The sequence below is a fragment of the Lactuca virosa genome, chromosome 4 (assembly GCF_052849685.1).
Source record: "Lactuca virosa cultivar CGN04683 chromosome 4, Lactuca_virosa_CGN04683_v6, whole genome shotgun sequence".
Lineage (NCBI taxonomy): Eukaryota > Viridiplantae > Streptophyta > Magnoliopsida > Asterales > Asteraceae > Lactuca > Lactuca virosa.
This window is the reverse complement of record NC_136429.1, coordinates 329,689,280-329,761,368: the sequence shown is the minus strand read 5'-3', so window position 1 is coordinate 329,761,368 and position 72,089 is coordinate 329,689,280.

The window sequence follows — 72,089 nt, the reverse complement described above, 5'->3', positions numbered from 1 at the left end:
TGTCTAGTTGTAAGCTTAGGGTAAAACCACTTATCCAGATATGTATGTAATTCTGATTACATATAACGTGCATTTAAGAGATGAATAACTATTTTATCATAGTATTCTAGGGCATAAGAGTGAGTGAGGGGGGGGGGGGACCTAGGGATACCTAGGAAGGATCTTAGTGTATGTGTGTAGCCATACAATTGTATGATAGGACACCTGGTAGTGGCCATAAGGAAGAAACTTAGGAACTTTGCGATAATTCTTTGAACAAGAATAGATAGGTATGGAAGGTAGTTTGGGCCCGTACTGGCGGAAGCATAGGATCTGTATTTGAGTCAGGAAGAGTCACAAGGATTTTAAGGATCTGGTAGACGAGTGATAGTGTGGGATAGCTCTATGATCATGTTTCACCTTTCTGTTTGTATTTTTAGAATGGTGAAGGTTTTGGTTCAGTTTCTGGGGACTCTAAGTTGCGTGATATGGTCGTTGTACAGGTTTCGGGAGTCACACTAGAGGAGTTTCCTATTCTGTTTGACACAATCACGGAGGAGATGATCATATTTTTTGAGGAGCATATTATGATTGTTAAGGTTGGTGTTGGTGGGGTTGAGCAACAGAGATTTAGCCTGTGGCATTTGTGTAGATCATCCTCTCGAGTTTGAAGGGAGGAAAGATCTAATCGTAAGCATGTGTTAGATGGATGAAACTGAAAGTACATTTTTCACATGTTGTTCCCCAAGGAGGAAAAGTCATGTTTATTGTGAACCTACTGAGGGAGGGTGCCCAAAGACTGGTAAGGTCGTATTGTTCGCTCCATTTCTTCGGCCAAACTCATGACGATAACATGAGATGAGTTCACATGTAATTTTAGGGAGGATTACGTGTCTATAGTTGAGGTTGAGAGGGTGAATCGAGATTTTCTAGCTCTTGAGCAGACGACAGTGTAGTCGAATATTACCGAAAAGTAAATGGAGAAGGAACTGTTCTGCATGGAGTATACCTTATAGTACACATGTAGATGACTATGTATTTTGATATGTTGCGAATTGAGATCCTTAATTTTATGATTTCACCCAAGTGTGTTACCCTCAGAGAGATGATTGTGATAGCTCAAGACACAACAACGAAAGAGGAAGCAGGCACCACTTCAGATTTTGTTGGTATCATCAAGAAAGTTCAAGGTTGTTGATTCATGTTCAAGGAGTCATAAGAGTCGTGGCCTATGTGGCAAGAGTGAAAAGCTGCATAAGGGGGTTTTTCATGGGTTAGTATATGGTTGTTTCATGTGAAACGAACAGGGCACTTCATCAACGATTGTAGGCATGGAATGTTGGTATGTTTCATCTATAATCGGAATCGCCACAAGAATGTTGATTGTCCCAATTTGTCTACAGGAGTGGTAAGGGCTTGCACTACAACTACTTTGAGGATCATAGATGGTCACCAAAGCAAGGTGGAGGCCCCGAAGGCCAAGGCCAGAGCTTTTCAGCTTATAGTTGAGGAGGCTAGGGCAACACCAGACGTTGCTACTGGTATGTTCCTAATCAACTATATGTCTGCTTTAGTATTATTTGATTCAGGAGATAGTCAATCGTTTGTATTCCTTGTGTTTAGAAAGAGGTTTAATATCCCTCTAAGATTGTTGGACCACCTCTTGTGGTCGAGATAACTGATGATAGTACGGTTAGTTCTTCAATAATTTACCATATAATGTTTTAGAGATCAACAATTTGAAGTTCCTAATTGATCTCATTCTTATTTCCATAGGTGATATGATAATTATAGTGGCCTAGTGGGAGTAAAATGTATGAAATGGTTTGGGGCTCTGATTTACTTAGTCGGCAGCCAGTGCACATTCAAAACCAAAGTACGGGAGAACTATCTATTCATGGTGATGGAGGACAGGGCAACCTGACCGTTTGTTTACCCACAAGGACTAGGAGGTATTTGTTGGATTAGATGTCTAAGCCCATAGCTATAATTGGTATAAACTTGAATTGATGGTAGCACAGTCCTATTGGGTTGCCCTCAAACCAAGCAATTGGACATGATTATTCAGGAGAGAAAGGCTAACTTGCTACTTGAATAATAAATTGAAATAATTAATTTTTTAATAATGAAAATAATATATCAATTAGAAATCATATTATTTAATTAATATTTAATTAGAAATTGATTAGAATTAATTAGGTGATTAAAAGAATTAATTAAAAGTGCAGGGACTGAAGTGCAATTATTCAGTAGTTGAGCAAGAGGCATTCTAGAACCCTCCATGAGGCTTTGGACGGTTTTAGGAGACTTAGGGCTTCTTGAATTATCCCTGGTGGATAATTAGGAAGATGGATAATTATCCCGTTCAAGATAATATTATTATATTGGGTTTGGGCTTATCTAGGGTTTCCTGAGTGCACTATAAATAGGCCCCTAGGGCTATGAGTTTCGGCACTCCTTTCCCTAGAAGATATCTTGCCGAAATTCTCCTCCTCCCTCTCCATAATCCTTAGTTGCCAATCTTGGGTGTGATCCATCAGAGGCACGACGCTTATGGTGCTAGCTGCCAAAAGATTTGAAGAAGGATTCAAGGTTGTTTATAATAACAATCTTCAAAGTAAGTTTCTTAACCTATTGAATTCGTTTTTCATTAGAAACGTTTTATAGGATGATAGTTCATAGTATGTTGCCTATATGTGAAAGACATAGATCCTCAATAGGTTGCACGTTCCCTAATCATTTGAATTGTTTGAATGTTTACCGCTTAGTACATAGAAATTTTGTAACCTACGTTTTCCATAAGTCTTATCAGAGCCTTATCGATATCTTTCATGTATTTGAAAATTGGTGAATTGATCAATCAAAAGAAACTATTTTTTTTTTCGAAAAATCCCTGCTAACGATGTGAGCATTGGTTCTCAGGACGTAAGATTGATCAGATCCGAACAATCTGATGCTTATCTGCCTAATCTGATTTCATATGATAAGCATCTGATATATTTACTTGCCAAATCTGATTTTACTAAATACATCATGATAATATGAATGCCTAGAAATTAGGAGATAAGTATTTGACTTGATTAATTATTTGTTAATTTATATGATTGATTTTTTAAGTATTTAAATAATTAATTTGGATATTAATTTAACTTAATAATTAATGTCAAATATTATTGGGTTTATTTTTAAATTTAAATTAAATGTTTAGTTTTCGAAATCTAAAATATAAACTTGTATTTTTGAAAAGTTTAAAAAATACACCTTACACTATTTGTAGAATTAAATGTTTATTTATTATTATACCTATAAGACTAAGTCAGTCGAAGCGCCAGTATGCCACATTTACGAAGCCGATCTATAAGGGGGTATAAGGAAACTGTCTATAAAATGACGGTTCAATGGGTGTCCACGCTCACCCGCGGCTTCGTTGATTGGTGGAGGGTCATTAGCCGAACGGGTTTGATAGGACAAATTAATTCTCATTAATAAGTATAATGAATTAAAAAGTAACTAAATCTTTTATTAAAATTCCTAATCACTGTTACTTTAGGAAAAATGTTAATTTGTATGCTAACCCATGAAATTGCACATTGCACTTTATAAGTCATTAGTGGGGCATGTGTGGTTAACCGGCACACAAATAAGGACTAATAAAGAGTGGCAATGGGTGTCTCGAAAATTATCATTGATTAATGGAGCGCATGTGGTTAACCAGCACATTAAACTAAGACAATAAATGACATCGAGAGTATCAAGCTAATTTGCGTGGTTCTTCACATCTTGTTTGTGATCCTCAGTATCCCAGTCGCAAATGGAAGAGCATAATCGAGATTAAACATGTCATTGAAGAGTTTCAATGAATTTCAAAGGATCTAGGAATTTCATTAAACACATAATTCGTTCAAATTTCATTTTTCGATGTTGAAATTGGTAAATCGTCATTTACCTACATTTGTGTAATTTACAATTAGATTATGTCATCCCTTTTCTAAGTTGTAAATTATTTTGTTGTATCCTAGACTTGATATTTCATTTTGGGTGTCATATTGAGGATTATTCTTATCTAATTAAAACTATATTTCTTTTATAGATGTCTACTCCAACTGATGCTTCTGGTTCCTCCTCCAACAACAACAACAACTTCTCCTTGTTGAATATATACTCTAAGGTGCAATTGGATGGCACCAACTATACCGATTGGATGCGCAACATAAAAATGGCCCTTCTTTTTTAGGACGAGGAGTATGTCTTTGAGAGACCATTTGATGAGATCGATGAAGAAAATGCCACTCTTGAAGACATGGTTAGCTACAAGAAAAACTATAATGATGCAACAAAAGTTGCTTGCATCATGTTGGCCACAATGACTCTAGAATTGTAGAGAAACTATGAGGATTACTCGTTGTATGAGATGAACAAGGACCTTATAGAGAAATACCATAAGCGAGCTCGTCAGGAAAAGTATGAGGTGGTAAAGTCCCTCATTACTAGCAAGATGAAGGAGGGAGAGTCTGTTAGCAGCCACGTTCAGAGAATGCAACGATACATGGACATGCTTATCAAGCTCAATGTGAATTTTGATGAAGAGTTGGCGATCGAAATAGTGTTGAACTCTTTGCTAAGTTGTTATGACCAGTTCATATTGACCTATCATTTGAACAAGAATGAAACTACTTTGTCTCAATTGCACAACCTCCTGCGAACAGCTGAAGAAGGAATGACGGGAAAAAGTATTGCCTCCACTCCTACTAGTGCTCCTGTTCTAGCCATTGGTCAAGGGAAGGGGAAAGAAAGGAAAGGTCCTCCCAAGAAAAACTGGAAGGTAAAGTCCCAAGTTGGGTCGACAAGCACAGGACCCAAAAGAAAATTTAGTTCTTATGCGCCCCCAGTCTCTGATCCCAAAGAGGCCACTTGCTTCTACTATTATGACAAGGAGCATTAGAAACGAAGCTGCCTAAAATACTTGTAGGATATCAAGGACGGTAAGGTGAAGCCAACCTCGGCTGGTATTTACACTATCTTATCTAACAACTCATCATATTCTCGTTCTTAGGTCCTTCATACAGGATGTAGATTTCACATTTATTCTGATTTGCAATGGCTAAGAAGAAGTGAGGATGTGGAGCATGGAATGATGAACTTAATCATGGGGAATAGGCACTATTCACCTGACACCAAGATTGGAGTTTATTGCTTAGTGTTAGTAGTGGGTTAGGATTAGATTTAATAAATTGTTGATACTCGTCTGAAATGACACAAAACATAACTTCTTTTCATGCATTGCTTAAACAAGGTTTTAGATATTCTTTTGATGATGAGAATGGTTCTATTTCTGCTTATAAAAATGGTGTTTTTTTATTTTGAAGCTATGCCTTTTGATGGTATATATGAAACTACGATGATTGTAGACAATTTAGATAATAATGTTTTTCAAATTGATTCGTCTAATGGTATAGACAAAGCATGCTTATGGCATTGTCATCTTGGACACATTAACAAGAAACGCATCGCCCAACTCCAAAATGATGGAGTGTTGGAATCATTTGACTTAAGGTCAGATGATACATGAGAATCTTTTCTTTTGGATAAGATGAGAAAATCATGTTTCACTGGTTCTTGTGAAAGAGGTGAAGGATTGTTGGATCTCATACACACAGATGTGTGTGGGCCCTTTAGATCCACCACAAGGGATGCAAATCGATTCTATGTGACTTTTACTAATGATTATAGTAGATATGGCTATATCTACTTAATCAAGCATAAGTTAGAAACTTTTGAAAAGTTCAAAGGGTTTAAACAAGAAGTCAAGAATCATTTGGGAAGGAAGATAAAGATGCTTAGATCCGATAGACACAGTGAGTATCTTAGTATCGAGCTCCACGACTAACTCAAGGAATGTGGAATAGTTTCATAATTGACACCTCCTAGGACACCACAACTTAATGGTGTGGCTGAGAGGCGCAATAGAACCTTGTTAGACATGGTTTGTTCCATAATGAGTCAAGGTTCTCTTCAAATTTCATTTGTGGGGTATGCCTTAGAGACTGCCGCCCACATTCTAAATTAGGTCCCAACTAAAAAGGTTGTCAAAACACCTCACAAGATGTCGAAAGGGAAGGTTCCCTCATTAGTACATATCAAGGTTTAGGGTTGTGAAGCTTTCGTTAGACGAGAGACTCATGACAAGCATGAACTTCTTAGTGAGAGATGTATTTTCATTGGGTATCCACAGAAGTCCTTTGGATATTTGTTCTATTGATCTAGTGAGAACATTGTCTTTGTAGCACGAAGGAGAGTCTTTCGCGCGCGCGCACGTGCGAGAGAAAGAGAGAGAGAGCGAGAGAGAGAGCTCATATATAAAGAGGTCAATGGGATTACCATTAATCTTGAAGAAATTCAAGAGTCAAATGATGAACGAACCTCTAAAGATGCTAGGGTTCAACCTGAGGAAGAAATTCAGTTGAACCAGTAGACGAGTCATTACCTCTTAGGCGTTCCAATACAGTTAGAATCCCACCTGATTTCTATGGTTTCCATATTACTACAGATGGTGATACGTTTATCAGTGATAGTACACTAGTAAATTTAGATGAACCTTCTAACTATAAGGAAGCAATGGAAGGCCTTGAGGCTATCAAATGGCAAGAGGCAATGGACAGTGAGATCAAGTCCATGTATAACAACCATGTTTGGAATTTGGTTGACAATGTACCAGGTCGTAAGATGGTTGGGTGCAAATAGATCTTCAAGAAGAAGACTGACATGGATGGAAAGCTACATATTTTCAAGGCACGACTGTTTGCGAAGGGTTTTACTCAAACACCAAGGGTTGACTATGATGAAAACTTCTCACCATTAGCTAAGATAAAATCTATTAGGGTAATGCTAGCCATAGCTGCGTTTCATGACTATGAAATTTGGCAGATGGATATTAAAAACCGATTTCCTTAATGGGAAGTTGGTTAAGGATGTTTACATGAGTTAGCCATAGGGTTTTATGGATGCAAAGTATCTGAATAGAGTGTGTAAGCTTGAGAAATCAATCTATGGATTGAAACAAGCTTCCCGTAGATGGAATCTTTTCTTTGATGAGAAGGTTAAGGAGTTTGGCTTCTCTAGAAGTGAAGATGAATCATGTATATGTCAAAGCTAGTGGGAGTATGGTAACATTCCTGATATTGTATGTTGTTGAAATACTTCTTATAGGAAACGACATTCCAACCTTGCAAGAGATTAAGTCTTGGCTTGGAAAGTGGTTCGCTAAGAAGGATCTGGGAGAGGCTGCTTATATTCTGGGGATAAGAATTTTGACAGACAAGAGTATAAGACTAATTGGACTTAGTGAAAGTATATAATTGGAAAAGGTACTAAAACGTTATACTATGTAAAATTCTAGGAAAGAAGAAATGCCTATACAGAGTAATACCAAACTGATTAAGACTCAGAGCCTGGGTAGAGTTCTATATGTTTCCGCTGTTAGATATTTCATCTATGTTATGACATGTACTCGCCCTGATGTGGGTTTTGCTTTGAGCATGGTCAGTCATTATTAGGGAAATCTAGGTAGAGCACATTGGATAGCATTTAAGAATATTCTCAAGTATCTGCGAAGAAATAAGGATCGGGTCCTTATTCTTGGTGGCAGTGATACGTTGAGAGTAACTGAGTATACTGACGTTAGCTTTCAAATAAACAGTGACAACTCCCATTCTCAGTCAGGTTGTGTGTCCTCCCTAAATGGAGGCGCGGTAACCTGGAAATGTTCCAAAGAGGAGATAGTGGCTGATTCTACCTGTGAATTAGAGAACAGAGAGGCAAGGGAAGCATGAAAATAGGCTATTTGTTTGAAGAACTTCATCGGAGACCTTGGAATTGTTCCAGCCATCAAGGAGCCAATGGACATTTTATGTTATAATGAAGGGGAGATTGACATAACAAAGGAACCAAGAGATCATGGAAGATCAAGACATATCAACAGAAAATACCATTTCATCAGACATAGAGTAGAAGAAGGTCACCTCGTCGTGAAGAGGGTATCATCATAAGAGAATCTTTTATATCCCCTCACAAAGGGTCTGAGTAAGGTCAAGCACGTTTAGCATGCTAGATAGTTATTTTGAAACTTGTAACAAAATAAATTTAATTGACATTTGGTGATAATAATAGAGATTTATTTATGAGTTGGATTACTACCTTCTGTCTATTATTTATTTTGTGTTTCATTTTGCATGTTTTACTTCCCATATAATTTGATTATTCAAACGTCCACAGTCGATCATAATTTTGGAAGTAAGTAGTGAATTAAGACTCTCATGAGTTAAATTGTAGATTGTCTAAAGAGTTTTAGACATGTCAATGGTTTTGACGTAATATCCATGAGTATGTAGAAATGGAGACTTAAGTATTGGATTAACCCACGCTCAGAGAATTACCTCATGGAATTTATCATTAGTATTTCAGAGACGATAATATTTTATAATCTTAAAACTTAGATATATGAGTTGCAGTTTACAAATTGGTTGTGCATTTGATGCTACGTAAACACATAAGCAACTTGATGTTATAAAACGTATTGTTGTGCATGATTTGATGAGTAAATAGTGCAAGCATATAAGTCAAAGTTTATCTTTTCCTTTTTCCTTAACGGGAAAAACGAGATCTTTGGGAACCTCGGTGATTTGGTGTTGACTTATAGTACCGGGCCCTGCCAGGACTTAATTGATGTCTTCGATTAGAAGTTCTATGTCATTACAAATTAGAAGTCGGGAAACAAAGTATTGGACAATGAGATTGATTTTATTCCATGTCTCATATCCGAATGATATCTTGAAGAACGGAGGATGATATGATCACTTATCTTAGGATGCGTAACTGACTGGGTTAGAGTTCGACAACGGCTTTTGGTAGCTACAATTTGCTGATCAATTTGGAAGATTATACCGGCAGTTATACTTACAGACTTATCCAAGTGGGAGACTGATGGATTAGGTGTCTGAGTCCATGACTATAATTGGTATAAACTTGAATTGATGGTAGCACAGTCTTTTTGGGTTTCCCTCAAACATAGCAATTAGATAGGATTATTTTGGAGAGAAAGGTTAATATTATTTAAATAATAAATTGAAATAATTGATTTAATAAGTTATTAAAATAATATATTCATTAGAAATCATATTATTTAGTTACTATTTAATTAGAAATTTATTAGAATTAATTTGGTGATTAAAAGAATTAATTGAAAGTGCAGGGACTGAAGTGCAATTGTTCAATAGTCGAGCAAGAGGCATTCTAGAACCCTCTATGAGGCTTTGGACGATTTTAGGAGCCTTAGGATTTCTTGAATTATCCCTGGTGGATAATTAGGAAGCTAGATAATTACCGGGTTAAAGATAATCCTTTTATATTGGGTTTGGGCTTATCTAGGGTTTCCTGAACTCACTATAAATAGGCCCATAGGGCTATGAATTTTGGCACTCCTTTCCCAAGAAGATATCTGGAAAAATTCACCTCCTCCCTCTCTGTAATCCTTAGGTGCTAGTCTTGGGTGTGAACCATCATAGGCACGACGTTTGTGGTACAGCTATCAAAATATTTCGAGAAGGATTCAAGGTTATTTACAATAACAATCTTCAAAGTAAGTTTCTTAGCCTATTGAATTCGTTTTTCATTAGAAAAGTTTTATAGGATGACACTTCATAGTATGTTTCCTATATGTGAAAGACATAGATCCTCAATAGGTTGCATGTGCCCTAATCATTTGAATTGTTTGAATGTTTTCTTCTAGTGCATAGAAATTTTGTAACCTACGTTTTCCATCAGTATTTACAGTATGGTTGCATAACATTCTTAATGTATTTCATGGATACTCAGGTTGAGAAGAATAATAATAACTTTGATGTGTTAGTGGTTCGAAAGTTTCCCAATGTGTTTCGAATTTTTCAGTTGTGCCTCCTGATAGGTAGGTTGAGTTTGGGATTGATTTGTTTCTAGGTTCGAATCTGTTAGCTAAAGTACCCTCTCATTTTTCACCTCCAGAGATGCAGGAGTTGACCATCCAACTTCATGAGTTGTTAGACAAGTAGTTTATTTGACTGAACAGTTCGCCTTGGGGATCACCGATTTTCTTGTCAAGAAGTAAGATGGATCACACAATATGTGCATTGATTATAGAAAGATTAATATGCTCACGGTAAAGAATTGTTATCCACTTATAAGGATCGACAACGTATTTGATCAGTTACAGTATGTAACTTGCTTTTCCGATATTGATATATGTTTAGGGGTATCACCGGATGCGAGGGAGAGAAGAGGATGTATCGAACACGACCTTCAGGACTCAGTATGGCCATTATTAGTTTCTAGTGATGTTGTTTTTGCTCAATAATGCACATTCTGCATTCATGCATCTCATAAACCAGATGCCCTCACTTATGCTTGAATGATTAGTGATCATATTTATTGATGATACTCTATTGTTCACTAAGACTTTGGAGCAGCATGACGAGCATCTGAGAGAGGTACTTGAGGTTCTGAGGAGGGAGAGTTTGTCTACAAACTTCTCCTAGTGTGATTTTTGTTTCTGAAACGTCTAGTTTCTAGGGTATGTCGTTAATCAGGATGTTATATTGGTCCGTTCAGCGAAGATTAAGGTGATGATGCAGTGGGAGGTCCCCAAGACTCCAACTGAGATTAGGATCTTTTTAGGATTGGATGTGTATTAAGGAGATTGTTGGGTATTTTGTGTTGTGTCTTTATGGGATTTTGTATAGTCTTTTGTGTATCCGGGTTGGGCCTGTCCACCCGTGATTAATGATTAGCGTTTCACTATTTAAGGTGCATGCATACATCGTGTATTGGTTAATGGTGTAATTGTAAACCCTACATAGCCTCTACAATAGCAGTTCTTTGTCGAGCTCTTTTAAGGCTATGACTTTTAATCATTCGACACATTCTTGATTCATATTTTATGGTTGATTACTTTTACCTGTTTGAATCTTTTCGATCTTTAGAGTTTTACTCTCATCAATTAGTATCAGAGCAGTATATTGTGAAATCTATACACATCGCTTCTGTTGAAAGAGTTTTTCGGGATCTTCCATTATTGGATCTGGTTCAGCCGTCATCATTGTTATTGATGCTGATCTTTGATCTTTATATTTCCTAAAAACAATTTTGTTTACACATCCGATTCATATAGGTTTTAATCGATCTTTAAACATGTCAGACGACTCTCACATTAACTACGTAAATCTTTCAAGCAGCATTGGATCTACAACCAGAATCCCCATTCTTTTCCCCAGTGATTATGAAGTGTGGGCATTGCACTTTGAAGATTACGTCCTTGGGCTTGAAGACAATGGCTATCTGATATAGGAAGCCATTACCGTCCAGACATTTACTCATACTGGAACTAGAAGAGAAATTAAAACTCAGGCCGACTACAACAAGCTTCTGTGGAGGATGAGGTTGATTGATCTGAGTTCATTAAAAAAGAACCTGAACCTGCGAAAGTCTTAATATTTGAAAATTCAGTTGAATTTGCACGATTTTATGAAAATAAATCAAAAATTTTACAAGAAAAAGCAACTATTTTTCCAAAGGTTCAAACTGTTCCTAATTAAGTTTTCGCAACTAAGGGACTAAACAAAAACCAAAAAACAGAACTAACGTCCATGGTCGAAGACGACAACAAAGATGGATGCGATGAGTTTTTCTGGTCAGCTCCAATTAATAATGCAGATGAAACAAAAGGTCTATCTGAGATGACCTCTTGGAAAACGAAGAGCTGATACGTAGCAGAGCCGTTGAACAAGGCTAATTTAAGCTATGAAAAAGGGAGTCCAAGTGCAACTAAGAACGTTCCAAGTGACACATCGTCTGTTCTGACCGAAACCCCTACCAGAAAGCCAAAACCTAGGGCTAGTATTCACAAATCCTCTAAGCAATTTTCGGCTCAAAAACACCAAAGGAGTGCTAGGTATAACAAATATCTCAAGGAAAGAGAGCAGTTTTGGCAATCTAAGAATCCCAACTTTGTGAATAAAGAAAAATCTTTCAATCCAAATGCGTAAGTCTCCTCACAAGCGAAACCCAAGAGTTTTTCGCAAAGTCAGTCTCAGTCTCCACAGGTTTCCAAACAAAAGGTTTCTCAAAAACCCGTTTTTACAAATAAAACGAAGCCTATGGAAAGGTGAAGATCTCACAACTTTCCTAACACGAATGTTTCACATTCAGCTATGATATCGCAAGATGTTAAAGGAAAAGGAAAGTTGGTTTTGGAGCCTAAAATTCCAATCAAGAATTCCGAAACTAACTCAAAGAAAGCTGAGAAGAAATTTGTCAAGAAGGAAATCCAAAATAAGCAAAAGAAAATATCCTTAAAGGATACTAACTCAAAAGATAATAGGATTACTGTTTTTCAAACAAAAAGGAAAGATAAAACCACCTTAATAAAATGAACTTATCTTGTTGATGCTTCCATTACTTATCACATTTCTATGAAAACCTCACGTGGACACAAACAACTTTGGGTTCCTAAATTTACTTGATTTTTGCAGGTACTTCATGACGAGCAGTTTGACTCCGAATGGTACATCGATAGTGCCTGCTCGCTTCACATGACAGGAAGAAAGGTCGAGTTACGAGAGTTTAGAGCACTGAAAGATGGTGGAAGAGTGAAGTATATAAACAATTCACTTGGTGAAATCAAGGGTTATGGGATGATAACAAATGGAGAGTTCTCAATTCGCAAGGTCGCGTATGTCGAAGGACTTCAACACAACCTTATTAGTGTTTCACAGTTAGTAGTTGGTATAGGATTTAAAGTTTCATTTGATGACGAAGGATCGGAGATCATTGAAAATGCAACTAAAAATGTGTTGTTAAAGTTAAAGCGAAAAGGAGAAATGTACCCACTTAATCTGAAACCAATCAAAGGGAAGCCTGCCATCTGTCTACTTACGAAAGCTTCATCAGATGATACTTGGTTGTGGCACCGAAGACTCTCGCATCTCAATTTCAAAGATATCAACAAGCTTGTTCTTGGTGATCATGTGTGCGGACTTCCTCTCGTGAAGTATGATAAAGAACATCTATGTGCAACCTGTGAATTAGGGAAGCAGAGTAGGAAGATTCATCCAACAATTATGAACACAAAAGTCATGGAACCACTCGAGCTTTTGCACAAAGACCTTCGTGGTCCTTCTGCAATTGAAATTGTTGGTGGAAATAAGTATATTCTCGTAATTGTAGATGATATTTCCATATTCACTTATGTGCATTTTCTCAAACAGAAATCCAAAGCAACACCTAAACTCAAGGATTTTATAAAGCAAATAGAACTACAACTGCGAAAGCTGGTTCGCAACATTCGCAGTGACAACGAGTTGGAATTAAAAAACCAGGTGTTTGAAGAATTTCTGACAACGAAAGGAGTTACTCACAACTTTTCAGCTCCTTACACTCCACAACAGAACGAGGTCGTTGAAAGGCGAAACCGCTCATTGTGCGAAGTTGCGAGAGCTATGCTATCATTCGCGAATCTCTCGCTTTACTTCTGGGCAGATGCGATCGGAATTGCATGCTTTACCCAAAATCGTTCCATTCTAAATAAGCGATTCTCTTTCACTCCATATGAGATCATAAATAATCGCAAACCTAATGTCAAATTTTTCCATGTTTTTGGTTCCAGGTGCTTTAGCTTCAATTCAAAGGAGCAAAGGAACAAATTCGATGTGAAAGATAATGAAGGTATTTTCTTGGGGTATTCTTTGACTTCTAAAGTGTATAGGGTTCTCAACAAAAGGTCCAAAAGGCTAGGAGAAACCTACTATGTTACTTTCCACAACAATTACTTGAAGAAGTTTTAGAAGAATGACAGTCCAACACAGGAGATCTTTCCCAAACCGAATCCTGCTACCTTCCTACTCTCCAATCTCTATGAGGAGTTCGTGAACTTATTCGATGAACCTTAAAAGGCCATCTCCTCTGAATCCAAAGTAGCAGACAATAAGGAAGATGAATTAAAGAAAATCATTGACGAGGCTACGAAAGAAATGGAACACGAGCACCATACTCTAGAAAACTCTGAAATTTAATCTCAACCAACGGGTGCGAATGCTACAACGCAGGGGGAGGGTTCTACTTCAACCTCCTCACTTGAAACACCTGTTCAGGGGGAGAACGAAATCCCTGATATCAGCTCGGAACCACCTTTCCTTGGGAGAATTTGAATCCAGAAGATAATCAACATACATCATTCGAGGGGGAGAATGAAAATGCGAATGATGATTCGGATGTGCAACTTGAGTTTGAAGAAGTGAATTTAGAACTGGATCCAACATATGATCCTAATTATCCTTCGTTGGCAAAATGGACTATAGATCATCCAAAAACTCAAGTTTTAGGAGATTCGTCTTCAGGAGTTCTTACGAGAGCACAACAAAATTCGAAGCGAACTGTATTGTTCTCTAAAGTGGAATATTGCATGTTCAATTCGTTTATCTCCAAGATTGAACCTAAAAATGTTCAAATTGCTCTTGATCATTCTGATTGGGTGTAAGCAATGTAGGAGGAGCTAAATGAATTCAAACGAAACAAATTCTGGAGACTTATTTCCACTCCAAAGGATGCATCTATAGTTGGTCTAAAATGGGTATTTCGCAACAAGCTAGATAAAAAAGGAAATGTGATAAGGAACAAGGCACGACGCGTTGTTAAAGGATACTGTCAGCAAGAAGGAATTGACTACAAAGAAACCTTCGCACCTGTTGCAAGGTTGGAATCTGTTCGCATCTTTCTGGCATACCCAGTACACAAGAACTTCGAAGTTTATCTGATGGATGTCAAGTGTGCATTTTTAGATAAAGAACTAGATGAAACAGTGTATGTGCAAAAACCACTAGGGTTCATAAAGGAAAAAGTATCCTAACCACTGTTACATTCTGGACAAGGCATTTTATGGTCTAAAGCAAGCTCCGAGAGTCTGGTATGAAACTCTACCTCGTTTATTAAAACAAGCAAAATTTAAACAATGATCGGTCGACCCAACCTTCTTTCGCAAGAAAGATAGTGACCACTTTATGATCGTCCAAATTTATGTTGATGACATCATTTTCGGATCAACTAACCCCAGCTTAACAGCTGAGTTACGAAAGTTGATGAAAACTAAGTTTGAGATGATGTCACACCCTCAAACCAGACGGTGGAAACGTCCGGGGGTGGAGGACTTCATTTGTAGTATCACAACACATGCATCATAGTAATCAAAGTACAAACAACCATTGTATTTAATAGTATTAGTATTTACATGTCTTCAATCATTGTATATTGAAACCAAAATAGTTATACAAAAGAAGAATATATGACTCATAATAGCTCCATCTTCTCAAAAAGCTCCATCTTCTCATAATAGCTCCAGAAAATCCCATATTTTCTATTGTATATGAAAAGTAGTTTTATTCCCATAAAACCGTTCTATTTGTAAACCAATGTTCTGTATTTGTAAAACTTGTAGCTGAGAGTGTGCCTGGCTTCACCAGCTGTTATTGAAAACTGTAATATACCACCGTACTTTGTATTTTGTAAACTGGTACTTTGAAGATGTACTTACGTTTAGTTGTTTATACACTAACGTGTTGGTAATATCTTTTTAATGAGTTATTATAACCATACTAAGACATGATCGCCTGAAACAAACGCTTTGTGGGCGTTTAAACTGTTGATAACAATTGTAACTCATCGGCGTGTATGCCTGACTATAGCTAGCAGCCTGAGTGCGGGGTTGTCAATCCCGATATAGATCTACACACAACTTGTTTCGATCCCCTAACTGGAGACTCTGGTTATAATGTCAGGACTTTACCTTGGTTGTCTAAATGAATTAAACAACCTGAATTGAATGTCTCATAAAAATCATATAAACGTTACATGTATATTAGTCATGAAAACCCAATCATTCTGAAATAAATGATTGACAGTATGTTCTTGAATTAGTATTCCGAACATGTATTTGACAAGAGTAAACCCTTGATATGTTCTGAATCAAAACCCTTGTTTCTTGTAAAACAGTGTATTCTAGTATACTTGCATCATGAATTGTTGTTCCATGTATCATAAATTATACCTATTATAATTTATATGTACTTTCTGAATCAGTATTTAACTATGTTTGCATGTAATCCCTTGCTCAACATGTTACAAAGGTATTTGAATTGATGAAATAACTTTTATATTTATATACATATACTATTTTATATATAAGTAAAATTTAAACGACATTCGGACAAATAACCGGTACTATAAGTCCACATCCAAACAAGGAAAAGGACCTAGAATGAGTTATTAGTCCTAAGCCTTTTAAAATCTTATTTATATTAATATATATATATATATATATATATATATATATATATATATATATATATATATATATATATATATATATATATATATACAAATATGAATTTTTGGGAAAAATATAAGTTTATAAAAGAGTTCAATATTTGGAGTATTTTTGATGCTTTCAAATCGTTTTATCGTGATTTGAAATCATTTATTCGTAACACAAAGTTCTTGTGTTATACTTTTATTTTCCCCCTTAAAACAGTAGAAATTATGAAAATACGGGGGTATGAACTCACTTGATGAGTGGTGATTTGGACAACGTTTCGTTTCCCGGAAAGTAGTTTATTTGACGAAAAACCGGCTCAAATCGGGCAGAGTTTCGACTGGAGAGAGGTTAACTTCTCGGAAATCTTGGGGCTTCGAGGCTTGCTTAGAGATTGAAATAAGATATCGGGGCTTTAGGGGTTGTGTAAAATTTTATGGAAGTGAACTATGTGAAAAAGGGTGAAAAATGGGGTGAAATTGTGTAAAAATCCGAGAAGTCTCGCACCCTTTATATAGGGGTGCGAGGGTGCGGTCCGAAGGTGAGTCAGCAGCCACGCGTCGGTCATGCAAAGGGTACATGGGGCGAGGCTTCGGACGTGGAGGCTTCTGAGTGGGCCGAACTTCGGTCCAATGGGGAGGTGCCACAAAGGTCCGAGGGGTGTCTCCTGCGAGGGTGTCCGAAGGTAAGTGGACCACGACTTTGGTCGAATCAGAAGGCGCCACGCGAGACTGCGGTCCAATCAGAAGGCGACAGATGGAGGCTCGCATGCGAGGGTGACGTGGCCGGGTACTGTTCATGCGAAATGATCCAGATCTCATTTATTTCTCGGTTTTTGAGCCAAAAATTTGGAAAATTCATAACTTTTGCATACAAACTCCGTTTTTGACGTTCTTTATATGCACGCGTAGGTAAAATTATACTCTACGACTTTCGTTTAGAATTTGTCGGCTAATTTTGAGTTTATTTTTAATATTATTATTTTTAACAGACCGGGACAGGAAAATCCGTTAAAAATTCATAACTTCTTCATCCGACGTCCGTTTTTGTCTGTCTTTTTACCGTTGTACTACTAATGACGAGACCTTCAATTCTTGTTTAGGTTGTGTCGGTTAAAAATCACTCGATCTTTATTTCAAGTTTTTAGTTGTACACTTCTATACTGAAACTTAGAAAAATGATAATTTCCTCATACGAAGTCAGATTTTGGCGTTCTTTTTATGAAAGTTCTCAGTTTAACATAAACTACAACTTTCATTTAGATTGTTAAGGCTAAAAAGCCTTTTATTGAAAATTCAGTTTTTACACTGAACAGTGTTTTGCCGGTTTTGTCGCGGATCTTCGATTGGTCATAACTTCTTCGTTATAACTCGGATTTTTGTGTTCTTTATGTTTTTAGAAACCTTGTTACAATCTCTATCACTTGGTTCGTCCCAATCGAGATTGTTTAATAATTTATTTTTGAGGGTCATTTATGTAAATATACACAGTATGCTAAAATTTCTCTTTATTATTTTAAAAAGAAGTACAAATTGACCTACACTATTACATAGGTTTGAAATAACGGTTTGTTACATTATCCCCCCGTTAGAGAGAATTTTGTTCCCAAATTTACATTACAGATAGACTAGGGAAAAAGATGTGGATATTTCTGTTGCATTTGATCCTCCCACTCCCAAGTGAATTCAGGTCCCCGTTTTGCATTCCAACGAACCTTCACTATCGAGATACGACTTTGTTTGGTTTTCTTAACTTCCCTGTCTAGTATCTCTACGGGTTCTTCCACAAAATTGAGGCTCTCGTTTAACTCGATTTCCTCGGGTGGTATCACAAGAGTCTCGTCGGATAGACACTTTTTCAAGTTCGAAACGTGGAAGGTAGGATGAATGTTACTTAGTTCTTGAGGTAATCGAAGTTTGTAAGCTACAGGACCGATTCGGGCAAGAATCTCGAATCGTCCTATGTACCTTGGATTCAGTTTGTCACGCTTTCCAAAGCGTATCATGCCCTTCCAGGGTGAGACCTTTAACAAAACGCATTCACCAACCTAGAATTCTAAGGGTTTTCTCCTTTTGTCAGCGTAGCTTTTCTGTCTATCTCTGGAAGCTTTAAGTCGCTCCCGAATTTGTACGATCTTCTCGGTAGTTTCTCGAATAATTTCTGGACTAATGAGAGCACTGTTAGGAGTTTGACCTCTAGCTAGCTGTGTGTTACCCACTTCAGCCCAGCACAGAGGGGATCTGCACTTTGCGGCCATAGAGGGCTTCAAATGGAGCAGCCGTTATGCTAGTGTGATAACTGTTGTTATAAGAGAATTCAACAAGGGGTAAATGAATATCCCATGCCTTTCCAAAGTCATCACACAAGCTCGTAACATATCTTCTAATGTTTGAATCGTCCTCTCACTTTCTCCGTCGGTTTGTGGATGGTAGGCTGTACTCATGTCCAGCCAAGTTCCCAGAGAGCTTTGTAAAGACTGCCAAGAACAAGAGGTGAATCTACTATCTCGGTCCGAAATAATAGATATTGGCACACCATGCAGTCTAACAATCTCCATGAGGTATGTTCTTGTTAGCCTCTCCATATTGTCGGTCTCCTTGATTGGTAAGAAGTGTGCGGATTTGGTTAATCTATCGACGATTACCCAAATAGTATCATAACCACTCGATGTCTTGGGTAACTTGGTTATGAAATCCATTGTAATCCGCTCCCACTTCCATTCAGGGATTTCAGGTTGTTGTAATAAACTTGAAGGTTTCTGGTACTCTACCTTAACTTTGGCGCAAGTAAGGTACTTGCCCACAAAGGTAGCAATTTCTGCCTTCATGTTAGGCCACTAGTATAGTTTCTTAAGGTCCAGATACATCTTGTCTGAACCTGGGTGGATGGAGTATCGGGTTTTGTGTGCTTCATTCATAACCACCTTCGTTTGGAACGTTGTTTCTTGCTTTTCTCCTTAGCTAAAGGTTACACCCTTTTGGGTCAGGGTAGTAAGAGGCTTAGCTATTCGAGAGAAATTTTGAATGAATCTGCGATAATAGCCAGCAAGACCTAAGAATTGCCGGATTTCTATAGGTGTTTTGGGTGCTGACCAGTTTTCAATTGCCTTTATTTTGGAAGGGTCGACGTGTATTCCTTCTGAACTAACCACGTGACCTAGGAAATCTACCTTCCTGATCCAAAATTCACACTTTGAAAACTTCGCATAGAGCTTCTCTGATCTAAGAGTTTGTAATATTTGACAAAGATGTTGGCCATGTTCCTCTTTGCTTTTTGAGTAGATAAGGATGTCGTCAATGAAGACTATAACGAATTTGTCTAGGAATGGACGACACACTCTGTTCATTAGGTCCATGAACACTGCAGGCGCATTCGTCAATCCGAATGGCTTCACTATAAACTCGTAATGACCATAACGAGTTCTGAACGCGGTTTTGGGAACGTCTTCCTCCAAAATCCGTAACTGGTGATACCCGGATCTTACGTCTATCTTCGAGAAGTAGTTCACACCTTGAAGTTGGTCAAACAGATCGTCAGTGCGAGGTAGGGGGTATCGATTCTTGATGGTAAGTTTATTCAGCTCGCGGTAGTCTATACACATGCAGAATGATCCATCCTTCTTCTTTACGAACAAAACCGGTGCTCCCCAGGGTGAGAAGCTTGGCCTTATGAAACCTTTTCTTAGGAGTTCGTTAAGCTGGCTGGATAATTCCTGCATCTCAGAAGGTGCAAGACGATAGGGGGATTTGGCTACAGGGGTAGCTCCAGGGATTAAGTCGATTCGAAATTCGACTTGTCGTTCAGGAGGCACCCCTGGAAGATCATCGTGAAATACATCAGGAAAGTTGCAGACCTCTGGAATGCTCGCGATGTCTTTCACTTCTTGCTTTTTGTCTACCACGTGAGCTAAGAATGCACAGTAGTCCTTGGGAAGGTATTTCTGTGCCTTGATGCAAGAAATGATCTGAAGGTTCGTTTCGGGTTTCTCGCCGTAAATAATAAGAGTTTCTTTAGTTGGCAAGTTCAAGCGAATAGCTCTTTCATAACATAGGATGTCGGCATAGTTGGGGCACAACCAATCCATACCTATTATGACGTCAAAACTTGTGATAGAGACCGACATAAGGTCTATTGGGAAAGACAAGTCATTTAAGGTAAGGGTACATCCTATGTATATATCATTGGTGGATTCGGATTTCCCGTTAGCCATTTCTACTATGAAAGTTTCATTTAGTGTTTGGGAGTTTTGATTTAGTAGATGTTTAAAATTATGGCTCACGAAGCTCCTCTCAGCACCACAATCAAAAAGAATGCATGCATAAGTATTGTTGACAAGGAACGTACCCGTGACCACTGCAGGGTCTGCCAGTGCTTCTTCGTGACCCAGTGCTAAAATTCGCCCAACCCCACCGGCATTTCCTGCTTTTGGACAATATCTCTTGAAATGCCCCACATCACCGCATTGGTAGTATGCTCGACCTACTCCAGCGGCAGGTGCTTGGTTAAGGGGTTGAGGTGGTGTTCTATAGAATCGGGCAGTATGCCCTTTCCTGTTGCAGTTACGGCACTGCATCTCTTGGCAATTTCTGGTGTGGTGAAAAATGCCCTTGTTGCATTTAGGGAGGCTACCAGCATAGGGCTTAGTTGGTGCTGGGTTGTTAGAGGCAACAGCAGGCACAACAGCAGGTATGGTAGCAGGTATAGTAGTTGCATGGACTGCCACTATTTATTGCTTCTTTGAAGGTTCCAGAGGAGATTTGCCCTTCCTTTTGTTCCGACCCTTCTTGTTGTTGTTGTTGTTGTTCTCCTCAGGTTGTTCTGGAGCAATAACCATAGAGTTTTGACGATTTCCGTTGTCAACAAGTGACTGTTCCAGTACCTTGGCACTGTCAAATGTAAGAGGCCTAGATGCAATGACACTTGCCTGTATCTGGGGCGACAGTCCCCAGATATACCTTTCAATCTTTTTGCTCTCTAGAGCAACCATTTCTGGACACAGAATCGCCAAGTCACAGAACCGATTCGTGTAATTTGTTATGTCTGCACCGGCCATCGTAAGACCCCAGAGTTCTTGCTCTAGTTTTTGAATTTCCCCTCGCGGACAATATTCCCGCATCAACATGGTTTTTAGGTTCTCCCAGCTTATAGTATTAGCCACTATCAAAGTCAGTGACTTAACATGGCCATTCCACCATGTTAGGGCCCTATCTGAAAAAGTACAGGCATCAAATTTAACTTTGCTACCCTCTGGACAGGAGCAAATTTCAAAGATTGCTATCGTCTTCTCAATCCACTGCCTTAAAACCATCACTCCTCCAGTTCCATTAAAGGTCCTGGGTTTGGCATTCGAGAATTCTTTATAAGTGCACTCTTGTGAGTGCTCATGACCCTCGACATGGTTAGAAGGATGTGCACTAGCTCCCGACCCACTAGCACTAGAAGTATTGATATGAGACATGGTAGCCGCTACAGCTGCCGTGACTGCTGCTTGAAACATAGCAGCATCGAATTGAGGGGGTGGTGGTGCAGGTGGCGTCGGTGCTTCATTTTCATTGTTACGTCTTGGATTTCTACGAGGAGGCATCTTTTTCTCTAAAAGTCAATAGATAAAAAGATAGTGAGATATTAAGAATGAATATGAAGTTGATATCTCTGAACTTAAACACTTAATTCAACAAGAATCTTGTAAAGAATTGGAAATAGATGTCCACTGCAAGTACAATTTGCAGCTGGATAATATAAAATGGGGTGGTTATTTTTCAAAGAGTATGAAAATACATGTCGATTGTATTGGTATATTAAGTATATGTAATCTGGATACTTGACCCTAAACCAGGTCTATAATATACCACAATATTGCGAAAGCATCGATATCAAACCGACCTACTGAAAATAAAATTTTCACGGTCGTATTGAAAAAGCATGAAAAATAACACTGGAACATATCCGTAATCCAAAACTTTGGAATGGGATATTTATTGTAATAACTCTTGTTGAAGTAAAGTGCTTATTATTTTATTGATACTTGGTTTTGTACATATCATGAAAAGTAGTCTATACATTCAGTATATTAAACTAGAAGTAGAAGTAGTGTAAACACTACTTGCGGCGGTTGCTACGACGGTTGTTGGGTTCTGCCTCATCCTGCGTCTTCTAGCGCCTTTCTTGTGCAGCTTGATGCTCTCTCAACTCCCTTATCTCGGATTGAGCAGCATTAAGTTGCCTATTAAGGGCTTCAGTATGATGTTGGGTGTCGTCCTGCATTTCATCAAGACAAAGGATATCTGCAGTGTTAGCCTGCGTAATCGTATTCACTTGTAGGATTCGATTGATCGAAATCCTTGATTGATCGAATTGTCGGGCTATTCGGTTTAGTATAACTGGAAGAGCTCTATCGGCTGTTCCTCCTCTAGAGACGTTATAGAAACCCCTTGCCATTCCATAAGGAGGGCGTTGGCCGTCTTGCCGACTCTAATGGCTTATATATTGGCCCCACTCGGGTACGGGTTCTGCTTCGTCTTGTCTCAGGGGACGTAACCCAGGGTTGCAGACTTGTGGCTCTTATCCATACCACTTGATTCGCTATCCTCAAATGGTTCTTCATCTGAGTCTTCTTCTGGATCCTCCTCCAGATCCTCCGCTACCCATCCTTCATTGCCATGATTTGGAAAATAAGGGTCCCCTGGTAGATGATGTCCTGCCATTGTGTCTGTACGAGAATAAGGTCATGAGAAATGCCTGAAAAACTAAAGCATATCGATGTTTAAAATATTCTTATAGTAATTTATGATCTGTTCTAGAGTTTCTTCTGTAGTTGGTAAGTTTTAGACGTGTCACAACACTACTATCACTCCCAAACACATGTTGGTCATATCCGAAATCAATATAGTTGATCAGGCTATATTAATTCTAGATATGATTACATAACTACCCGGGTTTCACTATAATGTTCAACATCCAAATACTTTTTGTCACACCCCCAAACCAGAATGGCGGAAACATTCGGGGGTGGGTGACTTCACGTAGTATCATAACAGTTGAATATTGTAAAGAAAGTAAACACAACCATCATAAATATAATAAAAACTTACATTGTTGCGTGTAATACATGTTTCAAAAGAATATTACAAATATGATGATTTAAAATGTTTTGATAATAGACGCCTTAGCGTTTCTTCTCCAAAAGCTGATGGTTACCTGTATTACTAATTCCCTGAGAAATACAAGTAGTTTTGAAAAAGTGTCAACAATTAAGTTGGTGAGTTCATAAGCGTTTTTGTACTGAAATTAGTATGTCCTTTAGTGAAAATAACTGAACGTGTTTTCCAAAAAATCCAATATTTTCTACATATAGTTTGAAATAGTTCCAAAGGCTGGAGTGCAATAGTATCTTTCGTGCTCAAAATGGTGAAAGTGTTTTTATACTCAAATAATGTATTTACTGAATGCATTCAAGAGTCTCGTAAATCAAACTTATTTTAATACTTCCGTGTGAGTTTTATAACCATGCTATTGACCCAGACTGCCTGTAACAACGTTCTTCAGGTGTTGTAGTGTTATGATGTTTGTTACCCAAGACCTGCCGGTCTAACTGTAGCTAACAGTTTAGGTGCGGGATTGTCAATCCCGTATAGATCTATACAAAAGTATCACGCTCTTCCTCCAAGAGATTATGGTTTATAATACAGGACTTGAAATGCGTACTTGTGAGTACGTTGAAGCTGAATGTCTCACAACACTTAGTATTAATATATTTACGGAAAGAAAAGTCTATATTTCATGTAGATGAAGTATTTCATTTTCACAGTGCTTTCGTAAAGATGTAATGAATAACCCGTGAACTATACCCATTATAGTTTTTCCGAAAGTGTGTTCCATTTGATGATAAAAACTTGGTGTAATATCAACTTTGCATGTGAAGTGTAACATTGGTATTAATGATGTTTAACATCCATAAACAAAATCTAGATAAAGTATTTGAAAATATTTCTAAAGATGTGTATGTTAAGTGTGAGTTTATCTCGTGTTTCACTTGTATTCCCCCCCCCCCCTAAAACATGAAAAAGACGTGAAAATGTAGGGGTATGAACTCACCTGGAAAGTGTGGTGATTTGAAGAAAACGAGTTTTTCTCGGGCAGCACTTCGACCGGAAGGTGGTAAGTTTCTCGGGATTCTCGGCGCTTCGGACCTTCATCGGGGCTTGGATATGTAATCGGGGTGTCGGGGTCGTCTCGGGGTGCTAAATGTGGAGTAGAACTGAGAGAGAAAAGGGAAATGAGCAATGAGAGTCGGAACCCTCGCATGTTATTTATAGGGTGAATTCTCAGGATTCACGTCGTGAGCATGGGATGGCTCACGTCGTGAGTTTGGCCCGTAGATGCGACGACTGGTGGTCTAGCTCTAGCACACATCAGTCATAGACTCACGTCGTGAGTCTCTCTTGCTCACGTCGTGAGTTTTGGATAAGGTTGGTGTGCGTGCCTTGAACTTCCGAAATTCATAACTCTCGCATACGAACTCCGATTTCGACGTTCTTTATATCCACGCGTAGGTGAGAATATACTCTACAACTTTCATTTAGACTCCGTCGGCTAATTTTGAATTTAATTTTTAATATTATATTTTAAGTAGGACAGGACAGGATAATTCCGTTAAAAATCCATAACTTCTTGATCCGACGTCCGTTTTCGTCTGTCTTTTCATCGTCGTACTACTATTGTCGAGACCTTCAATTCTCGTTTAGGTTGCTTTGGCTAAAAATCGCTCGATCTTTATTTCGAGTTTTTGGCTGTCTACTGTTGTTCTGCAACTTTAGAAAAATCATAACTTCCTCATACGAAGTCAGATTTGTGCGTTCTTTTTATGTATGCTCATGGTTTAACATAATCTACGACTTTCGTTTAGATACCTAAGGCTAAAAAGTATTTTATTGAAGTTTCACTTTTTACGCTTAACAGTGTTTTACCGGTTATGTCGCGGATTTTCGATTGATCATAACTTCTTCGTTATAACTCGGATTTGGGTTTTCTTTATATATTTGGAAACCTTGACAATATATTTAACATTTTATGCAACCCAAATGAGACTTTAGAACACTTCCTTGTTGACGCCATTTTATTACATCAAAAATAGTTTAATATTACCTGAATTTTTGAACATTACATTGACTTGAAATATCGGGTTGTCACATCATCCCCCCGTTAGAGGGAATTTCGTCCTGAAATTTAATCTAAGACAGAGTTTATGGAGTAGGAAAAAGATGTGGGTACTTTTGTTTCATCTGATCCTCGCGCTCCCAGGTGTATTCAGGTCCTCGCTTGGCATTCCAACGGACCTTCACAATGGGTATGCGACTTTGTTTAGTTCTTTTAACTTCCCGATCCATAATTTCTACAGGCTCTTCCACAAAGTGGAGACTCTCGTTGATTTCAATTTCGTCCAGAGGGATGACTAGGGTTTCATCGGACAAGCACTTCTTTAGGCTCGACACGTGAAAGGTAGGGTGTACGTTATTGAGTTCCTGCGGTAATCGAAGTTTGTATGCCACCAGGCCGATCCTGGCAAGGATCTCGAATGGTCCGATATACCTAGGGTTGAGTTTCCCTAGTTTTCCAAAACGTATCAAACCCTTCCAGGGGGAGACTTTCAATAGTAACCGGTCCCCAACCTGGAATTCCAAGGGTTTTCGTGTTTTATCCGCATAACTGTTTTGTCTGTCTCTTGAAGCTTTTAATCGTTCTCAGATTTGGACAATCTTCTCAGTAGTTTCTCTTATGATCTCCGGGCCAGTGAGTGTGCTATCTGATACTTGACTTCTTACTAGTTGCGTGTCGCCCACTTCAGCCCAGCATAGAGGTGATCTGCACTTACGGCCGTAGAGGGCTTCGAATGGAGCAACTTTGATGCTAGTTTGATAGCTATTGTTGTACGAGAACTCGATCAATGGTAAATGGGTATCCCAAGCCTTACCAAAGTCTATCACACAAGCTCTTAACATGTCCTCTAACGTTTGAATGGTCCTTTCACTCTGGCCGTCTGTCTGTGGGTGGTAGGCTGTACTCATGTCCAGCTTAGTTCCCATAGCTTTATGCAGCGACTGCCAGAATCGTGATGTGAATCGGCTATTTCTATCGGAGATAATAGATATCGGTACTCCGTGAAGGCGCACTATCTCTTTAATGTAGATCTTTGTCAGCTTTTCCGGTTTGTCTGTCTCTTTTATTGGTAGGAAGTGTGCAGATTTGGTTAATCGGTCAACGATAACCCAAATGGTGTCGAGTCCACCCGTAGTCTTAGGCAACTTGGTTATGAAATCTGTGGTTATCCGCTCCCACTTCCACTCGGGTATCTCTGGCTGTTGAAGTAGTCCCGAGGGCTTTTGATATTCTACCTTAACCTTGGCGCAAGTTAGGCACTTGCCCACAAAAGTAGCTATTTCGGCTTTCATGTTCGGCCACCAATACAACCTCTTGAGGTCTAAGTACATCTTGTCTGAGCCAGGATGTATGGAGTAGCGAGTTTTATGAGCTTCGTTCATGACGACATCCCTGAATCCACCAAATTTTGGTGTCCAGATCCGGTTCATGAAACAACGAACTCCGTCACCCCTGACTTCAAGGTTTTTGTCCATTCCTCTCAATGCTTCACCTGCCACGTTCTCTGGCCTCAAGGCTTCTTCTTGTGCTTCTTTGATTTGTGCGGACAGGTGTGAGTGGATGGTCATGGTTAATGCTCTTACTCGGCGGCCCGAGTACTCCTTTCTGCTCAATACGTCTACAACCACGTTGGCTTTTCCGGGGTGATAACGAATTTCACATTCATAATCATTTAGTAATTCCACCCACCGTCTTTGTCTCATGTTGAGTTCTTTCTGATTGAGGATATGCTGGAGGCTTTTGTGATCGGTGAAGATGGTGCACTTGGTACTGTAAAGGTAATGCCTCCAGATTTTCAGGGCGAACACTACTGCTCCCAATTCGAGGTCGTGCGTCGTGTAGTTTACCTCGTGCGTCTTCAGTTGTCTTGAGGCGTAGGCGATGACCTTCCCTCGCTGCATTAGGACACATCCAAGTCCCTGGTTTTACGCATCACAGTATACCGCAAACTCTTCTGTTCCTTCTGGCAAGGATAATATAGGTGCGCTGCACAGAGCTCGCTTCAGCGTTTGGAACGCAGTGTCTTGTTTTTCTCCCCAATTGAAGGTTACACCCTTCTGAGTCAGGGTGGTAAGTGGTTTGGCAATCTTTGAAAAGTTTTGTATGAACCTTCGGTAATACCCAGCAAGGCCCAAAAATTGTCGGATTTCTGTTGGAGTCCTTGGAGTTGTCCAGTTCTCAATTGCCTTGATTTTGGAAGGGTCCACGTGTATCCCCTCCTCGCTGACCATGTGACCTAGGAAATCTACTTTCCGAATCCAAAATTCGCACTTTCAGAATTTTGCGTAAAGCTTTTTCTGTCCTTAATGTTTCCAAGACCTGTCGGAGGTGTTGGCTATGTTCCTCCTTGGTCCTTGAATAGATGAGTATATCATCTATGAATACGATCACAAATTTGTCCAGGAAAGGACGACATACTCGGTTCATCAAGTCCATGAACACTGCCGGTGCATTTGTCAATCCAAAGGGCATCACTACAAACTCGTAGTGACCATCGCGAGTTCGGAATGCCGTTTTGGGAATATCTCCTTCCAGAACTCGCAGCTGGTGGTGCCCAGATCTTAAATCGATCTTTGAGAAGTAGCTCACTCCTTGTAGTTGGTCGAATAGATCGTCTATGCGCGGTAAGGGTTATCGGTTCTTGATCGTGAGTTTGTTCAGCTCTCGGTAATCGATGCACATGCGAAAAGATCCGTCCTTCTTCTTTACAAACAGGACTGGAGCTCCCCAAGGTGAGAAGCTCGGTCTGATGAATCCCTTGCTTAGAATTTCGTTCAGCTGGATGGATAACTCCTGCATTTCAGCCGGTGCTAGACGGTACGACGATTTTGCTACTGGGGTAACTCCGGGGATCAAGTCGATCCTAAACTCGACTTGACGTTCTTGTAGGAATCCTAGAAGATCTTCAGGGAAAACATCTGGGAAATTGCAGAATTCTGGAATGTCTTTAATGTTTTTCACTTCTCGTTTCTTGTCCACCACGTGGGCTAGGAAGGCATGATATCTTTGCGAAGGTATTTTTGGGCTTTGACGCAAGAGATGATTTGTAAATTGGTACTGGGTTTGTCCCCATAAATGATAAGAGTTTTGACGCTTGGCAGATTGAGGCGAACGGCCCTTTCATGACAAAGTATATCGGCATGGTGAAGGCTTAACCAGTCCATACCGTTGATGACATCAAAACTTCTTATAGTAATCGACATAAGATCGATTCGGAACGAGTGTTCGTTTAAATCTAACGTACAACCTATGTACATATCGTTTGCGCTTTCCGTTTTACCATTTGCCATTCCTACTGTGAATATTTTATTGAGTGCTTGGGGTTTTTGATAAAGTAAGTGTTTGAATTTATGACTCACGAAACTTCTCTCCGCACCACAGTCAAAGAGTATGCATGCATAAATGTTGTTGAGGAGAAACGTACCCGTAACCACTGTGGGATCGGCTATTGCCTCGTTCTGCCCAATTGCCAGCACTCTTCCTACACCGCCAGCATTCTTTGCCTTAGGGCAATCCCTCTTGTAGTGCCCAGTTTCCCCACACCCATAACATGCCTGGCTCATTCCAGCACCAGGGACTTGGGTAATTGGTTGCGCCGGTGCCCTACAGAAACGGGCAGTGTGCCCTTTCCTGTCGCATTTTTTACAGTGCATCTCCCTGCAATTCCCGTTGTGATGGTAATTGCATTTGTTACACTTCGGTAGGTTCCGAGCATATTGTTTTACCGGCATAGGGGTAACAGGGACAGCAGTGGGGGCAATAGCAGCATGAACCGCCACTATTTGTTTCTTTGAAGGTTCTTGCGAATTTTGACTTTTCCTTTTGTTCCAAAACTTCTTCTTGTTGTTGTTGTTGGCGTTGTTGTTATTGTTGTTGCTTCCTTTGGTTGGTTCTGGAACGATGGTCGTGACATCTTGGCAGACCCCATGATCGACGAGGGACTGTGCCAGTTGTTTGGCACTGTCGAATGTCGTGGGTTTGGAAGCTAGCACACTTCCTCGAAGCTGGGGAGACAGCCCCCAGATATACCTTTCCACCTTCTTGCTTTCTAGGGCCATCATCCCTGGGCAAAGTATTGTCAAATCACTGAACCTATTCGTATAGGTTGTGATGTCCGAGCCCACCATAGTCAACTCCCAAAGTTCTTGTTCAAGTTTCTGGATTTCGCCCCTTGGGCAGTACTCTCGTAATAACATTTGCTTCAGGTTCTCCCAACCCATGGAGTTTGCCACCACCAGAGTTAGTGACTTGACGTGGTCATTCCACCACGTTAGGGCTCGTTCGGAGAAAGTACAGGTGGCAAATTTTACTTTGCTCTCTTCGGGGCATGAGCATATCTCGAACACGGCTTCCGTTTTCTCTATCCATTGGGATAGAGCCATCACTCCCCCGGTTCCATTAAAGGGGATGGGTTTGCTGTTGGAGAAGTCTTTGTAAGTACATTCCCCGGAACGACTCTGGTTTTGGCCATTTGTAGAGCTATTTATTCTTCCTCCTGATCCGTTGTTACTCATTTGCGCCATTGCTGCGGTTACGGCAGCTATTACAGCAGCCTGAAAGGTAGCAGCATCCATCGACGGAGGGGGTGGTGGAGGTGGTGTTGGTGTTCCTGTATTATTGAAGCGTCGAGGATTTCTTCTTGGTGGCATGATTCTACCACAAGTTAAGAGACGAATCCTTGATAAGTCATTAGAAATGATTATGGAAGGTTTTAGTATTATAAGTTTTGGTTCTGAACATTTCTGGTTTTTGCATGTTAATGGAAACTTTCAAAAATAAGTGTATGATTCTTTTAAGAATTTAAATGGAATACTCAAGGAAATAATAAATGTGTGTCAATTTCACTATAAACAATGCCCTGATACCAATCTGTCACACCCCCAAACCAGAATGGCGGAAACATTCGGGGGTGGGTGACTTCACGTAGTATCATAACAGTTGAATATTGTAAAGAAAGTAAACACAACCATCATAAATATAATAAAAACTTACATTGTTGCGTGTAATACATGTTTCAAAAGAATATTACAAATATGATGATTTAAAATGTTTTCATAATAGACGCCTTAGCGTTTCTTCTCCAAAAGCTGATGGTTACCTGTATTACTGATTCCCTGAGAAATACAAGTAGTTTTGAAAAAGTGTCAACAATTAAGTTGGTGAGTTCATAAGCCTTTTTGTACTGAAATTAGTATGTCCTTTAGTGAAAATAACTGAACGTGTTTTCCAGAAAATCCAATATTTTCTACATATAGTTTGAAATAGTTCCAAAGGCTGGAGTGCAATAGTATCTTTCGTGCTCAAAATGGTGAAAGTGTTTTTATACTCAAATAATGTATTTACTGAATGCATTCAAGAGTCTCGTAAATCAAACTTATTTTAATACTTCCGTGTGAGTTTTATAACCATGCTATTGACCCAGATTGCCTGTAACAACGTTCTTCAGGCGTTGTAGTGTTATGATGTTTGTCACCCCAGACCTGCCGGTCTAACTGTAGCTAACAGTTTAGGTGCGGGATTGTCAATCCCGTATAGATCTATACACAAGTATCACGCTCTCCCTCCAAGATATTATGGTTTATAATACAGGACTTGAAATGCGTACTTGTGAGTACGTTGAAGCTGAATGTCTCACAACACTTAGCATTAATAGATTTACGGAAAGAAAAGTCTATTTCATGTAGATGAAGTATTTCATTTTCACAGTGTTTTCGTAAATGTGTAATGAATAACCCGTGAACTATACCCATTATAGTTTTTCCGAAAGTGTGTTCCATTTGATGATAAAAACTTGGTGTAATATAAACTTTGCATGCGAAGTGTAACACTGGTATTAATGATGTTTAACATCCATAAACAAAATCTAGATAAAGTATTTGAAAATATTTCTAAAGATGTGTATTTTAAGTGTGAGTTTATCTCGTGTTTCATTTGTATTCCCCCCCACCCCTAAAACATGAAAAAGACGTGAAAATGTAGGGGTATGAACTCACCTGGAAAGTGTGGTGATTTGAAGAAAACGAGTTTTTCTCGGGCAGCACTTCGACCGGAAGGTGGTAAGTTTCTCGGGATTCTCGGCGCTTCGGACCTTCATCGGGGCTTGGATATGTAACCGGGGTGTCCGGGTCGTCTCGGGGTGCTAAATGTGGAGTAGAATTGAGAGAGAAAAGGGAAATGAGCAATGAGAGTCGGAACCCTCGCATGCTATTTATAGGGTGAATTCTCAGGATTCACGTCATGAGCATGGGATGGCTCACGTCGTGAGTTTGGACCGTAGATGCGACGACTGGTGGTCTAGCTCTGGCACACATCAGTCATAGACTCACGTCGTGAGTCTCTCTTGCTCACGTCGTGAGTTTCGAATAAGGTTGGTGTGCGTGCCTTGAACTTCCGAAATTTATAACTCTCGCATAGGAGCTCCGATTTCGACGTTCTTTATATCCACGCGTAGGTAAGAATATACTCTACAACTTTCATTTAGACTCCGTCGGCTAATTTTGAATTTAATTTTTAATATTATATTTTAAGTAGGACGGGACAGGATAATTCCGTTAAAAATCCATAACTTCTTCATCCGACGTCCGTTTTCATCTGTCTTTTCATCGTCGTACTACTATTGTCGAGACCTTCAATTCTCGTTTAGGTTGCGTCGGCTAAAAATCGCTCGATCTTTATTTCGAGTTTTTGGCTGTTCACTGTTGTTCTGCAACTTTAGAAAAATCATAACTTCCTCATACGAAGTCAGATTTGTGCGTTCTTTTTATGTATGCTCATGGTTTAACATAATCTACGACTTTCGTTTAAATACCTAAGGCTAAAAAGTATTTTATTGAAGTTTCATTTTTTACGCTTAACAGTGTTTTACCGGTTATGTCGCGGATTTTTGATTGATCATAACTTCTTCGTTATAACTCGGATTTGGGTTTTCTTTATATATTTGGAAACCTTAACAATATATTTAACATTTTATGCAACCCAAATGAGACTTTAGAACACTTCATTTTTGACGTCATTTTATTACATCAAAAATAGTTTAATATTATCTGAATTTTTGAACATTACATTGACTTGAAATATCGGGTTGTCACACTTTTAAGTTCTTATTACTATGTACATGTAGGTATGAGTGTTAGTATACATCTTTTAAAAATACTTAAAGTTTTAAAAAGTATACTTGTAGTCAGAGCTCCTAGCCCCAATGTATTTATATTTTGTATATCTTTTATGGATTGATATACTGAGTTCACTATAAACAATGCTCTGATGCCAATCTGTCACACCCCCAAACCAGACGGCGGAAACGTCCGGGGATGGAGGACTTCATTTGTAGTATCACAACACATGCATCATAGTAATCAAAGTACAAACAACCATTGTAGTTAATAGTATAAGTATTTACATGTGTTCAATCATTGTATATTGAAACCAAAATAGTTATACAAAAGAATAAGATATGACTCATAATAGCTCCATCTTCTCAAAAAGCTCGGAGAGTACCTGTTATTATTTCCCTGAGAATACAAGTAATTTGAAAAGAGAGTATCAGCAATAAGTTGAGTGACTACATAAGTCTTTATGTTTGAAAGGGTGTCTTTGTATCTTGAATATAAAAACTGTTCTAGAAAATCCCATATTTTCTGTTGTATATGAAAAGTAGTTTTATTCCCATAAAACCATTCTATTTGTAAACCAATGTTTTGTATTTGTAAAACTTGTAACTGAGAGTGTGTCTGGCTTCACCAGCTGTTGAAAACTGTAATATACCATTGTACTTTGTATTTTGTAAACTGGTACTTTGAAGATGTACTTACGTTTACTTGTTATACACTAACATGTTGGTAATATCTTTTTAATGAGTTATTATAACCATACTAAGACATGATCGCCTGAAACAAACGCTTTGTGGGCGTTTAAACTGTTGATAACAATTGTCACTAATCGGCGTGTATGCTTGACTGTAGCTAGCAGCCTGAGTGCGGGGTTGTCAATCCCGATATAGATCTACACACAACTTGTTTCGATCCCCTAACTGGAGACTCTGGTTATAATGTTAGGACTTTACCTTGGTTGTCTAAATGAATTAAACATCCTGAATTGAATGTCTCATAAAAATCATATCAACGTTACATGTATATTAGTCATGAAAACCCAATCATTCTGAAATAAATGATTGACAGTATGTTCTTGAATTAGTATTCTGAACATGTATTTGACAAGTGTAAACCCTTGATTTGTTCTGAATCAAAACCCTTGTTTCTTGTAAAACAGTGTATTCTAGTATACTTGAATCATGAATTGTTATTGTATGTATCATAAATTATACCTATTGTAATTTATATGTACTTTCTGAATCGGTATTTAACTGTGTTTGCATGTAATCCCTTGCTCAACATGTTACAAAGGTATTTGAATTGATGAAATAACTTTTATATTTATATACATATACAATTTTATATATAAGTAAAATTTAAACGACATTCGGACAAATAACCGGTACTATAAGTCCACATCCAAACAAAGAAAAGGACCTACAATGAGTTATTAGTCCTAAGCCTTTTAAATCTTATTTATATTAATATATATATATATATATATATATATATATATATATATATATATATATATATATATATATATATATATATATATATATATATATATATATATATATATATATATATATATACAAATATGAATTTTTGGGAAAAATATAAGTTTATAAAAGAGTTTAATATTTGGAGTATATTTGATGCTTTAAAATCGTTTTATCGTGATTTGAAATCATTTATTTGTAACACAAAGTTCTTGTGTTATACTTTTATTTCCCCCCTTAAAACAGTAAAAATTATGAAAATACGGGGGTATGAACTCACGTGATGATTTGGTGATTTGGACAGCGTTTCGTTTCCCGGAAAGGAGTTTATTTGACGAAAAACCGGCTCAAATCGGGCAGAGTTTCGACTGGAGAGAGGTTAACTTCTCAGGAATCTCGGGGCTTCGAGATTCGCTTAGAGTTTGAAATAAGATATCGGGGCTTTAGGGGTTGTATAAAAGTTTATGGAGGTGAACTATGTGAAAAAGGGTGAAAAATGGGGTGAAATTGTGTAAAAATCCGAGAAGTCTCGCACCCTTTATATAGGGGTGCGAGGGTGCGGTCCGAAGGTGAGTCAGCAGCCACGCATCGGTCATGCGAAGGGTACACGGGGCGAGGCTTCGGACGTGTAGGCTTCTGAGTGGGCCGAACTTCGGTCCAATGGGGAGGTGCTACGAAGGTCCGAGGGGTGTCTCCTGCGAGGGTGTCCGAAGGTAAGTTGACCGCGACTTTGGTCGAATCAGAAGGCGCCACGCGAGACTGCGGTCCAATCAGAAGGCGAGAGGTGGAGGCTCGCATGCGAGGGTGACGTGGCCGGGTACTGTTCATGCGAGATTATCCGGTTCTCATTTATTTCTCGGTTTTTCAGCCAAAAACATGTAAAATTCATAACTTTTGCATACGAACTCCGTTTTTGACGTTCTTTATATGCACGCGTAGGTAAAATTATACTCTACGACTTTCATTTAGACTTCGTCGGCTAATTTTGATTTTAGTGTTAATATTATTATTTTTAACAGACCGGGACAGGAAAATCCGTTAAAAATTCATCACTTCTTCATCCGACGTCCGTTTTTGTCTGTTTTTTTACCGTTGTACTACTAATGACGAGACCTTCAATTCTCGTTTAGGTTGTGTCGGCTAAAAATCACTCGATCTTTATTTCGAGTTTTTAGCTGTACACTACTATACTGAAACTTAGAAAAATCGTAACTTCCTCATACGAAGTCAGATTTTGGCGTTCTTTTTATGAAAGTTATCGGTTTAACATAAACTATAACTTTCATTTAGATCGTTAAGGCTAAAAAGCCTTTTATTGAAACTTCAGTTTTTACACTAAACAGTGTTTTGCCGGTTTTGTCGCGGATCTTCGATTGGTCATAACTTCTTCGTTATAACTCGGATTTTAGTGTTGTTTATGTTTTTGGAAACCTTGTTACAATCTCTATCACTTGGTTCATCCCAATCGAGATTGTTTAATAATTTATTTTTGAGGGTCAATTATGTAAATATACACAGTATGCTAAAATTTCTCTTTATTTTTTTAAAAAGAATTACAAATTGACCTACACTATTACATAGGTTTGAAATAACGGTTTGTTACAGATGAGCTCCATGGGTCCGATTAACTTTTTCCTTGGCTTGAGTATAAGACAGATTCAGGAAGGTATCTTTATCAATCAGGAAGCTTATACAAAGACCTTACTCTCCAAGTTTGGAATGGTGGGAGATTCGAAGGTGAAGGTTCCAATGGCATTCAGAACGAAACTAACACCATCTCTAGACAAGCCAGCTGCTGATATGACTCTCTATCGTCAAATGATAGGCTCATTGATGTATCTGACTGCTAGTCGTCCAGATATCATGTTTTTCGTCTGCTACTGTGCTAGGTTTCAAGCGAATCTTGGTGAACCTCACATGACCACTGTTAAGAATATCATCAGGTATATCAAGCGAACATCCTCACTAGGAATATGGTACCCTTCAAGTTCGGGTTTGTTTGTGCAAGCGTTTTCAGATGCTGATCTTGGAGGTTGCGGTTTAGATTGAAAGTGTACTACGGGAGGATGCCAATTTCTTGATGGCAAACTCGTATATTGGCAATAAAAGAAGCAAACTTGTGTCTCCCTATATACTGTTGAATCAGAGTACATAGTCGTTGCCTCTTGCACCTCACAACTATCTGGATTCAAAGTCAGCTTTACGACTATGGTATCAACATGAAGCTAATCCCCTTATATTGCGATTCTGAGAGCGCCAATCGTACTTGTCACAATCCAGTGCAACATTCAAAGACGAAACATATAGCACTGAGGAATCACTTCATCAAATATCATGTGGAAGATGGTAATGTTGAGATACACTTCGTTAGATCCGCTGATCAATTGGCCGACATCTTCACGAAAGCCTTGCCTGAGCAAACATTCAATCGCATTCTTCAAGGCCTAGGAATGATAGAGGTTGAATCTGTTCTGAAACAACCTTCGCATTCATAATGTTTTAACTACGAATTGGTGCAAATGCTCACAGTGACTCGCAGTCTATTTTTTATATTGCGAATTGGGGCGAACACCGACTCGCAGTCCACTGTTCATTCGAAGGTTAGAAATTTCATGTATCATATGTACACTTTGTTAATTTCCTTTTAATTTGTTTCTGTTTTTATTTCTTTTTCTGAAATTCAAAATCCAAAAATATTTTATTTGTTTCTGTTTTTATTCATTTTTCAGAAAATTAAAATTCCAAAAATATTTCCTTTATTTTTGTTCTTATTTCTTTCGTAAAATAATCAAAATATAAAAAATATTAGATAATCGAGCAGGTTTGAAGATTCATATCTTGGTGATCTCAATTACGAATGATGGGACGGGTACAAAAATTCTTAATCTATGCACTAGTTAAGGGTCCCTAGAAGCATGTTGTTGCATGTAGTCCGAAGCCTCAAAGACTTTATGTTGAAGCCTTAATGAATCGATAACACCAATTATTTCTACCTAATTAGGTTGTTTATTCACATAAGTCATGAGACTCTAAGAAATTACCACCTCCTACTACTTCTCCATCAATTTCGCTTTCACAAGCGTAACCCTTGAGACTCTCAGAAATTACCACTGAGATTTATGGTTACATAACTTCTGTGTTTATGATATTCTTAAATTCATTATTACCACGAATTGAGTGAAACCCAAAATCCAACACATTTTACGAATTGACGGTGAACAATTACATGTTCTAAATTTTTCACCAAGGAATTAACGAATGTCCACTTTCATGGTCTGTACCATGAAATCTCTTTTTCTTTTGCGACATATTAATGAAATGTTCTAGTCCTAAGATGTTTTTCCCAATAGATCCAGTTTTATTTTTTCTTGAGATTTTTATACTAATCATGGTCACTGAAAATTATTCCCAAGCATACTTGTTTTTATGGCTACACTGGCCATACAAGTACTTCATATGAACATTCAGACTGATGTTGAGTTTCAAATTTAGTTGAAAAATAAGCCACATCATTCGCCTTATTAAAAGAAGCCTTTCACTGTTTCTCCACAAACAGATGATTGTAATTCAACGGGACACCACACAAGCACTTCAAAGTATCTCTTGACTGCGAAGGAAGAGATCGTTGCCCGGGATCCATCTGTTTTATATCTTATATGAAATCACTAGAATCCCTAAGAAAACTCACTTTATTTCTTTATCTTTGGCACACTCTTGCACGAAGATCTTTATGATTTTCCAAATTCTGGTTCGTAGTCCTATTGGTTACTTTCAGGTTCGGAGTACTGTAAATGGTGATCAATTGCGAATGTATGCGGCTGCGAAAGTCAGAATCTGAAAGGAAGATTCGAAAAGATAAGATTTGAAATTTGGGCATGTGGAATTTGAAATGGCTCCTGAATTGATGCCTACATTACCGCCGCCTGACACACACGCCTGACGTAACAGTTGTCACTCACGCCTTTTCAGACGCTTTTTCAGGCTTTTGAAGTGCCAAACTGTTGATTTTCCATCTCCTACTACACGATATAAAAGGAAATCGATGCATAAGTTGTCATTAACCATTTTCAAAAAAATAAAATTCACAAGCAATTTATCTCTCTACTGTTCATCTCCTTCAACAAGCATCAATGGCAGGTTCTTCAGACACCCCTTCCGTCCAAGAACAATCAGCATAGTCTTCGACTCTTAACATAAAGGCAAACCAAAACACGATACTCAACCTTGATCCAGTCAAATACGACGGGTTTCTTCAACCCATCATCGTATATTTGACGTACACTCTATGGGTCATTGATTTGACTAAATCTGAGATTGTTCCCATGGTTCACCTGTCAAAGGCATACTTAATTGCCCGCTATCAGAAAGAAGAACAAAGAATTACGTTTGAAGTTTTCAACAGGGAAACCCACATCACCAAGTCTTTTGTTTTCTGCTAGGGCTTCCACAAGAAGGAGACTTAATCGATGTGGAATCCATCTCCAACTCAGCCATCATGGAGATGTTCTTTTAAATGGGCTAAAGGAGGTTCTGACTGTTGTGTCAATGTTTAAGAAACCCAATTTACCTCCAATGTGGAATGGGATGTTTACCCTCCTCTTCAAGAGCTTTTCTGAACGCGTCACAGGTTCTGATTGTGCCAGCAAACTCTTCATGACTCTCATGTACGGGATTTACTCTGTAGCAAATCTTGATTATGGCGTAGTGCTATCCACTCAGTTGGTCCAGAGTACTCTCTCAACTACACGACACAGTGATATTTCCTGTGCTCGTTTCTGGACTTTGGTCGTTCAACGAGCCATTAATAAGCTTCGCATTCTTGTCATGAGAGATTTTGTTATGGCTGCGATTCCAATTTTCCACACAACGAATATCATCTTGGCTGATAATTCGAAATTCTCCTTCATTGGCTCAATCCCTGTGGCCATGTTTTGTGATGTCACCGTTGCAAGTCAAGTCCTGGAAGCGTATCAAAAAATTCCAGTTTCTGGCTTTCGCCCATTGAATGATGAGATGCGAAAGACCCTTGACAAAGAAAACAAGCCCAAAAGGGAGGTAAGAAGAGGGCCGCGAAGGTTCGTCCATCCGAACCTCCTCAAGCACCGAAGAAGAAAAAGAAGATTAAGAAAGTGGCTCGTAAGCCAAGATCTCCAATTCCGAGTGACCATGAGGGCTCGCAGTCACACACACTTTTGGAGGTCATGTGCAGGGTGGTACAACAAACGAAGAAGACGATGATACTGCAACATCATCTAATCTGAAGGTTTCGGAGCCTACAACTACGAACTCTAAGGTAATATTTGAAATCCCAACTTCTGTTTCGATTACTGAAGATCTATTCCATGATTTTTCCATCCCTTCTCCTACATCCACTATTTCTACCCCAATCACCATCGCCCCTTCCCACCCGTATCAATTGGGGTTTCGAATACGTAGACTACTCTCACACAATCCACACCACTGTTCACCGATTGAACGACAACTACAACCACTACCATTGACGAACCTCCAGTCACGGTCATCGCATCTGATGCGGTGGCATGGGCTTTACGCTACTCAGTCGGTTATTCAACACCACCTATTTTTCCACTAAGGCAGGATGATCCGGACACTATTTTTGGAGGTGATGTACATTTTGAAGATTTCATCTTCAGTCCTTTTCATGTCATTGAGGAAAGTGACGATGACGCTCCAGTCACTCAAAAACAATTCAAAGCCATCAATGACAAATTGGATTCGTTAATCCAATCTTCCAACTGTTCATCCAGCAATGCCTATTCCCAAGAAGCAGTCAAGGCATTAATTGAAACAACTTTAAAAGAGCATGTTGCGAACCTAGAGAATGTGAATAAAGTCGTGGAGGATTCAGCTAACACTTGTAAAGAAATGACCAAAAAAGTCAATAAACTAATTTATGATGCCAAATCCTTCATGAGCACCTTTTAGAGCATATTTGAGACCAACACCGCCAAAGCCAATGAAGCAATGTCGAGTTTAAGTGTTTCCCTTCGCACCGAGAAGGAGGCTACTGCGAAGATTCGCACAGGAATTCAATCTGACCAATCCGAGCTCAACTCTTCTATCACATCCAAAATCAACAAGCTTCAAGATGACCAAGCTATTGAGAGAAAAATAATAGATGCTCTCGCACGCAAGACTGAGAAGATGAAAGTGCTATATGTGAAGCTTGAGTCTGCTGAGAAGAAAATTGATGACCTCTTATCTAAACGAGTTGTTGCAAAAAGTTGTGTTTTTTATGTCAATTCTTTGTTGTCAAAAATTATTGATGCTCGTGACCACTGATCCCTATCGCCATTCGAAAGCATCTTGCTGATGAAATCCGTCCTTCATTCGCCATGCTCAATCGACTTGAGGGTGTTTCAGAGTTTTCCTCATTTCAGAAATAAGGGGGAGAATCTGAGAAACCTCCACCCAAGAAAGTAAGTGATCAAGCGAAGCCAAAGGTATCTGATTCTTAACCGAAGGGTAATGTATCTTCGGGTTCAAAGGGAAAACAGAAATTGATAGAGGAAGAAGACGAAAATGAGAAATTGAAGCGCAAGGCTCGTGATGTCATTCTTGATGAAAACTTACGCATTGCGAGAGAGGCAGAAGAATAAGAAAAGGCATAATGTGATGCTCAAACTGCTTTAGCCGCTAAGAAACTGTTGTTTCCTGCTTGGTCCATGGAGCGAATCCTGAATGAAGCAGTAGACAATTCGAGCCTTCACTGGTTGGAACAAGTTACTTCTTTGGAGCTAGAGAACACTCTCGATTCACAATTCGACTTTCCCATCACACCGAAAGCGTTCCTGTTTCGATGTTTTGATGCGGTTGCGAACGCTCCAGACTCCGATGCGAATGTAGACAAGCCTCTAATGACTTTTTATCTGAAGCATCGTAAACCTCAGTTCCAGATTTGGATTTTGTAGAAGACCAATGCTGTCAAAGTGATTGGACTTATTCAAACCGAGAGTTTCTTTAATGTCAAATTCAAAACAACACGAGGTTCTGCGAATTCAGTGTTTGAGTTCTCTCTTGCAGATCTTCCATGCCTAAACCCTTATGACTAGATTATTTTGCTGCACTTCCTGATGTAAGACGAGAAGAAATATGAACCGGTTGTTTCTCACATCAAAAGTATGTTGGTTTCATATATTTATGAAGTTGCAAAGTTCGATGTTGAAATCGCTTCTGTTTTACGAAAGAAACCAACAATCCTTCCCCAAGGCTCAGAAGGTGATATAAAGAAGATGCAAATGGGGAAAATTGAAACTGAAAACTAGAAGGTTATGTTCCAGAGAGGTTCACGAGAGAGAGGTGACATTCAAAAATGTCTGTTCGCACTTCCAGACAAGCATCTGTTTTCTACAGTTTGTTTGAACTATATCTTGGACATCACAGGCAGCTGCAATGCGAACGATGCTACTGCAAAGAAGTGTTATTCTCACATGATTTGCTGGTACATCGCCTTTTGCAGTTCTCTTCTCAATGTCATCCCCAAGCTATTCAAGACCCAGAAGTGCGTTCAACAATGATGGTCTTCCTCCTAATCGATGTACAGGGGGAGTTTGTTAGGTATTTTGTGTTGCATCTTTATGGGCTTTTGTATAGTCTTTTGTGTATCTGGGTTGGGACTGTTCACCCATGATTAATGATTAGGGTTTTACTATTTAAGGTGCATGCATGCATCGTGTATTGGTCAATGGTATAATTGTAAACCCTACATAGCCTCTACAGTAGCAGTCTTTTATCGAGCTCTTCTAAGGCTGTGAATTTTAATCATTTGATACATTCTTGATTCATATTCTATGTTTGATTACTTTTACATGTTTGAATCTTTTCAATATTTATAGTTTTACTCTCATCAGAGATTTATTTAGCTCTTTACCAAGATTCACTGCCTTTGACCCGATCGACAAAAAAGAGTGTTGTTTTCGAATGGGGTGACTAGGAGAATGTGGCTTTTGAGGCTCTATAACGAAAGTTATGTGACACTCCAGTGTTGACCCTACCCAAGGCTGTGGAGGATATTATAGTTTATTCTAATAGATTTATCATGTTTAGGATTGTCCCAATGCAATGACTACGGGTGGTCGCTTATGTTTCAAGGTAATTGAAGCCTGATGAGGCTAATTATTCAACGAACGATTTGGAGTTGGGGCAGTGGTTTTTTCTCTCATGAGTTGGAATCACAATTTTTATAGGGTTACTTTTACCATCTACATGGACATTAAGAGTTTGGGGTATCTGATGGATCAGCCAAATCTAAATATGAGGTAATGTATGGCTTGATGTGGTGAAAGATTATGACTATGAGGATTTTTATCATTTGGGTAAGGCCAATGTAGTGGTTGATTCATTGAGTATGAAGATGACTAGTGCACCTATTCGTGACTTATGTTTAATGATAACGTTAGTTACCCTTGGTTGGATATGATTAAAGAGGCTTAGATTGAGGCGGTCAAGATGGAGAACCGGTTTAAAGAGAGAGTTAGAGGTCACATTTCAGCTTTTATCAGTAACAGTCGAAAGTTATTTACTCATATCGGTCATGTTTGAGTGTTTGATTCGGGTGGTACCCAACATATATTAATGGATGAGGCTCATAAATCCAAGTTTTTTGATATATCTGGGTACAACCAAGATGTGCAGAGACCTTAATAAGGATTATTGCTAGGCTTTTATGAGTAAGGATGTGGCGTGGTTCATGGAGAGGTATTTGACTAGCCAAAAAGTCATGGATTAGCATCAAAAGCCTCTTGGAAAGCTGCATCCTTTGAATATCCTGATGTGGAAGTTGGAGCATATCCCCCTGGATTTGATCATGAGGTTGTCGAGGACTCCTCACAATGTATTTTCAATTTGGTTAATCTTCGGTATGTTGACCAAGAATGCCTACTTTATTGCTATTTATGAGAGATCTTCATCTAAGAAGCTAGGAGATATGTATATCCGAGAAGTGGTTTCCTGTCATGGTGTGTCAGTTTTATGGTTTTGACATGTTCACTAGATTTACCTCCAAGTTTTGGAAGCAGTTTTAGGAGGATCTAGGCACTCAACTTCACTTTAGTACGTCATATCATCCCCATACTGATGATTAGAGTGAAAGGAAGATTCAAAATCTTGAGGATATGTTAAGGGCATGTGTTATCAACTTCAATGTGAGTTAGGATTCACATCTTACTTTGGTTGATTTCTCCTACAATAACAACATTCATTTCAGTATAATTATGTCTCCCTTCGAGATGCTTTATAGGAGGAAGTGTAGGACTCTGATTTGTTAGGGAAAGGTTGAGTAGTGGGTTGTGGGGGCACTGATGTAATGGTTAAGATTACTAATCTAATTTAGCATGTATATGGGAGACTGCAGACTACATAGAGTCGAAAAAAAGATATGCAAATAAATGTCGTTATAACCTAGAATTTCAAGTTGGAAATTTACTCCTTGTGAAAGTGTCAACTTGGAAAGGTGTCATATAAATTCAAAAGAGGGCGAGTTAGGCCTTAGGTATATTGGGCCATTTTGGATGTTACTCGTATGAGGAAGGTGGCCTACTATTGGATATGTCTAAGGTTCTTAGTAAGATTCAAAGCACTTTTCATGTTTATCAATTGAGAATGTGTATTGTTGATGAGTCAACAACAGTACCATTGGAGGATATTCAAGTGAATAAATTCCTTAACTATGTAGAGAGACTAATTGTAAGTTTGGAGAGGAAGACGAAGACCTTGCACCATAGAGTGATAGCGCTTGTGAAGGTTCAATGCCATCAACAGAAGGGTCCTGAGTAGACATGGGAGCCCGAACAGGAGATGCGTGAGCACTACCTAGAGTTATTTGTGGAGACTGATTCTAGTGATGAAATATAACTCAAGTAGGAAGAAATATAACACATGATTTCCCAGTATATATTGCAATTGTTTAAGTATTAGTTTTTGGAATATTTGGGGTTTCTTGCTGAGGTGTAATGTGTAACTTTTGGACATGGAATGCTTGCCACATAGCAGGCACGACATGACATAAGTTATTCGTGGCGTGCTCTTGCTAATTGGCCGAAACCCTAGGCCTCATGTTTTCGGCCCTATTTAAGGGCACCAACCCCTAGGGTTTCCTTATTTATCAGCTTCCTTTAACCCGGTGGAATCCTAGCCTCTCTTATGTGTTTGAGTAATATTAACGTGTTTTAGTGTGTCTTGAAGAAGGAGATAGCATTATGGTGTAAAGTGGATCTTTGTTTAGAAGATTTCCAACTTTATACCTTGATTGTGGACCTTTGTAAGCATTCAAGATCCAATCTTTATGCATTTTGATATGTTAACCTAATGTTCTAAGCTTATTTTGGGTACCTTCATGATGTTTGGGTGGATGGAAAACTTCAGACCCAATGGACGTATCATGGGGTCTTTTGCAGCCATTGTGGTTCTTAGAGGTGATTTTGGTCTTCTCATTTGTGGCATACATGTTTTCGTTGCATTTTGCTTCCATTTTTACCTAGGATTTGAGATGTTGGTGTTTGGTTCATGCAAATGGATAAAGTTGGAAACCGTATCCATTAAGACCATATTTCGTTGAGATCTACAAAGTTGGATCCTAAGTATTAAAGGATTAAAGACTTAAAATTAGGAGGTTGTCCAGATGTTGAGCGCAACGTGCCTACTGAGTGTCGTGACATGCCTTTTTAGACCAGGCGCAACTATTTTATCTTGTAGTGGGCCCTGACACATCACGTCAAGGTCACGACGTGACTAAGCGTTGACCGTTGAATTTTTTACAAATTTGACTTTTCGTCAAACTTGGTTGGTTTTGAGTTGTAGATGAAGATTGGACCTTTGTTTGATTTAAGTCATTTATATTAGCTATTTGAGGAGTTGCTCTAGCAAGGCTGTGATTTCGTTATGATGTGACTTTTTTCATTATCATATGTAGGATATTAGATGTCATTGATTGGTATATTGTCTTTGTGACTTTTACATGAGAGACTATTATTGGACTTTATTAGTTATATGAAAGACTATGGTTGGACCACAACAATTGTATGAAGGACTATACTTGGACCATAGCAGTTGTATGAAACATTATGGTTGGACCATAACAGTTGTATGAAAGACTACGGTTGGACCATAGAAGTTGTATGAAAGACTATGCCTAGGTCATAGCAGATAAGACTGTAGTTGGACCGTATCAACATGAGTAAGTGTAAAAATAGCTTGGATCATAGCATTCACTTGGGTGTGTGGTATCTTAGGGAACTCACTAAGTTTTTTTCTTACTTTTTTAACTTGAATGTTTCAATTGTTCTGCCAGCAACAGGAAGAGCACAGATTGATTGTATCTCACCCATGGGACTTTTTTATAGAAACATGTTGTTTTCATTTCTAATATCTTATTGTTACTCCGTTTTTTTAACATGATTTGACATGTCTTGAACAAATGGTTCTTTTTATCATACTTTTTGGTATATTATCGGATAATTACTCTTACTTTCAAAATTGAAAATTTTGGTTTGATATTTAGGACATTACGATACTAAAACAGGAAACAAAGAACCCGATAACCCAATAGTCATATCAATGTTCGACCAAATCTAATGTGACACAAAATAAAGAAGAATCAAGAATACATACTTTTGTAGTACTTAAACTTCCAATATCTTAGAGGAAAGAGGATTGCCTAGAGTCCAAACTATAACGCTTGCGTTTCGCGCTAGGCATTATTTATAAATATATGTATTTACGTTGGTCGATGATTGTAATCCTTTATTAATAAATAAAAGAGAATTATTTTAATATATGTGTTTATATATTATAAGTGTGGAAATTGGACAGATAGTATGTGTATATAATATTTGTGTAAACACTTATGCTAAAACTTAATAAATAGGGTTAAAATAAACATTAAAAATAAAAGCGTAATTAGGATAAATGATCTAAACAAAAGTCTTGTGACAACTGAGAGGAATCTGTCACTAACCACTGTTAGGAGTGAGTAGGAAAATAAACGTAATAGCTTAATATTGTTACATTCGATTTATGAGATAATAAGAATCAAATATTATAGTTAAATCGATTGTTAGGCTAAAAAATATGCATCCAAAAAGTTGTATCGTCTTCTAAGTTGGTTAACGTATTTGGAAAGTACAGGTTAACGTTATTCCGAGGATATACTGTTTGTAAAAATTTGACTCCAAAGAAAAGAGTTATACATTTTATAAAAATAAAAATCAAACGTGTAATTAAAGTTAATTATGTCAAAACGGTATTTAGAGATTGATTGACTTTCGACTATAAGTGTAAAGAGAAGATTTGTAGTACTCCTTAAGATAAAATTTTAGGACAAAGAATGCCAAAAACGGGATCCGTGTGAGAGAGATATGAGTTTTTTAAATCATTTATTTTTACCCCAAATAGGCCCAAAGATAAAAGTCAAAACTAGCTAAGACAACCTAAAGGAGAGTTGTAGTACTCCTTGAGATAATCATATAGATATAAAGACGGCTTAGATCAGAGCTCGCATGAAAGAGCTATGATTTTTACAAATTCGTTTTGTGCGTGCGAGGTGCGTGCCTCTGCTTGTTGCGCACCTTACGCCAGATTTGAGTAGATTTCGAGTGACATGGCCAATTAGGGAAGTGACATGTGGCCTTCTCTAGATAAAGCCACGATGATCACACGCGACATGCAAGATCCTTGCGCCACACGTACCCAAATTTTGTGCCTATAAATAGAAGGCAGTGCAGAACCCATTCTTCACGCCTTCTAAACATCTCTCTCTCTCTCTCTCTCTCTCTCTCTCTCTCTTTCTCTCTCCATCTCTCAACTCTCGAAGTTGATGCCCTAGTAGCGGTCCCCAGAGTCCCGATCTCGATTCAATCCTACATCAACGGTCTCATGTGTCAAGGGTGAGTTTACGGTCCCATTTTATGATTTTAAAGGTTTAGTAGGGGAATACATTATTATCAAACTGCTTTATTAAAATATATTTATATCTATAAATATCAATCGTTATATAAAGCATGAAATGTTAGGATAATGTAGATATAGATACTATACCTAGTTGTAAGTAATAATATTATGCCTAAGAATTATGATGTTTGATAGTCTAGGTAGTGATATTACCTAGATCTTGTAATGACCAATTTCCTTGGATAACATAGTACGTAGAAGTAATGTTGGTCAAATATAGGGAAATGCATTGTACCTTATCATTACTCTGCCTAAATATCATGTTTTTTAAATTAACCATAATTATGGAATATATGTATGGCAAAATAATATATATATATATATATATATATATATATATATATATATATATATATATATATATATATATATATATATATATAAGATCTAAAAGGGTATAATTATCAAATATAAAAGTAAAAGATTTATATTGTAATAGTTATAGGTAATCACTAAGTAAGAAAGATAAAATATAAAATACCTAAGGTTAATGTGTTAGTGAGCTGTTATTATTCATCCTAAGCCTGATTAAATGTCACACCCCCGAATCGGAATGACAAAAATGTCCGGGGAAGATGACGTCATTGTACAGTATCATAACTATTGAATATAAATGAAACAAAGCACCACAACCATTAAATTGAATATTTAATAAGTTTACATTGTATTCAAATATTGTTTACATGACATCCAATGCATGTGACAAAAATAAATGAAATGATGTGACGACGTCCCATCCTCCCAAAAATTCCTGTGGTTACCTGTTTACTGATTCCCTGAGAATACAAATGATTTTGAAAAGTGTCAACAATTAAGTTGGTGTGTTCATAAGCATTTTCTATGAAAAAGGGTTTGTAATGTTTCGTGAATGAGCTGTAAGTCTTAGGTACCAAGACTAAAATGAAAGTAATATTGTACTGTAAAATGATGTAAAGAAGTTTTATCTTTATATAAAACTACTTGAAATGTATGTTACTCCAAAAATCAAATGTGTTGTTGATACTCTATGTGAGTTATTGTAACCATACTAATACGACTAGTGGGCTGAACGACGTGCTTCGGGCGTCGGAACTGTTACAACATTTGTCACCCCAAACCTATCGGTCTAACAGTATCTAATAGTTTTGGTGCAGGGTTGTTAATCCCATATATATCTATACAAAAGTATCACACTCTCCCTATAAGAGACTCTGGTTATAATTCATGGCATTAACATGTACTCTGGAGGGTACGGTGAAGCTAACTGTGTCACAATATTGTATCAGACGATTTACATGTACAAAAAACTCCTTTTTCTTGTAAATTAAATACTTATGCCCTTAAATAAATATCTGATTCTTCTGAAATGATAGTGTAGTTTTGTGACTCCCAAACTATACCGATTATAGTTTATCCTGTTTGTTTGTTGAAACTATTTATATAATCTTTTAAAGAAATATGAAGTTATTATCTTGTGTCCAAAACATATGGTCAAACATAATGTTTTTGGGTTGTAACCCACCAAAATAGTAAATAATATGATGTAACCCCTTTTTATAAAAACAAAAAAAAAACTATCTTTTAATAAAAAAGTTCCCAAAACCAAGTAGTTTTACAATTTATATTTTTCCTTATGATTTTTATGACATATAATAAGTTTTGTTTTTGTTAGCTTTGCATATAAAAACTAATATACCACAAATAATTGCATAAAACTAGTGATAATCGTAACTTGAGCAACCAATGGCTTATACTTCAACATAAAGTAGAAACATGCAAATACTTGTATTGCATCATATATGTTGTGATTTGACATAGATACACCTGTTGGATTTGGTGTCTAAGCCCATAACTATAACTGGGATGTACTTGACTCGATTGTAGCATGGTCCTTTTGGGTTGCCTTCACCAGTGCAATTTGATAGGATGGACTTTTGAGAACAAGATTACTTACGATTTGTTAATATATTACAATATAATATAATAATATGAAATATTATTATTTAATTAGTATTGATCAAGAATTAATTTGGAATTAATTTTATGGTAAAAAGAGACTAATTAAATATATGGGGATTTATTATGTAAATCAATGATTCTTATAGTGTGGGCCAATGATCCACGATTATTTAGATGGGCTAAACCAATGAGATAATTCATGGATAGTCCATGGAGGTTTTAACCCATGGAGCCTAAATAATATGAAAGGTCATTAGGGTTGAGCTAAGAGAGTGATATTGATTTTGAGCTAAGTAACTTATTCTCTCAAGCCTCCTCTTGCTATTGGTGTTTGTGAACCATTATAGGCATCACACTTGGGGTGCTCAAGCTTTCAAAGGTCAAGAACTACAAGTCCTTCTAAGAGGTAAGTTATCTAACTAGTTGTATTGTTCATTTGACAATTTGTATGCTAGTCAGGATATATGCTTTGGAAAATTATAAATATGCATGTATAATTAGAGAAAACGTATATCCAAAACATTTAGGGTTGCATGTGCACCATAGGTATGTTATAGTGCTCAAAACCCAACAGTGGTATCAGAGCGTAGGATGGTTTTCTGTTATACTTGGTGCTTGTTAATTTTTCAAGTTAAAAAAATCGATTTTTTGGCCTCTAACTGATGAACTTGCCGAATCCATTGACTGACTCGATGAGTCCACTCAGTAACAAGGGCAACTCGACGAGTCATTTCATGCACTCGTCGAGTTCATGGCTCTGGTAGCAAAATTTCGATTTTTCTTGGCCTATATTGGATTGGAATCACTACTACAAACTGTTTTACATCATTAAATTTTTTTTTATGATATGGTAGTGATTATGCTCATCCAATCACAAGATAATTGTCAAAGTTTTAAGAAAATTGTTGATTTATGTGATAAACAAAGTTGCTTGAAAATTGTTGACTTGACATTATCTTGTTTATGAGTTTAGTTAGATCAATCTTAAATTATATGATAATTTTAGTTGTTAAAATGTTGATCTTAATGATTTTAATGACCTCCATAAATTGTCCTCAAAGTTATGGAAAATGAAAAGTCTCTTTCATTAAGATTAGATTAAACTCATAAGTTATGAATTCCAAGAGTCATCAAAAGATAGTTGTCAAAATTCTTATTATAGTTCTTACTTTATATGTTAAGCTAATTATTTGTATCATTTGATTTGAAACTAATATGCCTTATTAGTTAGTTTAGATCATGATTAAAAATTATATGATAATTTTCCTTGTTAGAATTGATCTAAATGTTCTTTTATGAGTTTCATAATTTGTCCTCAAGTTATGGAACATGAAAAGACTTATCATAAATGTTTTAATGAACTCCATAACTTGTCCTCAAGTTATGGAAAATCAAGAGTGCTTTAATAAAACCAACATTAACTCATAAGTTATGGAAACTAAGAGTTTTGACAAGTTTCAAAACTTGCCCTCAAGTTTTGAAATTTGTAAAGTCTCATTAATGAAACTTTAATTCCAAACCATAGAGTTTTAAAAGTTAAAATTCAACCCTTATACTTTATAATATTATAAGTTTAATAATATATATATATATATATATAAGACAAGTCAGGCTTACCGTTAGTAGCCCTTATACACGAAGCCGGTCTATAAAGGGGGTATAAGGTTACTGCCTATACAATTGTGGTTTAATGGGTGTCCACTCTCACCCACTGCTTCCTTGACTTGTGGATGGTCGTTAGCCGAACGGGTAGGACAGGACACTAATTCTCCCTCATTAAAAGTATAATGATAAATATAGCGTAACTAAACTTTTATTAAATTCTCAATCTTAGTTACGTTAGGAAAATGTGAAAATGGTGGTAATCCATGAAATTACACTTTGCACCTTGTTAAGTCGTTAGTGGAGCGTGTGTGCTTAACCGGGACACTAATCTGGGACTGACAATGTGTGGCAAAGGGTAGCTTGATGTTAATCATAGATCAATGGAGCTTGTGTGGTTAACCGGCACATTGATTAGGTGATATGTAACATTGAGTGTACCAAGCTAATTTGCAAGGTTACTCATACCTTGTTTGTGAACCTCGGCATCCCAGTCACAAACTTGAAGGGCACAATCGAGATTTAAACATGCCATTGAAAATTTCAATGAATCTGAAAGAATTTAGGAATTTCAATCCATTTAAAACTTAATAATTTGTTTCGTTTTTCATGGTGGAAATTGGTAAATCGCCATTTACCTACCTTCAAATATTTTACAATTGGATTACGGCATCCCTCTTCGCAATTGTAAAATATTGTGTTGGGTCCTAGCCTTAATAGATGTCTAGGTCAGAAAACTATGGTCTTCCCAAATCTGTTGCAAAAGGCTTTCCACATGAAGATGATATTCCACAATATCATACTTCACTTCCTCCACCTCCTCAAATTATTCTCCCTAACCTACAAGTTTAAAGACTTGAAAAGTTCAAGGTCACTCAAGCCCTATTGGCAAGCAAACACCAAGATGGAAGGTCTGTGTCTGCACATGTCTTGGAGATGAAGTCACACATTGACAGGCTGGGAATGTCAGGAATCGATGTCTCAAGGAAGTTGGTCGTTGACTTGGTTCTTCAGTCACTTCCCGAGTCGTATAGTGTCACACCCCAAAACCGGAACGGCGTAATCGTTCGGGGGTGGAGGACGTCATGTATAGTATCACAACAATGAAAAGTAGTAAACAAGCAACAACATCATCCATTGCATTAATAATATAATTTAATACAAGTGTGTTCTGTGAAGTGTAATAGACACTAAAAATGTAAATCAAAATAAAAGATGAGTCTTGAACGAGCTCCATCTTCTCAAAATCTGGCACCGGTACCTGTCTACTGGTGACCTGAGAATACAAGTTATTTTGAAAGAGTTTATCAGCTTTAAAGCTGGTGAGATCATAGGTATATTAGTGTTTGTGTTTGTATGAAAGTGTTTGAAGTACTTGATGTATAAGTTTGTAACTGTTTGTAAAATGTTTGTAAAATGTTTGTAAAATGTTTGTAAATGTTTGAATCTCCTAGAAAACCCTATGTTTTCTACTAAAAGTAGCCTTCTACCAAGGCAATAAATGTTTGTAAAATGTTTCTTGTAAGAGTATGTATTTTCCCAAATCTTACTATCATTAACCAAAAATATAGTTTTACATTACTGCTCATTGTGTGAAGATCACAAAGTGAATGCAATGGAGAAATAAAATAGTACTGTAGTGTTGTATTAAGTAACTACTGCTGTACTAACTACCTTAAACCAATTGTTATTTAAAGTACCATGTGATCTGCCTGTACCATACTACTGACTAGAAACACGACGATGTAAGACGTCGGAGGGAATGACGTTTGGCATCCGTAGACTTGTAAGTCCCACTGTAGCGAGCAGCAAGGTGTAGGATAGTCAATCCACTACAGATCTATACACAAACTCAACGCTCTCCACTTAAGGAGATTCTGGATACAAAACGAGCCATGAAAGGTGATGCCATGCCCTGTTACGTGGCTCACATAACTGTAATAGTGTTCTTGTATATGTATTATGTGTACTAGCTGTATTGTATGTTCTCTCTGTTTCTCATAATGGTATGTTCTCTTGTATAATGTATAGTATGTACTAGTTGTATTGTATGTTCTCTCTCTGTCTAGTATGTATGTATGTTCTCTCGCTTTCTCATAATAGTATGTGTTGACTCATGTATGAACTGACTCATTGTATGTTTCATTGTTCTAGTAATAGTATTAGTAACTTCCTAACCTATACCTATTATAGTTTACTAGAAATGTTGTTTGTATGTATGAACATGTTTGTATACCTTTGCTACCCAAAGGTATTGAAATGAAAGAAGTAACTTTTATATCTATATACATATACACAATATATAACTAGGATTCAAACGACCTTCAGACAAACAACCGATACCCTAAGTCCACAACCAAACAAGGAACAGGAGGTAAGGTGAGCTATCAGTCCCAAGTCCTTTCAATCCTACTTATATAACTATATCTATATAGATACACATTTAACAAAATATAAGTTTTAAAAGAGTTTAGTAAAAGTATTTAACATGTAAAAGAATTTGTAAAACAGTTTGACGTAATTTATTTGATAACACAGTTTGAAAAGTAAGAAATCCACTTGTTTGGTAGTTATTAATCACATGTGATTGATATAATAACTATAATAGTTCAACTTGTATTCCCCCCCCCCCCATAAAAGTACTTAAAATCATTTAAAAGGTTGATTAAGGGGTATGAACTCACCTGTAGTGAGTGGTTTGGTTGAACGGATGGTATAGGATGCTAAGTGTCAAGTGAAGACTTGATCACACACAAGGATCCTTGTTATCATATAATAACACATATATGTATCCAATTAGTCAATTAACAACTAATTATTCAAGTAAACACACCCTAAAATATGGATAACACTTTGATTCAAGTGCTAGGAGTACCAAAGGGTTGCATCTAATGGGAGTAGGGCCTCTCAAAGGAGTTTATGGCCCATATGGTAACAACTCATGAGTTTACGGCCCATGGTCATTTCCCCATGAGTTTACGGCCGTAAACTCATGGTATTAAGTACCATTTTGTGTTTTCAGATCTTATAAGTCATAAAGAAGTATCCTTACTTCAAGTCTAAGCCTTAGGAAGCATTAGTGGTATCAATGCATCATCTTTTAGAGTTTACAGCCCAAGATGCATTCTTGGCCATAAACTCATTGTGTTCTTGATTCTTTTGGATGTTTAAGGTCCTAAACTCTTCAAGGAGTGATCTAGGATTGCATCCAAGGCTAAGGAAGGGACTAGGGCTCACTTTGCCCCATCTATTAGGGTTTACGGCTCAAGAACATGTCTTGGCCGTAAACACCTTTTGATCTTGTGTTTCTTTGTGTTATCTAGTTGAATAAGAAGTGGAACTAGCCTTATAACACACTAGGGTAAGAATACATACAATAAAGGAGCTTGAAAGGGAGTTCACGGCCCAAGAACACTAGTGTGTGTTCTTGGTGTTCTTGGTGAAATGAAAAATGCTTGAAGATCTAAGCAAATGGAATGATTTCATGGATGAAATCATGTAAGATCACTAGATTAAGGAAGAGATCAACTAAACAAGGAAAGAAATACTTACTTTCTTGAAGATCTTTAAGAAGAATTGGATGATACTTGAGAGAGAAATGGTTTCTAGACTTGAAAATGTGAAAAAGAGCTAAAAATGATTAAGTGTCACTTATATAGTCCTTAGGGTTTACGGCCCCAACACCATTTGGGCCGTAAACTCCAAACTCTTGGAGTTTTGGAACTTAAATGTTGTACACTTTACCCTAAAGTATTCTCTCTCCAGTTATCTCTTGCAGTACTAGGCTTTAGAACACTCCAAATGACTCCAAAAAGCTTAAAAGTTAGCAGAAATAGTTCTGACTTATTTTTAAGTGAATGGTTGTATGGAATAGAAATTTCGGGTTGTCACATCATCCCCCCGTTAGAAGGAATTTCGTCCCGAAATTAGGGTTTAAGCAAAAGAGTAGTTACAAATAACTAAATAAAAAGATGAGGGTATTTCAGTTTTAACTGACCCTCGCGCTCCCAAGTGAATTTAGGTCCTCGCTTGGCGTTCAAGCAAACTTTCACTATCGGGATTTGGCTTTGTTTCGTTTGCTTGACCTCTCGGTCCGTGATCTCTACAAGTTCTTCCATGAAGTTGAGGCTCTCGTTGATCTCGATCTCGCCGAGTGGGATTACAAGAGTCTCGTCGGACAGACGCTTTTTCAAGTTCGAGACGTGGAAAGTAGAATCTGCGATACTAAGTTTGCGGGGTAAGTTGAGTCTGTAAGCTACATGGCCGATTCTAGCGAGAATCTCGAAAAGCCCTGCGTAACTTTTCTGTCGGTCACTAAAGGCTTTCAATCGTCCACTAATTTGAACGATCCTCTCTATCGATGTCCTCTAACTCTAGATCGTGTATTTCCTACCTAGCTTTGAGTGTTTCCAACTGATGGGAGGCTTAGGTAATGACCTTACCTCATTGCATCCAAATGCAACTGAGCCCTCGATTTGGATGCATCGCAATAGACTACAAAGTCTTCTATTCCTTTTTGGAAGGGATAGTATCGGCACGGTGCACAAGGCTCATTTTAGCGTTTGGAACGCTCTCTCGTGCTTCTCTTCCCAGTCACAGGCCACGCCCTTCTGGGTCAAAGTTGTAAGGGGCTTTGCGAATCGTGAGAAGTTCTGAAAGAACCTACTTTAGTAGTCTGCGAGACCTAGTAATTTACGAATTTTTGTAGGTGTCTTCGGATCTAACCATTCTCAACGGCCTGGATTTTGGAAGTGTCTACTTGAATTCCCTCTTCACTAACAATGTGACACAGGAATTTGATCCTTCGAATCCAAACTCGCATTTAAGAGAATTCCGCGTAGAGCTTCTCTGATTGAAAAGTTTCCAAGACCTGCTGAAGCTGTTGACTATGCTCCTCCTTACTACGAGAGTAGATAAGTATATCACCGATGAAGACGATGATGAACTGATCCTAGTAAGGACGACACACCTTATCCATTAAATCTATGAATACTGCGGGTGCGTTTGTTAATCCAAACGGCATCACTACGAATTAGTAGTGCCCATAACAAGTTAGGAAGGCTGTCTTCGAAACATCCTCCCTTCATACTCGTAGTTGGTGATACCCGGATCTTGGATCGACTTTTGAAAAGAAGATCGCCCTTTTACAATTGATCAAATAATTCGTCTATGCTAGGAAAAGGGTACTGATTTTTTATGGTTAGCTTGTTGAGCTCCCTGTAATTGATGCATATACGAAATGATCAGTCTTTCTTCTTCACGAACCAGACCGGAGTTCCCCAGGGTGAGAAGCTTGGTCTTATAAAGCCGTTGTTGAGCGGTTCGTTAAGTTGATCGGACAGTTCTTGCATCTATGCAGGTGCTAGACGATAGGGCGGTTTGGCTACTGGGGTAGCCCCTGGAACTAAGTCGATCCTAAATTCGACTTGACGTTGCGGAGGAAATCCTGGGAGTTTTCTGTTCTATTTGAATCTCTTGTCTCGATCGGTGGGAAAGGTATCTGATTGTCTCCTATGTTCATTCACATGGCAGTGCGATCACTCATATTCTGGAACAGTCTTCGTCCTGAAGTTCTTTTCTGGAAGTCATATTTGCTTCCTCAACCACGACTTGGCTTACACGAGTCGTATATAAATAAGATTGAAAAGACCGTCGAATAACTGATTCTTCTCTAAGCTCACATCCAAACAAGGAAAAAGAAATTAAAGCGGAATCATCAATTGTAAGCCTGTAGAACCTTGATTTTATATACCACCCTTTCGTATACATTCCTCAGGGATAGATTAACTGTATGGGTCTTCGGATTTAACTTGACTTACTGCACGAGTGGTATTCCGGGGAGGTTTCTTCGGGAAGGATACGGAACATAAGATACCCTTCGCATAAGTATCTCGGAGTTCTGGAATGACGGTTTCGCTAGAAAGGAGACTATGGGGAAAAGGATTTTAGCACGAGACGGGCATTGTGAGGATCGAATTGACTCATGTTACATGACAATGTTGGACTACTCGAAACAAAAATGCGTTAGATTAGATTATAAAGGTGTTACAAAAACATAATGGTGCAACTTGACAGAGTTTCAGTACCTTAGCTTATCTTACAAGACTGCTGCTGTGAACAAGGTATACTACAGAGGCAAGTACACGCAGCACGAGAGTCCCTTAACTGACGGGATCTCGCAAAAGATACGACTCGGGTTGCACTAGTTTTTAACAACTTATAAGTCTAATATAACGAAAACGCCCTAGAATTTTAACGTGGGTCCGGAGTAGTCTCTCCCTCAGCAGTGATCCTTAGAATCTTCCCGTCTGCACCAGAGTTCTTTGTTATTGGACAATCCTTCTTGAGATGTCCTATCTCACCGCATAAATGACAAATCGGGCTTGCCCCAGAATCGGCGGTGGAAGTGAAGTGTCGAGTCGGAGTTATGCGGACAAGAGTGCTTGCGTTGCTCTTCCCCTTTGGACAATTCCTTTTATAGTGTCCAGTCTCACCACAACCATAGCAAGCCGGGCTGACACCGATGTTAGTGATTTGGAAGACGGTTCTTGCCGGCGCCCTATAGAATCCAATAGTGTGCCCCTTTTGTTTGCAATTTATGCATTGCGAATCACTGCAAACTCCTGTATGATGAAAAGTACACTTTATACACTTCGGGAGCTTTCCCTCATATGGTCTGAACGGTGTTGGAGTGGTAGGGGTCGCCACTTGTTGCTGTTGTTTAGCAATCTTTTGAGATTGCTTGCGCTCATTGTAGGCTTGACGCCTTCGTTTCTTACCCTCTGCTTTGCGGCTTTGGGTGTTCGTAACAGTTATCATTTGTTGATTTCCCGGGTGGTTACAACAATTTGAACTGTCAACACCTATTAAAGCCTTGCTTTCTTTATTAGCGTTGAGGTGTGCAAGGACAGCTGTCACGACAGCTGTTACCGCTACTTGGAAGGTGACAGCGTCTATATGAAGGATCTGGGTTGTGTCGTTCGGCGGATTACCTCTAGGTGATGACATGATTCTGCTATTTGACAAGAACAAGAGTTTGTGAGTGATTATGGTCGGCCCTAGATGTATTCTACTCATTCATGTAATTGTAATGTTTTTGTTTTGTTAAACTGTTCTCGATGGTTTGACCTACATCCCTATGATGCGGTACTAGAAAAGAGTTGAAGTAATTTCGTAGAATGTTTACTAGACAATTGCTATTTTGAACTAGACTATCATTGGTTGGTGGATAACCGGATCCAACCTTTGACAAGAATCGGAAGAAATCCTTGAGCTAATTCACCATAGCTCAATAATTTGACGAAGTGAGTGTTTAGATAGTATTCTAACGATAGCAAAACGAAAGTATTTGAATAAGGATTGGCACAGAAATTAGCCGACTGTCAATATTATTTTAAGATGTAATATGCTTGGAAAAATGACCTTGGAGTAGGTCTTACATCATATCCGAAGTAGAAGAGTTTTTACGGCATACTGGCCTAACTAGAAAGTGCTTACAGTACAGAGTTAGTAACATAGAAAAGAGCTACTTGGAGCACAGATAGGAAGACTATTCTTTCAACCAATGAAAGAAAGGTAGAATATTTCCAACTGCTGATGGTCATCCTTTGGTTGAACCCTCAGTTCAGCCAGCTGACGTTCCATATCCAGTAGGTGCCTTTCGTACACCCTTTGGCATACTCGGAGCTATTTGACTTCAGCTCGAGTTTCAGCTAGCTCTTGCAGTAGGGCCTCATGGTCTCCCCTAGATCTCTCACGAGCATCTTCCAAACGAATGGTGTGGATGGTATGCATTCTCGCATTTGCGTCAACTTCCGTGATTAGATGGAGTGTTGTCCTGCCCTGAATGTCGTTTCGGGCAACTCTGCGGACCATTATTGGCAAGACTCTGTCTGCTGAGCCTCCGTCGCCCAGGTCATAAAAGCTTCGGTCTCTATTGAATTGCATGGGCTGATCCTGCTCTTGGCTCCATGTTTCTAAGCTTTCCACCCATGGGGGTGTCGGGCCTTGAAAAGCAGGACGAGGGTTAGGATTTGGGATAGGAGCCATCGGGGGTAGGTTCTCAACTTTAGGCTCGGAGTCAGAAATCTGCAAAGCCTTCAGCCTGGTGATCATCCACAGGGATTGGGTGATCATTTTCTGGCTCTTCTTCAAACCCTCCTCCATTACCTTGGTTAGGGAAGTACAAGTCGTCGTGGGGATGGAATCCAGCCATGTTATCTACGCGAGAAAAGGATATAAGAATTAAGCACATAAGTAGTTTATAGTAACACAAAATACTCCTATACTAATTTAGGTTTATGTTTTGTTCTAAGGTTTTCGTTGTGGTATTGTTGGTAAGTTTTTAGAGTTGTTGCAACCTCACAACCACACTTAGGCACATGCTAGTCACTCCTCGGATAAAATAGTTGATCAGGCTATATCTTCCCATATTTGACTATATGTCTCTAAGTCTACTTGTCCTGCCCAACAATCGTAATACTTTTGTTCTGTCCTAGTGACACTGATTTTAGTATGAATGCAGGTATGTAAACTTGGTTAAATATTTTATTATTTAAAAGTATAAACTCTTTATCAGAGTATTTTTAAATCCCGCTGTGTTTATAGTTCGTATATCTTTTATGGGTTGATATACTCGATTCACAATAAACAATGCTCTGATACCAATCTGTCATACCCCAAAACCGGAACGGCGGAATCGTTGGGGGGTGGAGGACGTCATGTATAGTATCACAACAATGAATAGTAGTAAACAAACAACAACATCATCCATTGCATTAATAATATAATTTAATACAAGTGTGTTTTGTGAAGTGTAATAGACACTAAAAATGTAAATCAAAATAAAAGATGAGTCTTGAACGAGCTCCATCTTCTCAAAATCTGGCACCGGTACCTGTCTACTGGTGACCTGAGAATACAAGTTATTTTGAAAGAGTTTATCAGCTTTAAAGCTGGTGAGATCATAAGTATATTAGTGTCTGTGTTTGTATGAAAGTGTTTGAAGTACTTGATGTATAAGTTTGTAACTGTTTGTAAAATGTTTGTAAAATGTTTGTAAATGTTTGAATCTCCTAGAAAACCCTATGTTTTCTACTAAAGGTAGCCTTCTACCAAGGCATCAAATGTTTGTAAAATGTTTCTTGTAAGAGTATGTATTTTCCCAAATCTGACTATCATTAACCAAAAATATAGTTTTACATTACTGCTCATTGTGTGAAGATCACAAAGTGAATGCAATGGGGAAATAAAATAGTATTGTAGTGTTGTATTAAGTAACTACTGTTGTACTAACTACCTTAAACCAATTGTTATTTAAAGTACCATGTGATCTGCCTGTACCATACTACCGACTAGAAGATCACAAAGTCACAAAGTCACAAAGTCAATCCTACTTATATAACTATATCCATATAGATACACATTTAACAAAATATAAGTTTTAAAAGAGTTTAGTAAAGGTATTTAACATGTAAAAGAATTTGTAAAACAGTTTGAAGTAGTTTATTTGATAACACAGTTTGAAAAGAAAGAAATCCACTTGTTTGGTAGTTATTAATCACATGTAATTGATATAATAACTATAATAGTTCAACTTGTATTCCCCCCCCCCCCAATAAAAGCATTTAAAATCATTTAAAAGGTTGATTAAGGGGTATGAACTCACCTGTAGTGAGTGGTTTGGATGAACGGATGGTATAGGATGCTAAGTGTCAAGTGAAGACTTGAGCACACACAAGGATCCTAGTTATCATATAATAACACATATATGTATCCAATTAGTCAATTAACAACTAATTATTCAAGTAAAGACACCCTAAAACATGGATAATACTTTGATTCAAGTGCTTGGAGTACCAAAGGGTTGCATCTAATGGGAGTAGGGCCACTCAAAGGAGTTTATGGCCCATATGGTAACAACTCATGCGTTTACGACCCATGGTCATTTCCCCATGAGTTTACGGCCGTAAACTCATGGTATTAAGTACCATTTTGTGTTTTGAGGTCTTATAAGTCATAAAGATGTATCCTTACTTCAAGTTTAAGCCTTAGGAAGCATTAGTGGTATCAATGCATCATCTTTTAGAGTTTACGGCCCAAGATGCATTCTTGGCCGTAAAATCCATGTGTTCTTGATTCTTTTGGATGTTTAAGGTCCTAAACTATTCAAGGAGTGATCTAGGTTTACATCCAAGGCTAAGGAAGGGACTAGGGCTCACTTTGCCCCATCTATTAGGGTTTACGGCTCAAGAACATGTCTTGGCCGTAAACACCTTTTGATCTTGTGTTTCTTTGTGTTTTCTAGTTGAATAAGAAGTGGAACTAGCCTTATAACAGACTAGGGTAAGAATACTTACAATAAAGGAGCTTGAAAGGGAGTTCACGGCCCAAGAACACTAGTGTGTGTTCTTGGTGTTCTTGGTGAAATGAAGAATGCTTGAAGATCTAAGCAAATGGAATGATTTCATGGATGAAATCATGTAAGATCACTAGATTAAGGAAGAGATCAACTAAACAAGGAAAGAAATACTTACTTTCTTGAAGATCTTTAAGAAGAATTGGATGATACTTGAGAGAGAAATGGTTTCTAGACTTGAAAATGTGAAAAAGAGCTAAAAATGACTAAGTGTCACTTATATAGTCCTTAGGGTTTACGGCCCCAACACCATTTGGGCGTTAAACTCCAAACTCTTGGAGTTTTGGAACTTAAATGTTGTACACTTTACCCTAAAGTATCCTCTCTCCAGTTATCTCTTGCAGTACTAGGCTTTAGAACACTCAAACTTACTCCAAAAAACTTAAAAGTTAGCAAAAATAGTTCTGACTTCTATTGAAGTGAATGATTGTATGGAATAGAAATTTCGGGTTGTCACATATAGTCAGTTCATTAAAGTCTAATTTATGACATACCGCGACGTGACCCTAATCGATCTTACATATTTGCTAATTGCTGCTGAATCAGCAATGATTTGGCGCACTGGTAATTCAAAGTTGATTGGAAGATCTACTTCCCAAACTTCCATGGACAACGACAATGGAAATATTGGAAGTCCAAAAAAGATTTCATCTTCCAAGGGAAAGGTAAAGGCTAAGTCTGAGATTGTCCCGTGTACCATTCCGAAAGAGTCCGTATGTTTCTATTGCCAAGAGAAGGGGCATTGGTTGCGAAGCTGCCGTATCAACCTGAAGGATCATAAGGATGGTAAACTCAAAAGTTGGACTCTACTTCAGGTAAGTAAACTATCTAACTCTAATAAGTTCGTATTGGTAGAATCTTAATACATGATGTGATAAGATTACATTTTGATGTTTTGTAGGATCAAAGGAAGCTTAAAGGAAAATCATGCTGAGTCTGATCGCGAAGAGATGGATTTCGATCGCATGGTTCAATGATCGCATTTTTTGAGCTGCTGCTTAAGATTTACGATAGATTGCTTCGAAATTTGTAATAATATAGTTTTCATTTGTAATTGCATTGTAAGCGAAGGTTTTCCGCATTTGTATAAATAAAGTAAAAAAAAATATTTCATATTTCCTTGCAATGGCATATGTGAAAACTGATGTTTGTATTCTTATCAATATGGATTTGATTCTTTCGTTTGTGGTAGTGTCTAAATTTACCAAATAAGGAAAGTGTAACATTCTGAAATTCAGGTGCATCTCTTAAACCCTTCTTCTTTGTCAAGTTGTTAAGTTTAGCCCCTAAAGGAAAAAGTATGGCTATTGAGTACGCTGGGCGTACTGAAGAGTACGCTGTGCGTACTCAAGCGATTACTTTGGACGCGGACTCGCCTAGGTACGCTGGGCGTAGCTAGCCCAGATGCAAACCCTAATTGTGGCTTGTGGACTATAAAAGGAATGATATGGTCTTGTCCCCAGCCACCATTCCACAGAGAGAAACCCTAGGAGAGCAATATTATCGTTCTAAAGCTAGTGTGTGAGTGTTCTTGAGCTAGAAAGTGCCTTTGTGTGTTAGTGAAGAAGAAGAGGAGGTTCTTGTGGAGGCTAGAAGTTGGAGTACAAGCTTGGATCTGAGTTCTACAGAGGGAGGAGCTTCACTTGGAGGTAAAAAGCTCAAAGCTTTCCTTGTCATTTTTGATTTGTGCTTCATGGACCAATTTTTACAGTTTTTGGTCCCATGGTGGTGACTTTATGAGCAAATGGTCTCCATAAGCTTAGATCTGCCATATTTCAGAGTAATATGAGTTGTGGGTTCATAAAAATCCAATCTTAGACGTGAATATTAAGTCATCCATGAGATAAAGGCTTTATGAGGAAAGAGGAAAGATGTTTAGAGTGATTAGTGACCTTTTCAGCCATGCAAAGGCTTAAAGGTTTCAACTTTATGGATTAAGTGACCTTAGAAAAGTCAGATCTGGAGTTTAAGTTTATGTCTTAACCGTTTAAGACCAAAAATCCATAAGAGCATTGAAACTGAGACTTACGTTGGGCGTAAATCTCAGTACGCGCAGCGTAAGGGTTTGAGACCCCGATTCTGGAACGCCGGAGTACGCCCCGCATACAAGAGCTGGTACGCGCCGCGTACTGCCCTTGTTGACTTTCGTTGAGTTTTAGGGTTTTAGTCAACATTTGGAATTTTGGGTCAAGGAGGGGTAAAATGGTCTTTTACACTTCTGTGGGATTGTAGAAAGGGATTTAATCTAGCCTTTGAGAGCCATTATTTATTTGAGGATATTGTTTATGTGATTAGGCGGGGGCTAGATCAGTATATTCGTGTGCGAGATTATCCGAGTTACCCGAGGTGAGTCTTCTCACTATACATTACCTAGAGTGGTATCTATGTGTAGACCGGAGGGTCTTGCGTGCTATGTGTATGTATGAGATTATGTGCATTGTGATATATGTATGCTATGTGTTGTATAGACCGGACCGGAGGGTCCAACGATATAGACCGGACCGAAGGGTCCAACGATACAGACCGGACCGAAGGGTCCAACGAGCTATGACCGGAACAGAGGGTCCAACGAGCTACGGGACTGGAGGGTCCCGTTGAGACACATCGACCGGAGGGTGGTACTATAGCCTTGAGTGGCGTATGTGTTGTATGTGGTATTTTGGGGACCTCACTAAGCATTTATGCTTACCGTGTTGTGTGTTATGTGTTTCAGGTACCAGTGAGGATCGCGGGAAGGCGCCGGCATGACCGTACACACAGATGGAGTTTTATTTACATGGAGATCTTGGGATTTGTTTATCGAGATGATGTCGATACATGGATTTTGATATTACATATGAATTTTTATTATATTTTGAAATGGAAAAGTTGTTTTGAAAATTTACGTTGTTACAAGTTGGTATCAGAGCCTTGGTTTCAGGGATTCAGATGCACCTTCTAGCAGAACAGAGCAGTGTGTACGATCAGCCAGCGCCCAAACGGTGATTTCACAAAATCCCCTTACATTATGTGTTATGAGATATGATATGATATGTTATGCATGCTAGAGTAGGCTAGGTATTCATATTAGGACTAGAATGGCCTGATTTGTGATGCCTTAGCCTAGGAGATTACTGCTACTATGAGATACTTGAGAGTGAGTAGGTAGAAGCGAGGAGCTTACGAGAGGTCTGCTGGAGAGTAGCCTATGCATAGCGAGATTAGAGTACTTGTGATCTGGGATCCTAAAAGGAGGACTTGGGATGAATACTGATGCGGTGTGGACGGTAGTATAGGGACCGTACTACTGAAGACACCAGATCAGTGCGTAGTCCAAGTAAGAATCCTTAGGGTACTAGGGAGCAAGTAGGGTTGAGTTATCGAGTGCGGGTACACTCAAGCGAGTCTCTGATACTTTTATGTTGTATTTCAGAGACATCATGGTTGGGACACGCCACAGACCAGAGACCAGCGGCGTGAGTGACGAGGAGCTTCGTCAGATGATCCACGATGAGGTGGCTGCGGCTATCCGCGCGGAGATACCGGAGATGTTTGGATCTATTAAGACCACCTTGATTGAGACGTTTGACGAGAGATACGCAGCGGTTACTGAGGCTGCGGCTGCTGCGGCTACTGCAGCTGTTGCTGCTGCCAGACCGCAGTTGGGTGACTCATTGCTGTTTCGGGAGTTCAGTAACACGAAGCCACCGGAGTTTGATGGCATGCAGGATCCGATTGCTGCGATGAGATGGATTTCTGATATCGAGGGATCCTTCTACACCTACTCGTGTCCGGAGCATCTGAGGGTTCGGTTTGCACTGAACCAGCTTCGCTTGGGGGCGAAGGACTGGTGGAAGTTTGTGACGGCGGACTTCACTACTGTAGAGCTTACCGCGGTGACCTGGGAGAGGTTCACCGTGATGTTTCGAGATCAGTATGTTCTCCCTGTGGAGAGGGAACGTCTAGCCCAGGAGTTCTTGTCCGTCAAGCAGGGAACTGAGTCTGTGACAGTGATTACGAGGATGTTTCATGAGAGGGCGTTGTTTTGCCCTGAGCACGTGTCTACTGAGCAGGCACGTATGAGCCGGTACTTGAGCATACTGAGGAGGGATATTCATGAGTTCGTGGCGAACTCGTTATACCGGACATTTGTTGAGCTCCAGGCAAATGCCCGGAAGAGGGAGATTGAGTTGGAGACTCAGGTCAGGAAGGATGCCGAGTCTCAGAGGAGGGACAAGCGACCGGCGCAGGCTCCGCCGGCAGCCATGCGGGCAAAGCCCGCTGATTCGAGATCTGGGGGTCCGAAGGGCCGCACTTGTGGGAAGTGCAGCAAGAGCCATGAGGGGGTGTGCAGAGCTGGGGTATGTTACAAGTGTGGGAAGGAGGGGCATTTTGCGAGGGATTGCCCCAAGGGATTCTCAGTTTGCTTCCATTGCAACCAGACCGGCCATCGGAAGGCCGAATGCCCACAACTACTGCAGGGATCAGTACAGGGATCTGCACCTGCTGCTAGAGCTACTGAGATCCGGCCAGTGAATGCCGAGGCACCGAAGGCTCGTGGGAGAGCCTTCCAGTTGACAGCGAAGGAGGTCCGCGCAGCGCCCGATGTCGTGTCTGGTATGTATTCTTTCATGTATTTATATTGAGTTTGAGATAGTGTGCTTATATTATGATATGCGTAGGTACTTTTCTTGTGAGTTCTGTACCTGCTTTGGTGTTATTTGACTCGGGTGCGAGTCGATCTTTTGTGTCGTTAGCCTTTAGTCAGCACATCAGTATCCGTCGAGAGGCGTTGAGTCGACCTCTATGAGTTTCCATAGCTGACGAGCGAGTGGTGTATGCCACTGATATGATTCGAGGATGTGTACTCGAGATCTTCGGGGTTGAGTTCCCGATTGATCTGGTCCCGATTGCGATGGGGGATGTCTGTGTCATCGTGGGCATGGACTGGTTGAGCAGATTTGGAGCGGTTATCGACTGCGAGCGACAGCTGGTGACCATACGAGACCCTAGTGGGGGAGCTCTTACGGTGTACGGTGAGGGTACCCGTTCTGGGTCAGCGTTCTGTTCGGCTGCTAGAGCGAGGCAGAGTCTGCAGCAGGGCTGTAGTGGGTTTGTGGCCTATGTGATGGACACACGAGTGGCGCGGAGAGGTGGAGTTCGGTTGATGATGTACCGATAGTGCGAGAGTTCCCGGACGTTTTCCCCGAGGAGTTTCCGGGTGTGCCTCCTGAGAGGCAAGTGGAGTTTCACATCGATTTAGTCCCGGGAGCGGCACCTATTGCCAAGGCACCCTATCGCCTTGCGCCGCCAGAGATGCAGGAGTTATCCTCACAGCTTCAGGAGCTGCTGGGGAAGGGGTTTATTCGACCGAGTAGCTCGCCGTGGGGAGCAACGATCCTTTTTGTCAAGAAAAAGGATGGTTCACACTGGATGTGCATTGATTACCGGGAGTTGAACAACTTGACGGTCAAGAACCGTTACCCCTTACCGAGGAACGATGATCTGTTCGATCAGTTGCAGGGAGCGTCTTGGTTCTCCAAGATTGATTTGAGGTCTGGATATCATTAGATGAGAGTGCGGGATGAGGATATCTAGAAGACGGCGTTCAGGACTCGTTATGGGCATTACGAGTTCGTGGTGATGCCTTTTGGACTCACCAATGCATCGGCGGCGTTCATGGATCTCATGAACAGGGTGTGCAGGCCGATGTTGGATCGTTCGGTGATCGTCTTCATCGATGATATATTGGTGTATTCGAGATCCAGAGAGCAGCATGAGGAGCATTTAAGGGAGATCCTCGGAGTTCTGAGATCGGAGAGGCTTTACGCCAAATTCTCCAAGTGCGATTTCTAGTTACGAGAGGTCCAGTTCTTGGGGCATCTCGTCAACCAGAATAGGATATTGGTCGATCCGGCCAAGATTGAGGCTGTAATGAGTTGGGAGGTGCCGAGATCCCCCACCGAGATCAGGAGTTTTCTGGGATTGGCCGGCTATTATCGGAGATTTATCAAGGATTTCTCCAAGATTGCCATTCCTCTCACCAGGTTGACCCGGAAGGGCGTGGCTTTTAGTTGGGGTCCTAAGCAGCAGGCCTCATTCGAGACACTTCACCAGAGATTATGCGAAGCCCCGGTGTTAGCCCTTCTGGAGGGGATAGAGGATTTTGTGGTGTATTGTGACGCATCGATATCGGGGTTGGGTGCGGTGCTGATGCAGAGAGGGCACGTGATAGCATACGCATCGAGGCAGCTGAAGCCTCATGAGACGAGGTATCCCACCCACGATCTGGAGTTGGGGGCAGTGGTGTTCGCCCTCAAGATTTGGCGTCACTATTTGTATGGGGTTCGATGTACCATATACACGGACCACAAGAGCTTGAAGTATCTGATGGATCAGCCCAACCTGAATATGCGCCAGAGGAGATGGTTGGATGTGGTAAAGGATTATGATTGTGAGATCTTGTACCACCCGGGCAAGGCTAACGTTGTAGCCGATGCCCTGAGCCGTAGGGCGGAGAGTGCCCCAATACGAGACGTTTGTATGAGGCTGACGGTGATGACTCCGGTGTTGGACACCATTCGGGAGGCCCAGGCAGAGGCCGTGAGACCGGAGAACCGCAAGAGAGAGTGGGTGATCGGGCAGGTATCTGAGTTCGTTACCGATAGCCGAGGGCTTATGACCTTTCAGGGTCGGATTTGGGTGCCGTTTACAGGCGGGGCACGTACCATTCTGATGGAGGAGGCGCACAGGTCGAGGTTCTCGATCCATCCCGGGGCCACTAAGATGTATTTGGACCTGAAGAGAGACTATTGGTAGCCCTGTATGAAGAGGGATGTTGTGTGGTTCCTTGAGAGGTGCTTGACCTGTCGCAGGGTCAAGGCCGAGCACCAGCGTCCGCATGGCAAGTTGCAGCCACTTGAGGTTCCCCAGTGGAAGTGGGAACAAATTTCTATGGACTTTATCACCAAATTCCCAAGGACCGCGAGGGGTGTCGATGCAATTTGGGTGATCGTCGATCGGCTGACAAAGAGCGCTCACTTCCTTGCTATCAGTGAGAGCTCTTCTGCAGAGAGACTGGCAGAGGTGTATGTGAGGGAGGTGGTATCGCGACATGGAGTACCGATCTCGATTGTGTCGGATCGAGATGTACGTTTCACTTCCAGTTTCTGGAAGAAGTTCCAAGAGGAGTTGGGCACGAGGCTGCATTTCAGTACCACTTACCACCCACAGACGGACGGACAGAGTGAGCGGACGATTCAGACGCTCGAGGACATGCTTCGAGCATGTGTGTTGGACTTCGGAGGAAGTTGGGACACGTATTTGCCATTGGCTGAGTTTTCCTATAACAACAACCACCATTCGAGTATTGGTATGCCTCCCTTCGAGTTGTTGTATGGGAGGAGGTGTCGGACTCCCATCTGCTGGGGAGAGGTACGGCAGCGAATGATGGGCAGCACTGAGATAGTGCTTCAGACGACAGAGCAGATACAGCAGGTCAGACAGAGGTTGTTAACAGCTCAGAGTCGCCAGAAGAGTTATGCGGATAGGTGATGGTGTGAGCTCGAGTTCCAGGTGGGAGACTTCGTACTCCTGAAGGTATCTCCTTGGAAGGGAGCGATCCGATTCCGGAAGAGGGGCAAACTGGGACCCCGGTACATTGGTCCTTTCAGGGTGACTGCTAGGGTGGGCAAGGTAGCATACTGTTTGGAGCTACCTACGGAGTTGACCCAGATACATGATACCTTCCACGTGTCTCAGTTGAGGAAGTGTATTGCCGACGAGACGGCAGTTGTACCGCTGGAGGATATTCAGGTGGATGCGAGCCTGAATTACGTTGAGAGACCAATCGCAATAGTGGATCGGAAGATCAAGGTTCTGAGGAATAAGGAAGTGCCCCTGGTTCAGGTCCGGTGGCAGCACCGGAGAGGGTCCGAGCTGACTTGGGAGCCGGAGTTGGAGTTGCGGGATCAGCATCCGGAGTTGTTTATGGCATGAGACTTCGAGGGAGAAGTCTGGTTCTAGTGGGGGAGAATTGTAACATTCTGAAATTCAGGTGCATCTCTTAAACCCTTCTTCTTTATCAAGTTGTCAAGTTTAGCCCTAAAGGAAAAAGTATGGCTATTGAGTATGCTGGGCCTACTAAAGAGTATGATGTGTGTACTCAAGCGCTTACTTTGGACGCGGACTCGCCTAGGTACGTTGGGCATACCCAGGGTTACGCTGGGCGTAGCTGGCCCAGATGCAAACCCTAATTGTGGCTTGTGGACTATAAAAGGAATGATATGATCTTGTCCCCAACCACCATTCCACAGAGAGAAACCCTAGGAGAGCAATATTATCATTCTAAAGCTAGTGTGTGAGTGTTCTTGAGCTAGAAAGTGCCTTTGTGTGTTAGTGAAGAAGAAGAGGAGGTTCTTGTGGAGGCTAGAAGTTGGAGTACAAGCTTGGATCTGAGTTCTACAGAGGGAGGAGCTTCACTTGGAGGTAAAAAGCTCAAAGCTTTCCTTGTCATTTTTGATTTGTGCTTCATGGACCAATTTTTACAGTTTTTGGTCCCATGGTGGAGACTTTATGAGCAAATGGTCTCCATAAGCTTAGATCTGCCATATTTCAGAGTAATATGAGTTGTGGGTTCATAAAAATCCAATCTTAGACGTGAATATTAAGTCATCCATGAGATAAAGGCTTGATGAGGAAAAAGGAAAGATGTTTAGAGTGATTAGTGACCTTTTCAGCCATGCAAAGGCTTAAAGGTTTCAACTTTATGGATTAAGTGACCTTAGAAAAGTCAGATCTGGAGTTTGAGTTTATGTCTTAACCGTTTAAGACCAAAAATCCATAAGAGCATGAAACTGAGACTTACGTTGGGCGTAAATCTCAGTACGCGCAGCGTAAGGGTTTGAGACCCCGATTCTGGATCGCCGGAGTATGCCCCGCGTACAAGAGCTGGTACGCGCCGCGTACTGCCCTTGTTGACTTTCTTTGACTTTTAGGGTTTTAGTCAACATTTGGACTTTTGGGTCAATGAGGGGTAAAATGGTTTTTTACCCTTCTGTGGGATTGTAGAAAGGGATTTAATCTAGCCTTTGAGAGCCATTATTTATTTGAGGATATTGTTTATGTGATTAGGCGGGGGCTAGATCAGTATATTCGTGTGCGAGATTATCCGAGTTACCCGAGGTGAGACTTCTCACTATACATTACCTAGAGTGGTATCTATGTGTAGACCGGAGGGTCTTGCGTGCTATGTGTATGTATGAGATTATTGTTGGATTAGTGTCTAAGTCCATAACTATATTTTTGGTATATACTTGACCCGACCCGGCATGGTCCATTTGGGTTGCATGGCATCAGAACAATTGGATAGACCTTTTAATGAGAAGAAGATATTTGTGACATATTAATATATTATAAGTTCTAATATATTAATATGATATCATATTATTTAATTAGTATTGATCTAGAATTAATTTGGAATTAATTTAGTGATCAAAAGAGACTAAATAAATATATGGGGATTGATTGTGTAAATCATAGATTCTTATATATGTGGGCTCATGATCCATGATTCCTTATGTTGGGTTTAACCCATGTGGTGGCCCATGGATACTTCATGGTGGTTAAAACCCATGGAGCATAAGGAATGGGTTAAGTCATGGGTTACATGGTGTAACCCTAATGTGCACACTATATAAAGACCCCATTGTTGGTGAAATCGGCACTAGTGTATTACATAGAGGGCAAGCCGATTTCATAGAGATATAAGACTAATATCTTCTCTCATGGTTATTCCAAATGTTCATGGTGTTGTGTGAACCATTTGAGGTGTCACACTTGGGGCACTAGGCTCTTGAGCTCCATGGAATCAAGCACCAAACAAGAGGTATGTAATTCTACTAGATTTTATATTATATGTACTTTATATTATGCTAGTTAGAACAATACCTTGGAAAATTGATATTTGCATGTATAATAGAGAAAACATAGATCCAAGGTATTTAGGGTTGCATGTACACCATAGGAGTATTAGAATGCTCAAAACCCAACAATGGTATCAGAGCCTAGGCTTGTTTTCACTTATACTTGATGCAAACTGCTTAAAAATCGAAGTTTTGTGCTGTCTGAACAGGGGACTCGACGAGTCCAAGACAAAATGCATCCAACTCGCCGAGTTGGTTCGTGCACTCGACAAGTTGGACCCCCAAACAGCATATCTTCGAGTTTTGGAGCTGGAATTGGTCTAGAATCATTACCTTTGATTGTTTTGGTCTTATAAAACCTGTTTTTAATGTGGTAATGATTGTGTTAAACCAATTTCAATGCTATAATCGAAGTTTCAAGTTTATATATGTTTATGTAATTCTTGAAAATTGTTGATTATGAATGTTCATGCTTATGAGTTTTGGTAGATCATAGGAATTATGTGCAAATTGTTTGTTATTATAATTCTTGATCTCAATGAAATTGTAAGGAGTCCATAACTTGTCCTCAAATTATGGATTACCAAAAGTTTTTTTATGTTTCCTTGATTTATGAGTTAGTTTAGATTAATAAAAAAATTGTGTTTTAGTTGTTTTTGATCCAAATTAATCTAGAGTTAGTTCATAAAATATGTTTTTGTAACTTGTCTTCAAGTTATATGAAAAGTCATATTTATTAATCTTAAAACTCATAAAAGTGTCATAGGTTACATAAAAGTGAAGAGTCTTTTTCATTAAGTAGTATTATGACTCCATAACTTGTCCTCAAGTTATGGATGTTCAAGAGTCACTTCTTTAAAAGATGTCATTAAAAGATAAGAAGTTACATAAAAATGAAGAGTCTTCATTTTAATGTACATAAAACTCATAAGTTATGAAATGAAAAGTCTTGAATAGTTTCAAAACTTGCCCTCAAGTTTTGGAATTTGTAAAGTTACTCTTCATGTATACTTTAATTCCAAAATTGAACTCTTACAATTTTAAAAGTTAAAATTCAAACTTTATGGACTTCACTAAATTAGTTAAAGTGTTTAATTAAAAGAGTTAATAATTCCATAAAGACATGGTTTAAGTCTAATTAAATTAAGA